We start from the raw sequence: 72,089 nt of genomic DNA, 5'->3' as shown, positions 1-72,089 counted from the left end.
GTAATAGGATCCCAAACAAACAAACGTATTACTTATTACTATATTTACTATACGTATTACGTATTACTCAATATCAACAGTAGTCTATATTTCCTAAGCCTAAAGCTCCCATGTTTTATTTATTTATAATTTTATTTATTTATTTATTTATTTGGTTTATCTTTTTACTTTGCAGTACACCATTTGGCGTTTGAATGGATTCTTTAAAAATACTTAATAGGTGCATTGTTGTCCCATGTCCTCTCTCCAAAACCAGGCCGCCGTCCCTCCCTCTGGCCCCGGGTCTGAGCAGGAGGATTCCGGGTAAAGCCCCAGCAGAGGCAGCGCTGTTTTCCCGCACCACGGTCTCTCTGCCTGCACGTTAAACCAGCACGATCGAAGCTGCAGTGAAAAAACAGGTTTAAATAGTAAAGTGTACATATGAGAACGTCAGGGCCTGATTACAAAGCCCTTTGCTTTAATTCGTACTTTTGTATCACTGCTGTTTTGTTATGGCTGCATGATCGTATGGATATAACAATGTTATGAGTCCATGACCTTTGCACTACTTTTTTTCTTCTATTCACTTCTGGGACTTTTAGGCATTTTGATTGATTGCAAGTCTCCACACACGTAAACAAGTATAGTCTGTAAATGGAGAAGTTTTTGGGGTGTTGAATAATTTTTTTATACAATTAGGATTATAAAATACAAATGTTGTCAGTCTCCATACATTAAATGATGGCCCCTCACGTGGGCTAATTCAAACTCCACTGAAGTTTATCTTCTCTGCAGCTTTACAAATGTGGAAAAGTGTGAAATGCTTGGAGCTCATAACACAGGTAGATAAAACAAATATTAAAGCAAAGAAAGAGAAAAGGTGCGAGTTTACTGTTCCTCTAATCCACTCTGTTTCTCATGTTGCTCGAATAAATACATGCACGTTTAAAAAGGGGAAAAGCACATGAGCCAGGCAGAGAAGTCAAACCCTGAGAGGATCCACAGAGACCGCAGCTTTCCTCGATGTTTCTTCTGCACCTTAAACCGTGGAGTCAGAAAGTGTTAGATAGTGAAGCTGTAATTTCCCCAACTTCCTATGAATCTGTTACATCACACTGGTATCTGACTGGATTATTATAAAAGTTACAGCCTCTGTAAGGTTTAAATGGTGCAGTTAAAACACACACGTGAGACTGAAGTATGCACAGAGTCAGGGTTTGTTGTATAAAGCTCGGCTATAAGCGTAAAGGCTGCGCCATTACGATTGCATGCAACCTGGATGTTGACGCTGCTTAGTTTGTAATGCAATGTACATTTAGAGTCTATGCAACTAAATGTGCATGAGCCTGAGTTTAATTTCAGGCTTCGGTTATTTTGATTAAAGAATACAATGCTAATTAGGGGCAATTATTGTGGGCATTATTTAAATTTTAGGTGAGCCATAAAATATATATTTTTTTATATTTGGTTTCGCAGTAGGTCCTGCTTTCCTCGTTCGGGCTGCACAAGTGTGTGTCTGCATGCAATGTGACAGTTTCTGCAGCAGAGCCGTTTTATCATGCAGAGACTTCTCAGGGACTCTTCTGCTCCATGAGACCTGCAGAACCACAGGTCACACATGTATTCACACACACACACACACACACACACACACACACACACACACACACACACACACACACACACACACACACACACACACACACACACACACACACACACACAGAGAGAGAGAGAGAGACAATGCACGACATACAAATGTTGGTGCATTAACAGCCACCATAACCTTTTTTCAAACTCTCCAAATGGCTCCATAATGCAAAGAGATTTTTTGTATATTAATGTATAACAACGTTATGAGCTGGCGGAGTGCGTGGCCTTGTGTGATGTGGCGAGTGCATGCAGGCGAATACTTTACAGCTGAGAGATTAGACATAAACACGGCTCCTGACAGCTTTTATCGGCCTCCGTGTATTTGATTGTCTCAAAGATCAATGCAAAGTGCTGACCCTGGCGCGCCATGCAAGTGTCAGCAATACCCACAACTTGGTTTTTCCAAAACATGCATGCAGAGACCAATTTATGCAATATAGACTGAGCTCTTTAGAATCTTTTTTTTAAATGAATTTACTAAATTGTGTGAGGGCGTGTTTGGTTCTCTTTCCCCTCACGTATTCTTTCCATTGTTATTCTATAGAAGTTACAGTCTACTGGTTCCCAATCCGCACTGGAATTTAACCCTGAAACGCCAGCAGCACTATAATGGCTAGTCCCTGCTTCCAGTATGGCCCCTTCAGGCTCCAGCTCCATGCAGCAGCAGCAGCGGCGGCAGCAGCAGCCGTCGAGCTGTGGCCAGACAGCCTGCAATGCAGCCCCGGCTCCCCTTATCATCCCCGGGGCTCGAGCCTACACCACGTAGACTATACACCGCAGTCTCATTAATCAGGGACACATCACGTCAAACGTGGCAGCATGAGCGAAGGGCAAGTCCAGTCAGAGCTTCTTTGGAGAAGTTCTAAAGGTTTTTGCGCTGCACACAATATCCTGATTTGTGGAATAGCCCGGGGCAGGTTGTGCACTCATACAACACGTGGCTTTGAGCTGTTATTTTATCTACTTGTATTTTACATTCTGGATTTAACTTTTTATTCCTCTTTTACAGTTGTTATTGTATCTCTTATTATAGCCTAGTTATAGAGGGGGGTTATAAAAGTTCGCCACCTCTTTACGCACAGCATTTCCTGCTTTTTTGCATTCAAGCTATAAAACTCTCTTTAGTGCAGCGCACTAGTGTTGTTTAGCTCCGGCTTATGGAAGGTGTTCCTCTCTGCTTGCATAAACCTTGAGTGCAGCTTCCATGCACGCACCACCTCATGCGCAGTGGTTTGGGAATGGCTGCATGCGTAAATGTCTGCGGTTAGCCTCTTGTTATTATTGCAGGCTCCGAAGGGCCACCACGTCTTCCGTCTTCTCTCTCTCTCTCTCTCTCTCTCTCTCTCTCTCTCTCTCTCTCTCTCTCTCTCTCTCTCTCTCTCTCACACACACATACACACACACACACACACACACCCACACACACACGGGAAGGGAATCCCTCTCTACGCTGTTGGAGTTAAACCATGAACATATTACATGTGCTCATCTTTTAACTAGGCCTATATTTAACACAATTGTTGGTTTAAACTTCCCACAGTGTAGATAAGCATGTGAGGTCCATTTCCTTTCAAATCAGAAACCTCAGAAAAACCCTTACTGTGTCCAATTGAATATATACGTCTGATTGTTCATTAATACCTTCATCATTTAATGTGGTGCAGAGGAGACGAAATTAAAAAGTGGGGGAGATTTTATGTCAAACTCTGTAGGACGTATCAACGATGAAAAGCAGATGTGTACCCAAAATAAAAGATTATTAAAAAAAAGAAGGAAAATATTTTATTTCTTTAATTTCATAAACCTCTCCTATGTAACGCAAAATTTAGGACAATTTCCCCATAATTAAACCTATTTATATCCCCATGCACACACGCACGCACGCACGCACACACACACACACACACACACACACACACACACACACACACACACACACACACACACACACACACACACACAGACAGACATAATTATAACAAATACCTATCCTCCTAAAAAAAGAAAGAGAAAGTAGTCATGACATTTACACTCAGTCGCTTTTAATGAATGCTTCATAATAAAAAAGAAAGGGAAAGTGCTTCAGAAATCCACCGTTCAAGTTTCCATTTCGAGTGCAGCTGTACTATATATATAGATATATATATTCACAACCCCCCAAAAAATTCAATATACAAGAAACCTCAGAAAACTTCACAAAAATAAATATTCAGTCTCATATAAACAACCAGTGACTTCAAATTCCATGTCAAAAAAGCTGACCTCAAGTATTGTATATAAAAAAGAAAAACAGGAAAAAGTGGATGAGTGAGAGAAGAGGAAGAGGAGGAGAAAGAGGGCGTGCAGCCTCTATCTGCAGCACGATGCAATTGTTTACATTGATAGCGTCACTGTCAGGGCGCTATTTGTCATAATGGTGGAAAAAAAAGGGGTCCTCCCAACAGGCCACTACCACCATCCCCGTCCGTCAGCCGTGCATTGTGAGCGCTGCGTGAGAATAGGCTGGTGCGTCATTGGGGTGGTGAGGGTGGAGTGTGTGTGTGTGTGTGTGTGTGTGTGTGTGTGTCAGAGAGAGAGAGAGGGGGGGAGGGAGGGGGTAACCCGCACAGCTTTACGCACGGCTATTCCTCTTCCTCCTATGCCGTGCAGCCTGTGCTTTTGACATGCGGATTAAAGGTTGAAAGCTTCGCTCTTGCAACACAGCGACCCCCTCCCCATCACCCCATACCACCACCGCCACCCTCCTCCTCCTCGACCCTGTGCAACCCCCTCCGTTTTACTGCTGTAGCCTGCACAAACACACACACACACACACACACACACACACACACTCACAGCTTGTGTCATATAGCTCCAGAAATATCCTCTTTACAGGCTGAGAATATCTTGAGTTCAAGTTTGAGTTGTTGGCCCCAGCCTCAAAGTAAAGGAAAAAATAAGGCCCACAGTGAGCTGGTGGCTTCATGACTGAACAAACATCTTGTGCCAACGCTGATTGAGTGAAACTTGCTATTTGGACATCTTTCCACCTTCCCCCCAAACTCTCTCTGACTCTCTCTCGCTGTCTTTTTTTTAAACTTTACAATCACCCTTTAAATAGTTCCTACAATCCTCTGAATGAATGTGCCCCCTTTTTCGCTGCATGTGCTTGTGAGGAGGCTGACATCATTCTCGGGGCTTTGGGTTTGTTGTGATCCGGCTCGCCATAAGCTGGGCCTCCTTTCCTTTTGTGGCTGACAGAAGCCTGCCAATTAAGCAGAGTCCGGCCATTAAAAGCATCCAGGCATGTAGGTATAGTCCATATACCTACATGTAGGTGCAGCTTGAGCCTTTAAAAAGTGTGTGCAACTAAAAATGTGGGGGCTACATGGGGTAGTACATTCACTGAGTCTACATTGATGTGGTAATTTGAGATTATGTGAGGAAAGCATATAGGCTCTTAAATTTAAAAAAAGCTAATTGTATTTTGGGTGTATCAGCCAATAATGGAGGAATAAATGGCGTCTTTATTCCTCAGATGGAGAGAATTGAATTCTACTAAAAACAGAATAATGAACAACACTGGAATCAGCATATAGGAAACCAAAAAACCTAAAGAATCCTCAAAAGCGCAGGGAATTGAATGCACCTTGTTGGTCTTTTTGTCTACATCCAACAGTCTTATCCTTTTTATTTCTTGTTTTTCTTTCTGTCAACATCCCCCCACCATAATGTCCCATGCTGTAGTCAGACACCACTAAAGCTAAATCAAGACCCCCCAATGGTAGCAAAGTGCAATCACTTGTGCTTTGTCGCATTGTTTCTGAGTAGCCAGTGTAGCTATAGAAGGTGTTTCACGCGTTTTTGGTGCTGGTTCATTTATTTTTCACCCCTGATTCACATCCCACATGGAAACCCTATCTTGGACATCGCCATTTGTGTGTGCACGTTATTTTTCCTGATTTATTTTCGTGCGCCTGAACGCGTGAAGAGACGCAAACCTATGGCACAGATATGACGCGCAGACGCCACCGGTGTCCAAGAGGATTTGACGGGGACACGAACCGAGTGTGTCGCGCTGTGAAGGTCTGAGCCTTATTCCTTCATGTGATTGTCTGAGTACATAAGGCCTGTGTGTTGTGTCTGGGCCCTGCGTCTGTGCGCCGTCACACACGTTAGGACAACCAGGAAATACTGCGCAGAAAAAAAATAAAAAAACAAGACTGAAAACCAGATCACAAGCACTCTGGAAAAAAAACCACAACCACCAGGAATAATTCCCTGTCGAATCTAATAAAGGCTTAACTGTGAGAAAGTATAGATTGACACTGATAAAACCCATTTTCATAAGAATCCTCTGAAGCTGAACACTTGGAAACCAGTGTGGCCAAGCTGGACAGCGTGACACTCATGAAAGAAAACACAGCTTTTAGTGGCACAGAATTGGAACCCTGACTTTTTCTTTCTTTGTTTCTTGATTTAAATCAAACTCAGCACCATCTTAAACTAAAATTAGCCTCATCCCAAAGAATGCTGGGATTTCCCCCCTCTTTTTTCAGACAAAGCACAAACCACTAAAACCCTGGCATCATACAATCCAACAAGTCGAAAGGCGAAGAAGAAACAGTCGAGTTTAGAGAATAATAATTATAATAAAAAATCAAGTAAACACAACAATGAGAACCTAACATATTGCTTAGGGTTGGTAGCTTATTAAGAAGAAAAAAAACACAACTTTTTTAAGCGTAAATCCACGAGCGGTGTCTCACAGTCCCGTGTGCGTGAGGCTCCGAGAGGGGGGCAGATCTTGTAGGTTTTCCTCCATCAAACTTCAAAACAAAGCAGGAATGTATATCCATTCACAGGAAGAAAAAAAAGAAGAAGGGATGAGGGGGAGGTGGAAAAAATACAGACCGACAAAAGTTTGGAGCAGTTCTGGTGCGCTCACGTTAAGACTCTGGCTACGATTGTGTTGGAGATGGACACCGTGGTGGGGGCTTTTGTTGTTTTGCTTGTTTTTTTTTTTAAACCCTCAGTATTTCCTCGTTCTCTGAGTGTGTGGGGGAGGGAGAATGTGGACGCCTGGCTGCCACCTCCACACGGGGTGGGACGGAGGGGGAGGCCCGGGGCCCCTCAGCGAGTTCAGGGAGTAAGCGGGGCACAAATCCCCGTCGTTGCCAACAACCAGCGACGGCGGGGAGGGGAAATTCGCCATCAGGCTGAAAGGCATTTTTGCGGCCGGTGCTGCGGTACTGGCGCTGCTGCTGCGTTTGCGTCTGCTCGGTAAATCCTCCGTGGACGCCTCCTGACGAGAAGAGGAAGAGGAGCATGAAGAAGAAGAAGAAGAGGAAGAAGAAGAAGAAGAAGAAGAAGAAGAGGAGGAGGAGGAGGAGGAGGAGGAAAAAGAAGAAGACAGGGCAGCCTTGTTGACCCTGGGCACGTTTTGTTTTGTTTGCAACCTGGAAACTCGGGCTTTCTTGTTCCCCAGCACCGCAGCCTTCCAGGTTTTGTGTCTGTGCCCCCCCTCCTCGGTGCACGATGGGTCCTGGGTGCTGCTGCATTCCTGAGGGCCACATGGGGACCTGGGGGCCACATCAGGGCTCTTATCTGTGGCTTTAATCCCGCTATTGAAAAAGTCCCCATGCTTGATGAGGGCACCGCTGATATGCAGGCCATAGCTGCTCTCCGCTTTATTGTCTCCTTTACATTTGACTACAGAGGCCTGGCTCTGGTATTCATATTCATCACAGCTTTCCTCCACTTTAACTTTCACATTGTGGAGGTTGAAGGGAGGTGTCCTGGCCGCCCTGCCGCTGTCCGAGTGGGGGGCGGCGGTCACAGGGGCCTCCTCCGTCTCGGTCTTTATTTTCCTCAGTGGGGTTGGCAGTTTTAAGGTGGTGACTTTCGCCTCCCTTTTATCGGCACATTTGGGAAACATGTCCTGGTCACACTGTGCGCTGAGTCCCGGGGGGCATTTGATGGGATACCCGGGTGTCCTGCGTGTGGGGTGAAAGGCCTTGCTCCGGGTGAGTCCCGGTGAATAGGAGGGCAGCTCCACATCAGGATCAGCATCACACGCCTTTTCCCTTTTGAAGCTCTCGCCCACAGCTGAGTTAAATTTTGGTGGCTGTATGGGTCCCAGGTCCTTTCTGGATTCACTGCAAATAAATTCACATTTTTGCCTTTTCTCCTGTCTGCTGTCTCCCGTGTGTGGGGGGGCAACATGACCCAGTGTCCTGTGCTGCTTCTCGTTGTTGTAGTGAAATGTGGGCTGCAGGACCAAAGGTGCTTTACTAGTGGTGACGCTTTTGGAGAGAGACCCGACCCGGGCGCGTCTGAACCGGATGCTCTGCACCGAGACCCGGCTCGAAACCGAGCTGGAGTCGGACTGAGAGGAGCTCTCCTCTTCTTCGGAGCTGACCTCTGAACTCTCCGACTGGGTGTCATCCTCATCCTCTTCCTCTTCCTCCTCGGAGCTCCCGGAGTTGCTGGTGGTGGAGAAGCCCGACCCAAAATCCGAGTCGGGGTACGCCCGGTCCGAGTAGGTGCTGGACTCGGTGTCGCTGCTGTAGCTCTCCGGGAAAGTCTGCTCCTGGTGCTGGTGCTGCTGCTGGTGGTGGTGATGGTGCTGGGGTCTGGGGTGGAGATAGAAATCCTGGCCGAGGTGGAAAGCACCGAAAGAGGTCCCGTGGCTGCCGGTTGGTTTGGGTTGCACGAGCAGCACCGGCGGTACGTGGTGGTGCGCGTGCCTGCTCCTGCTCCACGAGTGCCTCGCGCTGTCCTTGCCGCCGCCCCCCTCGCGCCTCCTCTTCCTCTTGTGAAGTAGGTCGCCGGCGGAGCGCGAGAGCCTGGACTGAGCAGCTATGGCGGACTGGAGCACCACGGGCTGCCGGCTCACCGCGCTCCGGTAAAACGAGTGCCTTTGGCTCAAAGTAACGCAGTTCCCTGTTATTTTAGATGTTTCATAGTTTTTAAAGTGTTTGTGACCGGATTTAGTCGCCGCACGGAAATCCCGTCCGTGGGTTTTGTGGTAAAATTGAGGTAGTTTGGAGTCGGTAAGGCAGGGAGCCAGCTCTCTCCGCCTGGCCGCCTTGCTGTGGAGCGCGAGAGTCTCCGGGACGCCGTGCAAACTGAACCAAACTTTCTCCCTCCACAGCTCGGCGGCGTCGGCGCTGAGCAGCCCCGGGGACGCGTCCACCTCCCCGGGGGGAAGCGGCGCTTTTGCTTTCCTTTTGTTGGACTTCAACACCCGCTCCGTCTTGCAGGAGAAGTACAGAGCCTCCACGTCCTCCCGCGATATCAGCGTGCACTTCGCGGCGTGGAAAGCTATTGAGTTTATTGCCTTGAGCTTGCGCAGCTCCTCCAGGTCGCAGTGGTGCTTCTTCACCTTCAGGTGGTCCATGCGCTTGTGCACCGTGGTCCGAGGGATGTTCTTCAGCAGGTCGGTGAAGACCTGGGACAAAGCAAACATTTGCTTGCCTTGGATGAGCAGGTATCCCAGTCTCACCCCTTGCATTTCCTCAAAACCACACTCCAGGTCTCCCATGTTTCATACAACAGCTCCAATGTATTTAATCCATGTACAGTCACTCTCAGTAATGCTGTGGATTTACGCGCAAATGGCATGGGGGTCGTGAGCTCAAGACATCCTGCTCATACCTTTAATCCACACTGCTGCTGCTGCTGCTGCGTCATGAAAATGTAAACTTTGACATGCGGAGTTAAAAGGAGCTGCCGGTGTCTCATAGGTCGAACGAGCCGACAGCATCCACTCGTCGCCTCTTGCCCCGCACCGGCATGGTGGAGGAATGCCGATCCACGGATGCGTCCACCAAGCCGGGGGGCTGCTCCTCTGCTACCTGCCTCTGCAGCCGGCTCCACTCCCCTCTGGTCGGCAGCAGGACGGAGGGGTAGGTGTACACCACTGCCTCAGCCAGAGGGATAAAATAGGGAGAGAGGAGAGTGAGAGAGAGAAGAGGGAGGGAGGGAGCTGTGAGGGTGGAGGGGAGGGAGAAAGAGAGAGAGAGACAGAGAGAGAGAGACAGAGAGAAAGGGAATAACAGCTAAAATGCAGCTGCTATTCTGGCTGCTGGTTGAGCCACAAATAAAATGACACAGAGGGGAGGTGCGCCAGTCTGGAGACACCTTCATCAATTAATGCCCCCGAAGTAGACGCCCATTGGACGATGCTGACAGGTGATGCAATAAAAATGGATACCCCCACCACCACCCCTACACACACACACACACACACACACTACTACAATAGTTCACAATTGTGCCCCCACTCTCCGCTGTTTAAGTAAATGATACAGTTATTGCAAGTTCATATATCAAAAGCTAAATAAAGACCTGATAATAAAATTGAATCCCCCCAGTTATTTGCGTGTAAAGTAAAGCCGAGCCTGCAAAGAGTCGTGATTATAGACCGGAGTGTGTTTTTGCTGTTATTCCCCTTTGGTCCACATCAACATGCATGCAGGTCGTGCATGGTCCTGTACGCAGTGGGGTTGCATGTGCTGGTGAAATGCACGCTCCACGTATTTCAGACGGTCCCGTGAGTGTGTGAGTGTGTGTGTGTGTGAGGGAAGTCAGCACCGTTTAAAACAAAGATATTTGCTTTTTTACACTCGGGGAGCTGCTGTTCCACGTCCACGCTGCTGTTGTTCCTCTGACCAAGACTCAACTCTTCTGCTTTAGTTTTCTCCATATGAATTCTTCCTCGTTGGTTGCCTATACACTGACCTACTTATACAGACTATGTAGGTCTATTTGTCTGGCTACACCATAATGAATTAATCGGCATTCGCAATTTTTTTTCTCCCCCACCTTTTCCCTTTACATAATTTATCTCGTGTGTGTGTGTAAAAATAATTTGAGACATGCTGTACAATTCAGGGTGTTGCCCTGCTAATATGTATTTACGCATACAATTGTTATAGTTGGAATTGTAAGTGTGTATAGAGCGAAATATATTAAGTTAATGTAAATTTAGTGGAGTCATTGTAAAGCGTTAAATCCCTGTTAACCCCCCCACCCTGGTAAAACCATGAGAACAGTGATTGGACCAAACTAAATGTGCAGAGTCAGGGTTGCTTTTCCCACATGATTTTCGAGACAATGTGAGCACACATCCAATCAACGAGTTGTCGCTTAAAAATACATTTATAACTCGAAATCTTGGAGCGATAATTAGAAAAGAAAACACACAGTATATTATATTAAATATGAAATTGATATCGTAATGATATTATGAATAGGGGTGTTGTTACTATCAACGTGTTGCAACATGGAGGAGCAGGAGCCTGCATTGGTTATTGTGGGATTACCGAACATGTCACTCTGCATGTGGGCGAATTTATTTCTAGAGATCTTTTTTGTGTGTGTATATGTGTTTGTCCTGTTCACGTGTACACATTTAAATGATGCGCAAGGTACGCACACAAACACACTCACACATACACGCATACGCACTCACACACACAAGCATGATTTCCAAGGAAAATGAAAGTATGAACATGCAAACACACATATACACAAAAAGACGCGCAATTAGAACGCATGGGCACATCTAATTGACACACGCAAACACACACACACTCACGCAAACACAAGCAAGATTTCCATGGAACATACACGTGCAAACACAAGCATGACACATAAGTACACAAAGAAAGACACGCGCAATCTGAACGCACGCGCACATCATATCGACACAAGCACGAACACACGAAAAATAATTTGAATTCACGCACACATTTTATTGGCACGCGCACGCACACACGACGAGAGTATTTGAAGGCACGCGCAAACCTTACTGATGCACGCACACGTCTAAATACATAATTGAATGCACACGCAAATCGTATGGAAATACGCATGCACACACGCACGTATAGGGGGAAACACGCGCAATTTGAACCCCCCCCCCCCACACACACACACACACATAGCATATTGACATACACGCACACACACGTGCACATAGGCTACACGGACACGCAGAGGAACCACAGGCTGAGAGCACCACCCACACTGCTGTCTAAATAATATGACTGTGTCCTATATAACATAGACTAATTGTTTGAATTAGCAGTAAGACTACGGAAGCCTGCTTTGACTGGTTATTGTGTTTCGCCCCTGAGCCACATTTTCCCAGCGTCATGTTCCGTCTTTATTCTCCATATAAAACCCGTGAATCCCCTGTGACCAGAGACTGGGCCGAGACAAAGACATGGACGTGCTCATCTCCACAAGACGATTTACTCATTTTATTTCTTATTTGTTTACCTCAGTGTTGACTAAATGTTGGCCAAGCGTTTACTACAGCTCCTCGCTGGAGAAATATCCTAAAAATACAAATCCCTAAAATGCTCCGATGAATGTGGACTAAACATTTGTTTTCCCCAGTTTTTTATGGTTAACACTTTTTTATGGTTAAGCTATTAAATTAGAGTGTATTGCCTCGTGGATGAAGTCATTGAGATATCTGAGGACTTACTTTGTATGAGCTTACTATATATTCGATAAGCCATGAAAGCCTGTTTTACACTGCGCAAGTTGCTTGAGGGCATTCAGAGTTACACTCAGTGTTTTGTGTGTGTAAATATCAGTGTATGCAAGTCTTATCCACTGTCCAATCACTTTATTTATCTCCAGTATACCTCTGTCATCTGTCCTCCTCCACCGTTTGGCATACAACCTGCTCGGTTTGCAGCAGAACTCGCCTCTCACGCACTGCTCCGTGCACCCACCAGCGCAGAACACGTGGGGATTCACGGCAGCTCACTGAAGGTCCACATCCCCCGGGGGAGTATAACTCCCGTACAGTCACCGTGCACTGCAGGAACCCACTCGATGCGCTGCTTCATCACCGGGTCCTGGCCACTGCACGTCTTACACCGCTTCATGAATCTGGGTTTACAATACGTAACCAAACTCATTGTTTTCTCTGACCACATCCAGTATGGCTGCATCCAAGGAAGTAAACATAAAGCAATCTAAACTTATTTTATCTCATTCTCTACTCTCTAAATTCTGCATTGATCCAAATTGAACAGTCATCTTATGCACTTCTTAAATTACGCAAAGTTGTGAAAATTGCACAGACATTGTGGACCAAGACGTACCGTCAGGCAACTGTCATTGAGATAGATTAAACTATAGCTTAATAATATTAATGAATTTTATAACTTTCTTAAGGGGTTTTGTCAAACATGTCTCTCAAATGTAGCCTGTTCTGATCTATCCGTTTTATTTTCTCCCACTCTGGTTCATACACTCAAATGCCCCACGCTGGCTCTGTTATCATTGTTTTTTAAATTCATGCTATCACCGCATCTCACGGTTTGAAACAATGACCAAATCATGTCATAATTTATGAATAAAAATAATCGTGTGTATTTACATATATTTGATTATTCCCAATTAAGATCGGGCCCTCTTTGTTATGCAGATTTGGGGATACGCCAGATGCCACAGGGCACTTATTCCCAATTCCCTCCTCCGGTCTCTCCCTCTCTGTCCTGCGCCTGGATGATGGCCGGATCCGGAGGGGAGGAGACGATGCAGAGCGGCCGAGAGAGAGAGCTCAAGCTCGGTGGAGGTTTCCTGCAACAGCCCGCTGAGTGCTGGTGATGCAGGTGAAAAAGCCTCGGACAAGCAGAGGTTGGATTTTGTGGTCTCATAGAAGTGGTGGATATTCCAGTCCGCTTGATTTGTTGCCTGACCGAAGTTACAATGCAAGGGTTGATATTCACTTTAATCTCAGGGATATGTTCATGGACACGAGTTAAGCCTGCGTCAGAGCCATTATAATTTAGGTTCAAGATAACAAGATAAGAAGTAATACAATAATCCCTAATGTAGCCCACATAGTATCAAAGCAGTAAAACAAATAGTACATTTAGTAAAAAGGACTCAATTGTGTATATATATATTACACACACACACTACTTAAAGTTATACTACAATAAAGTTATATTCATTAATTAAGATAGACAGGGGCTTGGAAGGGATGGAAGTCGGTTTACGGTAAGGAGAAGCACGCACGAGCACACACACGCACACACACACACACACAATCTGAATCTATTGATGGAGGAATGAATACAAACTTCAACTTATACCTATAATTATACGAAATCTGCATCTCCAGCACGTGCAAGCACGCACACACATACACACGCACACCACCAGTTTTTGTGCAGTGTAACCAACATTTTAACTGGAGTGAATTTATTAAAAATGTAAATAAAGTAAAATGAAGAGTAAATCAGACCATGTAGTCCTTAATTTCTTTATGAAATGTGGATCCAAATGGACAAAGTTAATTCCGATAAATCAAACCACACACACACTTTACGCAGTAGCAACGTCGAAACCAGTTTCTTTCAGGTTTATTTAACTTGTTCATCTGGTGAATTTCATACATTTTTATGAGCTCGCTGGCCGTAAAAGGAGAAAAAAAAAAAAATCTTTCGGTTCTCGCGACGAACTCTTCCAGTTCTCTAACACTCATCAAACCAAACGTGGTCCCTTTCTGCTCGTGCAGCCCCGCGGCTCGTTTGCGCAGTGAGTTTTATGGAGACACTTGGTCAAGGAGGCGCAGGCTCTCTCTTGTAAGAGCATTTAGACTTTTTATGACACAAACCCACTGGCCCATGCCAAAACAATGAATTCCTCTCTCTCTCTCCACCCCCCAGCAGCCCGGCAGAATGTGATTTTACATGCAATCCGAGCCTGAAGTGTGTGGACAGTGGGTGGGGGGAGGGGCTCTCTTCACCTTTCACCCCGCCGTGTTGGAACTGTTTGTATTTTTTTCCTTCTTCTTCTTCTTCTTGTTTTCCTGAATGTGGTTTAACTAAATGATCACGATGGCTTGGAAGCGTTGGGTTGTTCAGGTCATTTTCACTGAGTTCAGCTTTTCCACATTTCACACTTTTCCCACATCAGGAGTCTGTGATTCAAGATCTCATTACACTCAGGTACAATGGGATTGTAAGAGGCTTCTCTCTTACAATTTTCATCTTGATATAAGACACTTCACTCTAACAACATATTTCCTAACATATATAGAAACATAAGCATGAAAAAGCAACATAACATAACTAAATACAGATGATAGATTAAAGAAAATTAGCAAGATATAGAAGCAAGTATTTGACTGAATTAGAAACACCCTTAAACAAATAGAAGATTGCTGATCAATTATCCTCATCTTGGTCTGTGACAACATTCACAGTTCTTCAAAATACAGAATGTTAACTGTCTAAAACCCTGAGAAAGATGTGCAGAATATATAGAGATAAAATATATCATTTAATATATCTATAAAGCCTGGCATTGTAGCTATAGGGCAGGATGATATGGTCAAACATATTATCAAGATAAAAGTGTTCATATCAGATGATATCAATAATTATCACAATAAATGTCACAGTTCATATTTTTTGTGAAACACCTTGTAAAGTTTGTAATTCATATTTCTTTTAAGTTTAAAGGCTGGTTTTTGCTCCTGAGTGAAAGTTGTAGTTTAAAACTCATGAGCAGAAAATGAAACACACTTGATAAACAGCAAAACCTTTGATAAAACTGAGGTAGATAACTAATGTGTTTGCACAATGCATGAGAAATATATTATTATATATCAAACCTTTGTTATAGCTATTGATTGAAAATTATATTGCGATAGTTATTGATATTGTTTTATTGCTCAGTCATATACAGCCTATAAACTGCCAGAATAATTATCACTCATGTAAATGTAATGAAGCATTTAGGTTAGAGCAAGTGAATAATCTTAACCTTAAAACTTACTGTATTAGTTGTATTTGTGCAGCAGGGAGAAGATGTGACTCGTGATTACACACAACTGGCACAAAAATTCAGACGTTTGAATCCAATAGACATTTGAAAACAGGAAAAAAGTGTAGTTGTGAAACACTGTTGTCCTTGTTTCAATGGCAAATGAAAGCTTAAAGAAAAATAGTCTGAATATGGAATAGCCAGACTGTGTGAAAATTGATCGAGCACATCACATGACACATATTTTCCTGAACTTAACACATGTACATGCATACCATACATACAGTGGTAGACTGTTTATTTTATACATACAAGTAAAATATTCGGTACTAATTAATAAAGGGGAAAAAAGCATATGGCATCATTTGGAAAATGTATATAAAAAAAGGCTTCAAAATAAAACCCCTTTACTTACCTGTCAGCAGTTATTTGTTGAAGTGTAGTCTGTGAAAACAATCCTCTCAGACTGCTTTAGTTTTATGTTGAGTTCCCCATACAGGCACATGCACGCGCCCACACACACACACAAAAGTTTAAGGAGAAAATTTGGTGTTTGCTGTGCACATTCTTTATGCTGCAGCCTTTTTTCTTACAAATGTCATAAAAATTGGCTCATGTAGAGATGGAGTTTGTTAGACAATCTATAGAACAACACTTGATGCAGTTCTTTAACATAAGGTAAAGATCCATCTTGGATGTAAGACTGTGGGTCTGAGCGTTGTCTTTCCTCATCCTGCACAGAGACCACAAAACTGCCCCAGCCAATACAAACATGCCCAAGACTCAACTGAGAGGGTCCTCTGACCTTTTACATTAAAAGTGCTGTGAGGACAAATTTTTAACAATTAAATGAAAACCAAAGACACAAGCACAGAGGAGACCACTCCACGGAAAAGCAAATTAAACTCTTGTTTTCCAAGAGAAATAAACTCTTGGTAAATCAGTGAAATGAGAATGGCCACAATGAAATGTGTATTTCAAGGATGTTTTTTCAATATATTTGTTTATTTCTGCTGCCTAGCCCAAGTCAAAACATTCTATTGTACATCACTGAAGATGCTATCAGTCACTGAACCAGGCACGCTACTGTGTAGAACCCAGAGCCAACATTTAAAAAAAAAAACCCGCAGGCGCCTCTGTCATACACCCAGCCCTGCAGGTTATTTGCATGGTGCAAAAATAATGTGCATGTGTCCAGCAGGTATCAATACGGATCATTATGTGGCTGAGACAAGGCCGCTTATTTTTCCAAACAGATCCAGGCCAAAGGTAGAACCGCTGCTCCAGTGGATTTAAGAGAACCAAATCCAAGCACTACCAGATGGACATGTATGAACAACACAGCTCTGACAGGCAGAGAAGACTGTATGGCTATAACATACCTTGAATTATATAAAAGCTAAGAGTGCTGTATGTACTTTGAGGTCAGCACTAGCAATTGGGAGCAGACAGTGTCGCTGCAATTTTGCGTCTCAGAGAAAGCTCCTCTCCGACAACCTGAGGAACATTATACATGATTCGTGCAGACTTTGACTTAATCAAGTGCAAGTTGTGAAAATCATTTGCCATTTTCAGTGTTTCAGTAGCTATATGGGCCCCTCCACAACCGCTGCTCCCTCCTTCGCCTCCCTTTGTTCTCTCTAGCTCTAATAGGTTTTCCCCTGCCACACACAATTCACTTTTTTTTCCTCCCCAGCTCCCCTTCCCTACCCCCCCCACGCCCCCTTTTAGTGCAGTGCCCAGTGTCGACTGGAGCATTTGAGCAATTTGAAATTAAAGCAAACAATGGGCAGGCACTCCCAGGGACCTCTCGCTCACCATATTACACGGAGGACGCTCGTGTGCTCTTGCGCATTATTGGCAAGTCATTACGTTTCTCTGGAAACCAAGAGCGGGAGCTCGCTCAGAGGAATCGGTGATGCAAGCAGCAGCTGAGTGCTTGGAATTGTGTGTGTGTGTGTGTTCAGGAACATCCTTGGCAACAGCATGGGGATGCTGTCAAAACAAAACTGTATATTGACAGCTCTGATTAAGGCTCCTCAAGCCCAATTAAATATATATTTTTGAAAATAAATGTATTCATTGTACAATGCAAAGTTGTCTCAGTGGCTCCACACTCATTAGGCCTTTTACCTTTTATAATCTTATGCCATTTTTAATCATAATGAAATGCCCATGTTCCAGCCCAAGCTGTAAGCAAAGATTCAAGTTTATTTATCAGTACAAAAGCAAACACTAAATCTAACAAACAAATGATATAGCTGTCATTGACTTTAAAGCTGTAAAACTGTAAATAAAAAGAAGCTGCTTTTATATTTGTGTGCTTTAACACATCATTAATGTCATGTTTGTACCATCTTGTCATAGTCATGTTGTTGTTTTGAATGAGTTTGATGCATCAAAAGACCTACAACTGTGACTTCTAAAGATGCACGAGTCGATGTGCACAAACACGATGACATATGAAAAACATCCTGTGTTACAATAGAATAATATTAAGCCTGTGGCATTATTACGAATATACACAGTCTAGTGTGACATTGCAACAAAAGACCTTTTAAATGTAGGAAGATTTCATATAAAAAGGGGAACAAAAACCCAACTGTTCAGAAGTGATAAAAACAACTTATCTTATTGATTAGAAAGGCAAGCCTACAATGATATCTCCCAGGCCTCTGTGTCTTGTTCTTCCTTTACTTCAGGTTTTTATGCTGCAACACATGGTGCATTTTTAGTTTTTAACTTTGCTATGCATTAGCCACACTAATAAAAGCATGTTCATTTCTACAGCAAGAGTGGCTTGGTTTATTTTCTTTTATGTATGAAATTAATTTGGTTGTTTAGTCTATTTGAACCATATGAACCCCCCCCAAAAAATGTACTAAAACATATTTTATTCTCATGACTGATTCTTCTGCCATTTAGTTCCTTGATTAATGATTTACTTGTTAATCTGTGTAATCAGTCCAATGTCAAAAGACATGGTCAAATGCTGGTCAAAATTTAAAACATGACAAATTGACATATTCACATGTTATGTAATTCAATATTCAAATTAAAACAATATAAAGTGAAAAAAAAAAGATATTCATACTTGAGAAGTTATCTGTGCCAAAGCTTACGCTTACGCTGTATAAGTTTTGTTTACATTGTAAATATTTCAGTGTCTTACAGTTCCTTGTGTTTGTACTGTATTCTTTACTTTACTTTTAACAAGTGTGTATCACAATTCCCTCTTTGTTGGTGTAACACGGTTGATTACTGAATTTTCCAACTTCTCAATTTACTTTTTGTCGATTAATTAATGGATTATTATATAATGATTTCTGATTATCTAATTGTTTTGAATGACTTTATTTAGATGTAATAAAACATCAACACACCTGACTTGTAAGGCTCCTTGAGTGGATGTTTTTACAATTGTTTATATCATATATTAGTTTTTATTCCATTTATCTTGCATTCACATCTCCCACAAGTATTGCATGCTACTTATTATTACTTTATTACTCTATTTTTGACTGCCCTTGTGCAATGTTGCAATTTTCCCCACTGTGGGACATCTTAAACACGATGACATCTGGAGAACATCCTACACTAAATTTAGCTGGTAGGCCTTAATAAAACAATCACACAAGATGCACACTTAAATGAACGCAGCTAAGTGTATACATGTATTGACTAGACTCCACACAATAAGGATCCCTGCTGTAAACAAGTGTTAAACACAGTCTCTTATCATTTGCAGTAGAACTCCGTGTGCCTCTGTGTGCCTCTCAGTACCTCTGCCTCCTCAGCTCCATGTTATCAGAGTGAAGTGAAGTGAAATGAGCTCTCTCTCTCTCTCGCTCTCTTTCTGCAGCAAACTTTCAAACCACCTCCGCCATGTGAATCCAACACGGAAGCCCCAGCGAGCCAATCACGCCGCGGCTGTATTCCTGTCAGGGGGCACGCACGCTCCACGGGCCCTTGCGCGGCTACGCACTTCCGGTCCTCTCCGAGGTTCCCCCCTCTCTGCTCCTCACCGTCGCGCCGCGAACTGGATGTTTTGGTAAAAAAATACGGTGTCGAAAAGGGACGTGAACACGTTTTACACATGACGCCCGGAGCGAGCGGGGCCTAAAGCGGCGCGGCGGCGGGAAGAGGCGCGCGTGCGGCGACGGTTTCCGCTCAACTCGACATCTCGTATTCCTCCGCATGTCCGCTTTCTTCGTAGATGGTCTCCGGCGAGCGTGTGTCTGGCGGAGGACGACGAGTTCTCGACGAGTAACATGAAGGAGATGATTGGGGGTTGCTGCGTGTGCTCCGACGAGAGGGGCTGGGCGGAAAACCCGCTGGTGTACTGCGACGGACACGGCTGCAACGTAGCCGTGCACCAAGGTAAGCTGCGCTGCCGTTAGCTCCTGCCGCTAGCTGCTAGCCGTTAGCCCACGGGAGCAGTTGGCGTTGTCTCGTCGCAAGGTTATGGAAGTGATCCGTGTGTGGATCCTCCGCCTCCGCCAGGCTGGGGTCAGGGCTTCACTCAGGCGGCGAGGCTGTCCACTGATTCGGGCCGGAAGAGAATTCTCCACGGAAGACGTGGGCCAGCTGGTTCCTCAGCGTAAAGTCTGGCTACGAGTCCCAGTAATTGTGTTTTACTAGCAGAAGCTGTCATGTGTGATACAAGGAAGGAGAAATACTCCTGTCTGAAGGTGTAAACATTAGATTTTTGAATAAATAATCCCACATACAGACACAAGCACAAGCTCCAACCGAGGGAAACGTATTCAAACGTTGCTGTTCAGGTGGCAAGTCACATATTTGGAGCACGTCAGGCAGCAAAACATTGACTTCCAACGGCTGCACGTTAGCTTGTAGTGACTGTGAGCCAGCGCTTACCCAAGATGACTCGGGGTGATGACGTCCAATGTTTACAAATTTAACAGCTGGCCTTGTGACCGTTTGGCAAACACAGTAGGAGAATGGAAACTATTCGAAGTATCAGCAGCTCTGGAGCCACACACCAGCATGTCAGTGTGTTTGCTCTTGCAGCACGTTGTGTTTGTTAGTGTTTGGACTGCTAAAATAAGAGCATGTCTCTAAAAGCCTAATTGTTGCAAACATGGTTGCACTCAGATCTAATCACATCGTCTTTGCTGGTTTGAAAGTGGCTGAAGCGAACCCCAGGCGGTAATGTGAGCTGCTGTGTTATTATTAAGTACACAGTTGTGCCAAGTCGCATCATATTTATTTTTTAATGTTAAGGTTGCATCATATGGTCGAAGCCTTAGCTTGTCGAGCCTCATGATTTGTAAACACTGCCAGTTAGCTTATCATTTTGAGACTTGTGAATGAACTAGACGAGGAATTATTTTAGCGGAGCAAGCAATCTATGCCTCACCCTGCTCTCACAAGGACTGTCCACAATAGTAGTGGATTTGTATCTACTTCTTTCTTCTAAGGATTGAAAGCTACAGTAAGGTATTGGATGTCTTGGCTGCCAGACCACAGATACAATCTCACATCTGAACATTTACCCTCTGTTACACATCTAGTCACTGATCAAATGTGGTCTGGTTATATTTCTTTGGTTTAATATCCATGCAGTACATTCTATTATTAATTTCATGTGCAGTGCTTTGCAAAAACACCCAATGATGTAAGATCGGAAATATGTACGAGCCACTTCTTCCCCCATTAAATTATTGGTTGCAGACATGCTTCATTATATTAGTTGTAAAAAAGCAGGGATTCGATTCAGACAAGCAACAGCACTCTGTTATTGTGTTAACTTGTCCTGATCTGCCCCTCAACCACATATATGACATCATCTACTTGAATGAAACTAATTTGCCAGAAACAGTCGAGTAGCAACATCTGCATTTAATGAATCAGAAAACCTTCAGAGGATTTTTGAATTGAATAATTTCAATATCTGTAAGAACACTGACAGAGCTTGTTATTAATTTATATCTAAAGAAAGCATCAGATATTTTTAAACTTGTTGAGAATGCTGACAGGAGTGCTGCACTGAGAGTGGGAGAGTGTACAGATTTCAAACTAAAGAACTATATATATATATATATATATGCTGTATACTAATGTTGAGACAGCATTGGAATAGATAGGTTACCGTGCAAGGAGTTATAGTATTCACTTATGTCTGTTCAGTATCCTCAATTTCAATATACCACCATCATCATATTATATTTAGAAAGTAAATACTTTTTGAATTGTCTGGAGTGTCACTTTCCTTTCACATTGCACTGTGAGAGAAAAGTATCTACCAGCAACTCTGTAAAAGAGCTTTTATTGTACGTTGTAGTATTTAAAGTTTAGTATTTTCCCCACATGCACATGATTAAGCCTGGTTAGGATATATTTTATGTGACTGAGTTAAAGATTGGGTGTGTCGACATATACCCAGTGATTATGACTGTGTGCTACAAAGGTTGCAATACATTTACAGCTTTACAAGCATGACCTTTAGCACATCTTTACACTTTTTACGATAAATAATAGCATGTCTCCTGTCTGTGGCAGCCCTCCTCTGAATCTTAAAAGCTTCAAATATCTATATAGCGTTCACATACTCTACGTGCCTTAGCATGGCAATGAATAAAAATCACTTGTATTAAAGTCACTGGTTGAGCCAGCCATTATTTGTGAATCAGGTATGCAGCATGTGAAGAATATCCTTACTAATGCTTGATTGTTTTGTCTGCATGTCTGGTCACTAGTTTCTCCATTTGAACTCGGTAACCTTTGGGTATTTTCTCAAAAAACTGGATTATGTCTTTGTTTTTCATTGGATTATTAGCTCTGGTCGGAATAGAGATAATCTGAAAATGTGTAGAGGTAGGCTATTTAGAGTAGATGCAGCACAGGCAACTTCACCTTGAAGGCTGAGTCTCATAAGAGTCAACGGAAGCAGTTTATAACTTCAGGTGAAGACTATGTGTTTGAAATTCAGCTGTTTCTGCAGCCGACAACCTCTCCTTGACCTTTCTCATAGAAATATGTGGGGGAGGTCAAACAATTTACAATTTGTTTAACCAGTTTGTAGAGCATATGTTTATCATTGATGCCTCTATCTGTTGGTATTAACAATGCATTACCAGGTATTCTGCCATTGTCCCAGGGGCTTAAAATATTTCGTAGCACAGGCAAAGCATGTCAGCTGTCAGCAGAGAGATGTATACAAAACAACAGCAGTATTTTCAACAGTCTGTCACATCAAAGCTCTGCTCCAACCACAAATCTGCCTCATATCACATGTAAAAAAAATGATCTGTACAGATGTTATTCAGCTTTGGTTTGTAGCTGCATTTGTCAGCATGTGTTCATTATCACTGTGCAATGGCATTTTGTGGTACAGGGTGCAGTTTCTGTTGTGGTTGTGATTTCTCTCTGTAATGCTCGTCTTCGTCTCTCCTCAGCTTGCTATGGCATTGTACAGGTACCCACTGGTCCTTGGTTCTGTAGAAAGTGTGAATCTCAAGAGAGAGCTGCCCGTGTGGTGAGTCACAGTCTTTCTATCTATTCATCATTTATAAGTGAACTTGAATAACAGATCTCCATTAGGAAAAATAGTGGACCTCATGATCTTGAATGTTACAAATATTTATAAATACACCGTGAAAAAACTAAATTGTTGGGTCCTGTATGATCAGTGGGTCTCTTTAAAGAGCTTAAAACAAACAACATTACTGTTTTGCTTACTGGTTATAAGTTGTTCATCACTGTGACTGTTGATGTCTGGAACGCTGCCAGTTACAGGACACAAAACTACATTTTAAAAAAAGAAATCAGAGAGGGAATTGTATTGCACTACAATTACATCACTAAATAAATGTGATGGTCAGTTTGTGTGAAGAGTGACGAGAGAAGAACACACACACACAGTTCATGATCCGGTGTGTATATGTGGGGGCAAAAAATTATCGTTCATTAATCGTAATCGAGGAAAAAGTTTGAAGTAAATCAAGTATTCCAAAAGGGGACAATCCAGCAAAACATATAACAAGGGGTGTGATGGTTAAGTAATTTGTCAGTGTCATTGTTCATCACAAGGTTTTTTTCTGTTGACATCACCCAACCCTACAGTTTGATAAAAGCTGTAGTGTCAAAGGTGACTGGAGGAAAAACACTGGAGGTCTGTGCAGTTACCTGCTGCTGCCTCTCTTTGTAGTGCATCCTCCTGCACCCACAGGATCTTTGTGGTTTGTGCCATCTCCGTCGGTGTTTTGCCTCACGTGTGCCTGTTTGCTCACAGTCTGTATACTGTACCATTTACCATCACAATTCACCAAATGCGTTTTAATCTTTATTAAAAAGATCCCTTAAATATTATTATAAATGCTGTTTGATTGTATAGAGTTTACCCACTACCATTACACCAAGCACCATTTTATTTGTGCGGCATACTATGGTATGGTAACATTAAACTGTCTGCATCATAACACATCCGAAAACTATTATTGCAGTGGCTGGAATGCAACCTTGATATCTATAAGTGATATCAAAGAGTGTAATGAGTTGCAGCTTGATTGCATGTAAGGGGACTGTTGGGCCTTGTCGAAGGTATGCACTCTACTGACTTCCATTCTACTTTGATTAATTAATTAAATAAACAGCAGTAGTGTTTGATGTAACGTTGGGTTTTTCAAAACATGCCCTTTGCCCGGGGTTGCCTAAACCTCTGCATCCAACTGTATTTAACATTTTATATGGATACAAGGAATGATCTGCCTACACACTGTCGTAGAGCTTTATATGTGCACACAGGGCAAAGTTTAGCATTTTAACTAGGTTTCCCTTTGACCCCCTAACCCATTTACATGGTCTTACAGAATAAGTAATGGCAGAAATGTGCATGTACATGTGAAGGAATGTCCGAAGTGTAGAAAATCTCTACATGGAAGTGCCATGCTTTATTCTGCTTGAAGGATTGTGTGCACAGACTTGTTCGTCAAGCATTCCAGGCTGGTAATTACATTAGTGTATGTGTGTTCACAAAGAATCACATTATGGTCAAAGTTAGCTGGCAACTATAACCAGAGGTCGCATTCGACTTTCATTGTCCATCATTTTGATGGACAGGGTTGTAAAAATACCATCAGATCTATGGGTACCTGTCATATTAATTTGTATTTACATCTAATTATAATGAGACGTGGCCTATTTAATATCAATACATCTTCAAAAACAACTTGATTACGATACACTTTAATATACTGAACAAAATGAACAGATCAAGGAAAGATGATGAAAGACATCTCTTTTTCCCCCGCATTGATAGTGAAGGCACTAAAACACAGCTGCCAATGTGAATATACAAAGTTGCACGACACAATTTTACACAAGGACACGTAACATACGAACAAACAACTTACAACAAATGATCAAACCCTCCTTCTGGTCTGCATGGACTTAAACTGGGTCCTTGCTTGAGTATTTTTAAATGCATCAAGGGAGGTTGCTGCAGAACAATGGTCATTTTGAGATGGCTCGTTTTGAGTTTGTGCAGAAGGCCGCGTTAGTTAACATTACGGTAGGTCGCCCTCAGTGGTTGTCCTTGATATTTTGCTGTCTTTGTTAAGAAATATTAAGTCAGTTAGGAATATATTGTGTTTAAGTTACTCCCTCACTATAACTGGTAAAACTAGTGATGTTGATATTGATAAGCTTCCTTAATTTAAGTGAAATATGCATCTAATAAAGTGCTTCAGTGTTATTTTAATGAAAGATAAGATGAAATAATGACCAATGATCCTTAGTTTTAGATTTGCAATTTAGCAAATAAAGTATCCATTGCTTTGCCTGAATTCAATGGTGCAAACCAAATTACACTGTGGAGTACATAAAGATCATTGGTTCATTGGCCAAGGTTTTTTTTTTTTTCCACTTGAAGGGTTTTAACAGTTTTAAGAGTTAAAGACAAATGAAAATCCATGATCATTATAGCCCCAAAGTGCTGGAGCTGGGCACATTTTATTAAGAAAGGATTTACACAAATTCACAGTAAAGGAAGCAATTGTTGTAAAGAATCAACAAAATATATTTCAAACCATTTAGGTTTTATAGGTTATAGTAGAAGTTTGTGTGGTAAAATATTGGTTTGAGAAATGACACAAGGAACACGAAAGACTTTCTGTCTTAGAGAGCACACACCATCCATCCTCTCACTGAGGTGAGGAACCTCAATACGCAAACAAACATTCATGGCTATTTACTTGCCAACGCTCGGAATTTCAATGCGTGTGCCGGAAAAGGTGCAGCGTCAGCATCTACACTGCCACATAAATAATAATAAGAAATTAGTGCGTTCACCTGGGTGTCATGTTTCCATCACTGCTGATCAGAGCCGGTTTCCGATTAAAAAAAAAAAAAACGTGTCTACTGCAGAGTCAGTTGACCTGTGAGACAAAAGCCACATTAGTTGTTTTATTTGTTGACCTTTGGAAAAGGGTTTTCAGAATCAAACACTACTATTACTATGTACTTCAGAAGACTCAAGCCTGAGTATGTGTAGAGCCCTGATATATACACACACACTTGAAGAAAGAAACAGCCTTAGGTGGCAGATAGGGACAGTGTTTTCTGTTACAAGTTTTTTTTGCCTTTTGCAAAAGTCAAAGCGTCTCGTGCTTATCTCATATTTGTCATACTTCAGTATTTACCTCACCCTAAGTAGATATGGTTGACCTGTTGTTTCTAACCTGACGTTTCTTCTTTACCCGCAGAGATGTGAGCTGTGTCCCCACAAAGATGGAGCACTAAAGAGGACAGACAACGGAGGTAGAACCCCTCAAGCTGCGCACACACACACACAGGCACATCTGTGGTTCGCTTCTTGTGTATTTTGTCATCAATTGCGTGTCCCTGGCAAGTTTAAGGGGTGTGAGCGTGCTGGGAGAGTTATGTTGCTGTTTGTTGTGTGCGCTGCCTCTGTACCGTCCTTGCCAGTCCGTGTTTTATGAGAGTGTGTGAGTGTGTGTGTGTGTATGTTTATGAGGGGGCGGGCCAGGATGGGTATAGTGCATGGCCTGTGAGGAGTCTCCTCTCTGGGTTCATCGGGAGGTCAGCCTGGTGGAGACTGTAAATATTCTGTGTGTGTGTGTGTGTGTGTCGGTCAGAGAGAGAGGCACAGCTGTGGGATTGTGTCCAGGCCTGCAGGGAGGCATCAGGACAACACTAACACACACCGTTTTACTACTTTCTCTTTTATTTTACCCTTCCCATGACCCCTCTCTCCCTCTCTCTCTCTCTCCCTCCTTTTTTCCTCCCATCTTTCTCTCACCATCTTTTTCCCCTACCGTCCGTTTCTCCGCTCTTGTCAGTTCCTCGCCACTTGTTGATCTGTGTGCGAGTTGCTGTTATTTCAGGTGGGATAGTAATAAAGCGGAGCAGAGTCTGAAATGTTTTTTTCATCCAGTACCTTAACCGTAAGGGGCAGAGAGGGAAGAAAAGAGGAAGAAATTAAGATTACAGCTGCTCATGTTGATCTTTTACAGTCTCTATAATACACATTGGTGCTTTCCTTTATAGAAGGAGTTTAAACCTGATAACTTACAAAGTCAAATGTATGTTTATGTATTTGGCAGCAATATGTCAATTTAAAATTAGTATCTGATACTCTCTGGTTGAACTGTTAAAGTTTCCCTGGATATATGGTTCATTACCTGCAACATTAAAAAACCACAGTAACCCAAGTTATTCGGTGAGATGGTTTTAACATGGCTTACCAAAGAAGCTCATAAAACCATTATCAAGAGATAACATCTCATTGCCTTTTTTTTTTTTTTTTTTTTAAATCAATCATTTCAAATTAGCTATTGGCTGAATTCAAGCTCTACGACTCAACACATTTGGTTGGGATAACTTATTGGAGAGAAAGATGTTCGTAAAGGGAAGTTCTGCTGCATTTTCCGGGGGGAAAAGTGTGAATGCTCACTTTGAGGAGGAAGGCTGTGCCACTTTTATAGTCCTGTTTTATAGGCCTCTTCCAGATTCTTGGAGGGACTTCAAAACAACAACATGCCCCCCATTTCACACCCGTTCCCTCCCCCTCCGTCCCGCCCTCTGCCCTTCTCCCCCTGTCCTGCTCACCAGGTCAAAGGCAGGTCAGGGGTTCAACTGTAAGTTTAAGCCTGTTTTTGTTGCCGCTATGGGGGAAAAAACAGACACCTCCAGCATGGCGGGAGACTCCCACTTCCATTTGACCTCCCGTTCACCTCCTCCAGCTCCTCCTCAACCCGTCGTCAATTCTGCTTGCCACTCTGCAGTGCCCTGCTGTCATTCTCCCGCCCCCAGTTTGTCTTCGCTGACAGGCAGCTGTGCGTGTGTCAGGGCTCAATAAATGGCTACTTAGATAGATTAACTACCAATTTACAAATTAAGGCATTTGACGTTCAAAGTAGAATTCTATGAGTTACAGCTTTAAAGAATGTGCCGGAAAATGCTTTTTTTTTTTAACTTGCACGCATCTGATAAAATTCTGTAAGTGATGTATGGAGCAGTATTCTTCAGGTTATGTCCCTCGTATTTCCATCACCTAGTTTTACTGTATAGCTCACTGTTAAAACTTGCAACCTACAAATCAAATGTCACTTTTCGAGATGTATTCGGCACATGAGCGGATGCTTTATGAGTTCTTATATAAACTGTGACCTGTCTACACAAACATCGTTTGGCTGCTGTGATATATATGTTGGTTATAATTTGTTTGTGTATTTGCAAAGGCTGATGGTGGTTCTTGTCTTTGCAGGCTGGGCCCATGTAGTTTGTGCCCTTTACATACCTGAGGTTGAGTTTGCGAATGTGTCAACTATGGAGCCTATAGTTCTCCAGTCTGTGCCACATGAGCGCTACAACAAGGTAACATCTATATATGCTTTTTGACATGTCAGAAAAACATTTGTACAATGCAATTAAGAGGAAATAAGTCTGTCTTTGAAAGAAAGTATGCTCTCTAACTGCATGTGTTTGCTTGCATGTCTGTGCATAGACATGTTATATCTGCGAGGACCAGGGCAGAGAGAGTAAAGCAGCCACTGGAGCCTGTATGACCTGCAACAAACATGGCTGCAGACAGGCCTTCCATGTCACATGGTGAGACCTGTTCCAATTACATTAACCTCCCTAATAAAAAAAGGGGGGATTGTGTCTTCAATACTGACTTCAGATTCATGTAAAGACTTGTAGATTTGATTTGTTACCAGGTAATAAACCTATGAGATACCATCACATATAAAGTGTTCCAGGGGTTTATCTGCTGAAAAATTATACTTGCTACAGTGTTTGACATAAATGTCAAAAGTTTTTTTCTCTTTTCTATTTGTCATTCATCTACATCACTCTGCCACAGTGCCCAGTTTGCAGGGCTGTTATGTGAGGAACAAGGATCTGATGCAGACAATGTCAAGTACTGTGGATACTGCAAATACCACCACAGCAAATTGGTAAGTGTCTGAATTCTCTCCATATTGCATTTCATTTCAATAGTCTAAACTACCATTTCACAAATCTCCAGACAGTTTCATTCTTCTTAAATGGAAAATGTTTTTGTAGCCTTAACCTGTGTCTCCACATGTAAAAACAAATTAGATTTTCATTTGTAAATTGATTTGATTTAATTTTTAAAATGTTTAGAACGTGACTGTGATAGTTTTTTTTTTCTAAATATGATAGCTTAAACTTACTTAAGACATATGCATACCCTGAGTCTAACAATCATAAAGAGTATTGATCTCAGTTTTATGTAGTTTAAATTAAACCACTCAGACTGCTGAGCACTGAGGGCTTGCAGCAGCCTTGGTGATTGTATGCACATATGCTTGAGTTTCTTGAACGTTGCATATAAAGAATTATGTGTTTTTGTTACACTTACAAAAATATATAACACACACACACACACACACACACACACACACACACACACACACACACACACAAAATACTGTTCATCTTGTTTACAACTTGGATCTTCTCTGCTGCCACTGACAGACCCTGCCATCCTTACTTCTCATCTTTTTCCGATGTCTCTACATCCTTCAGTCGCTCTCATCCCTGTCCTCCTCATCACCGCTCTTCTCTTTCTTTCAGCCCTCTCAATCTTATTCTCAACCATTCTTTCCTTGTCATTTTCTCCTTCTTTCTTGGTTGTCTCCCTCCTTGAGCCATCTTTCAGTTTCTACAAAGCCCCAGTCCTTTCTTTTTTCCTCTATCCTCCTCTGCTTCCTCTCTCACTGGACCAGACCACCCCCCTGTGTTCTCTCCACCTGTCCTTGTCTTTTTGCTTAAATGAGGTTCATGGTTTGAACAAAAAGTTGTAGTATCAGTAAAGTGCTTTAAACAAGTTATTTTTACTCTTTTCTTGATGGTAAAGAAATACAAATTTTAACGAGTGTGAAGTTCAATGTAAAGTATTTTTTGTCTGTTCTGATGATATATTTTATATTTTTACCTGCACTTGTTACAGACTCTTAAATGATAGATTACTGGTTTATAGTCCACAGTCAGAGTCTGTTGACGTCTCTTTGCCTCATATGTATTCTGACGATGTAACCAACATACTTTATATCTAAAAAGTGTATATCCAGCTGTGGTCAAGCAGAATTCACTTAGATAAGACAAATGCAATGACTGCATATACAGAGGTTATGTATTTTCAATAGACACATTAGCTGAAGCGACTTCCTGTTGTTTCAGATTTTGTTCCAACTTTCCAATAGTTAACAATCTTTCTTAATGTACGTATACGTACACCGTCCATCAGTTAGGGGAGGGAAGCAAATATGAAAAACAAGAACTTGACTAAACTATTTGAATTCTGGATCATTGGTAGGATGGAAACAACAGGACATAATTTACAGTGTCAACACACACACATGCACACAAACAGAGAGATGACATTTTGCAATGTTAACACACAGATGGAAAGACTCATGCTGGTATATTGATCGTGTATGAATGGCTTTGGATGCTGGGGCATAATGTCATTAAGCTGGGATTGTATGGATGACAGGAATGTACGAGGGGGAATCGATGACGAAGAATGCAATGTTATTAGCAGAGTGGGTTTCATAAAATACCAATTGATGGATGTTTACGGCATGTTAGCAACATATGGTATTCGACTGGACTCAGTCAGTAGCCAAATCTAATTTCAAACTTAGATTATCCTTGTTCAGTGTTGTCTACAGTGTAATTTCCATTTGACTCAGATTCTCCAAGACTATGTAGAATATTTTCCCTATTTCTCAGCAGTGTAAACGCATCTATTGATGTATCGGCTGCACATTTCCAATCACATGGGCTGGGTGAGGTAGCTTCACAAACTTTGCTGGATAATGTTTTGTCAGTAGCTGTTCTTGTGAGGCAAGTTTTTAGGCTTGGCCTTTTAAGGTGGAATTATATTCTGTAATTTTACACAGATGTTTTCAATGTTATTTTGTAGCAATGGTAAACCACCATCTCTTTACTGTGTGTTTACTTAAAACAAAGGTTTATATTTAAAGAGGTTAAGAGATCATATGGTGGAATGAGGCTGTATCCTATGGTGCATGTGGTTGGGTTATGATGAGATGCTAAAGGAAACACAACTTCTGATGACAGATTTGTACTTTTGAATTGAGGCTGGTTAAACCCCAGCCCTGATCTCTTGCCCTGTCCACACGAATGCGGATATTTTGCAAAATGAACAATTTCCTCTGCGAATAGGCAGCTTACCTTGTGCATGCCCACTGTTGCTTTGTATATATCAACACTTTGGGCCGTGTATGGAGGGGAAAATATCAGTTCAAAAAATATCCGCACTACTGTAGACAAGGTTGAGGAAATATGGCTGTAATTTGGGTACGTAGTTTTTTTCATCACAATCTGATATTAAGTAGGAGCTAGCTGGCTTCTGTGGAGATCGATAGCCATGACCCCTCATGTCCCACAATGCCTGTTTAGATCTGAGTTTTTTCAAAGGACTGTTATGATTACTAGAATACACAAAGCATGAGTCCTGCAATGATGATGGTTGCAAAAGGAATGGCCTTTTCCGTATTGGAATTATGATGTATTTTTATTTAAACACTTACTGCCACTTTACTTTTTTAGTTACTCTGGAAGGACCAAAAAGCTTAATCATATAATCACCATTTTTGGAATCAATGCTCATGATAATGTTATTTGACTGTTTTTGAATTTTGAGTTTAAGTTCAGTCAGCCTTTTTCAGTTTAAGTTGAGTTTTTCTTATATATATATATATATTTTTTGGTCTAATTTTATCATCTTTTCTGTGGACCTTATCCAGTAACTTGGAGTTCCTCTTTACCTTCTAGCGAAGGAGCAGGGGCCGTGGTAGTATGTCTCAAAGCTTAAGTGACTCTTCCTCTCAGTGTATGGATAGACCCCCAGACACGGACAAGAAGGTAAGAGAGCCATCAGATTCTACCCTCTCTCTGACCCAAGATTGTGACTCCACCAGAAATAAACGCCTACACTGTTCCTTGCTCTCACTGTGGAGGGACAGACCAATACGCAGTAGCAGCATTGATCAATTATCATTCTCAGTGGATAGTGGTTGCACAATTAGCATTGAATATATGCACACAGCCTTATTTAAGGTCATTTGAGTCAACAAGACAAATGATAAATGATGTGTGTAACTTTTTACTATTTATGCTCACAACAAAATAGACTGGTATTTTTTTAGGGCTTTCTTTTAATTAATCTTATAATATTACCTGTTGACAATGAAACAAAATTTCAATCTTGGGCCTTGAACATCACTGATTTAATAAAAATACTTTTTAAATGGATGAATGGCATTGACAGGAAATGCATTCAATGTATCTTAATTCAATTTAAATAACCAGTGTTTTCCTGAGGTAACATCTTTGCCTCGGATGATCTTGATTGGAGCGCACAGTCTTGACAGATGGGAGTATAAAAAGTGACTGCTGAAATTGTATTTCATAAACCCGCCATCAGTTGCATTTATTCTTGTGTGACTGCAGCCACCAGCGATTGCAGCCCCTAATGAATGCTGCATCAGTGTGACTTAATCAGTCACGCGTGTTAGTAGAACATGTAATCACAGGCTGCGTAAAATCAGAATTTACAGGAGGTGTCATGTCATGTGTGTCACCTTTTGTTTTTGCCCACAGTTGAATTAAATTAAGCTGATATATAAAGATACCATTTATGGTATGATATGATGCTGGATGGTATCTTCTAGCATTCTATGTACTAGAATAAATTCTTCTGTCATTACCTTTCTCCAACAAACAGTACTTTTACATGCATGTAAATATTTCCACTGTTACTCAGAATATGACATGATTAATACGGGTCTTGCAAAGGCATATTCTTTTTAGATATCATAATTTAGCATTTTCCGATTAAGAAGTGATATGCAGATATTATTCAGAGCTTTCTTTAGACATATATACAGCGCTCTCAGAATGTGTCTCAATTGGGAATGTTATGGCAGTTTGTGACACACATCCTCTTACCTTTTTACAGTCTGGCCTTTGTATTGTATGTAGACAACTACATATAAGTTTGCAAGGCGGAGTATAGATTCATGTCCTAAAGGAAAGCCCAAATTTCTGGACGGAATGAAAAACACACCTTAATTAAACATAATTGTAAACTTTGATATCAACAGGATTGTGGAAATGGGTAAACATTTAAACTAAGTCTTGGTGGATGAAGGAATGACGTGATTCTATTTTAATACAAAGACGTGAAATTGAACAAGTGGCTCCATGCATGGCTGCATGTAAATGAGAATATATTAGTTGAATATTCAATTTCATTAGCCATGAAAGCAGTGTAGTAAGGGGTGTGTGTGTGTGTGTGTGTGTGTGTGTGTGTGTGTGTGTGTGTGTGTGTTGTGTGTTGTGTGTTGTGTGTGTGTGTGTGTGTGTTGTGTTGTATGTAATCCAGCTGCATTAACTGAGTGCTTAGGAAAAAAGAGTTCACAAATTGAATGCTTTAAATCTGCAGTGAATATTAGAAAAGGCTGCTACAAGTATATTGGCTGATTTGGGTAGTAGTCGAAGTTGCATTAAGAAATAATAAAATATATATGCTGTAGGTTTAGATTTTTGACTGAGCGATGAGTTATATGGAAGAAATAAATAAATGGATGCATTTTTGAGAGAGAGAGATGCTTTTGTCCATGTACTGTCAGTCCCACTGCCCTCCCTCTCTTTTGTTCATTCTGCCTGCCTCTCTCACTTACAGACACACACATGCACACTCTCTATCCACATTTCAAGATCACAGATCAGTTAGCTCAGATCTCTGTGTGCGTGTGTGCGCACACACACATGCATTTGTCTTGTGGTTTAGAGGCTCAGATGTATACCCACCTAATGTTAGACCCTGCAGTCAAACTACAGCAGGGGCTAAAAGATCCCCCACACTGGCCGCTTAGAAAAAGCCTGCAGGAAACACACACAAACACACACACAATAGCTGGTCAGAAATCCTGCAGGAAACTGCACTGGGGAATTCCTGCCAGGTCAGGGCGGATTATTTTCCCCCTTACTTCCTGTTCCTTCGTTTCTCTCCGTCTTCCCTCACCTTTCCTCATCCCCCAACCCTCCGGTGTCAGCACCCTCCCTCGTCTTCCTCCCGAGGCCATTGTATTGAAATGTGAAGCGTTTAAAACGCATTATATTTAGTTAAACAGCTATGCTGTGCCTCTACTTAATTGATATGAAGCACATTTAAATTCAATTAATTTAGCAATTATGCAACAGTTTTTCTTTATTTGGACTGTTTGATAGACAAAACAAGCAACTTCACATTCAAATATATCAAACTAAATAAACTGAATTTCAGCCTTAAAAGTATAATATATTTTAAATATTGTGTACCAGGTTGGTCGTAATCATACTAATGTTTATTTAATGCTACTTCCGTCACACTATAAAATTTGTTTTGGCAGCATGCATAGTTTGTAATGTCTCTCTATAATTTTTCAGAGTCAGAGCACGCTGACTAAAAAAACGACCTTTCTTTTCTTTTGGTCTTTTTTGTTTGCAGTCATTTATGGGCATTAGTTAATAATTTTGTTTAACAAGCAAAATTATCATGCAATAGTTTAGAAAAGTGGTTGATTAATTTATAAAGAAAATAACAGCTTCCTCCACGTTTTAGTACATCACGTATTTCAAGAGCTGTGGTTAGGCCAGAGAGAATAGCGTTTCTCTCCTGATGACTGAGTTCCCCAGTTCAGAGCCCCACGATAAGACATCGACAAAGACAGAGAGGATTTCAGCTCACATTGTTTGGGGGTTTGTTGATAAATAGACGAAGCCCTCAACCTCGGCTACCTCTCATATTTACCCCACACAGTCTCAAAGACCATTCATGACATGTCAAATGATCATGCTGCTAATGGTCAGTGACAGAGAAAAAGAGGGGAGAGGACACGCTGAAAGGCCCTGCGTCTCTGCCTGTATAATCAATTGACCTGATTGATAAGAGTGTGTCAGGGTTACATTGTGTGTGTGTTTTGTTTCCCACGCCCGTGTGTGTGTGTGTGTGTGTGTGTGTGTGTGTGTGTGTGTGTGTGTGTGTGTGTGTGTGTGTGTGTGTGTGTGTGTGTGTGTGTGTGTGTGTGTGTGTGTGTGTGTGTGTGCGTGCGCGTACACATGTGCGTGCGTGTGAGCTATCCAACCCTCTCAACCCCTCTCTCCATTAACACCTTCCTCTGGAATGTTAATGAAAAACAACAAGGGAATCCCAAAGAATTTACCTCTCTCTCTCTCTCTGTCTGTCTCTCTCTCTGTGTGTGTGTGTGTGTGTCCGTCCCTCTGGTATTACTTTTTATTGTTGCAGCAGATGCTGTTAAGGTGAATTTTCTCTCTTAGTACAATCACACCCTGTGTTTATCTGCTCTCTGTTGCCAGTTAGGAATGTAGTGGCTATTGTAACCAACCAACATAGAATTTAATATAACTTTGACCATTGCTTAACTAACATTAAAGATGTTTCAGTATCTTAAATTTATAGCGTTCTTAATCAATTATCTTTGGTTTGTCAACAATTGATCTGACATAACAAACATTTGTAAGCCACCCTTCTGGGCTTAGGAAAATTGTGATGGTTCCCCTCTTTAGACTAAACTATTAATTAATCAAAAGAAAAACAGAATGGCACTCAGTAGAGCACAACTCTCCCAAAGCAGAACAATCTTACACATGAATGTCTGGTTCTCTTATAGTTAAAATATAAAAGAAAAAGGAAGCAGACTCATAACATTTCTTTGTAATAAAAACATAGTTGTTTAAGAGAGGAAAATCAAGATCTGTGCATTATTCACTGAAATAGAAATGAAAATGTTGAAAAAGTCCCTATTTTGTAATGTTAAAGAATGTAAAAAAATCCTGGATCTCAATCCTTAATATGCACCAAAATTAAACTGCTTCTGCCTAGGACCCATCCCTCCATCAATTTTGGTGGAAATCGGTTATGTAGTTTTTGCGAACAAACACGACTGAAAACAACCAACTCGGTGAAGGTATTTAGTGATGGGGGTTAAAACCACTCAATATTTCAATCTTATGCTGTGCAGAAAAACGGGGAGTTTTCATATAGTGTATATAAAAGATATGTCAAGATTTATGGGGGTAAATTTGTCTAAAATTATGATCATTTTGAATATTTCCATTTGAGTGATTGCTAAGTAAAAAAGCGCCTGTGATACTGACAGTGTAGAATCAGAACATTTGAGAACTTTTAGAATAAACTTAAATAACTTTAAAATAAACAATATTTTAAGAAGTAATGAAAAGTATATTAACTACTTGCAGCCTGTTTCAGAGCCACAATCAAAGCCCTGCAAATTACACCTGTGAACTGAATTCTGCAACGTTTTCCTCGTAACCCCCCCCAGAGCGTTGGCATCAGCGGAAGCCGGCCACAAGAGAAGTTACAGCGAGGCTGCTATCTCCTGATTTGTCTGCTGATGTCTGTTAACTGCCACACATAGAGGAAGTCTCGCTAAACCGTCACCAGCCGCCACGCAATCATAGACCCTCAGGGGAGACAGAGTGGGGGGATGGGCACTGGTGTTTCAGACTTGTCACAACATTAAGCATCACAAGCGCGTTGAATCCCCTGTTGTCTCTCAGGATAGCTGCGTATTTCCAACGCTCATCTCCCCGAGTGTGTGTCTGTGTGTCTATGGATGTGCACCTGCATGCATGTAAGTGCCCGTGTACGAGTGTGTATGAGTGTATGTGCACCTGTGTTGCTTGTACGCACATACAGGGAGAGGTGTCAGGGTGCAAGGTGTTCATGTGAGGTGTAAATGCGCTGGCACCCAGTCGCCACCTCAGGGGTGCGGTGGATGGTGACACTTGTATGTGCGTGTGTGTCTGTGTGTTAGCGAGGTTGTAAATTGCACCGTGATGGTCCAAGAAAGAGGATATGATTGCATGAAACAATGAGACCTTGTGCGCTTCACCACGAGGCACTTAGCCACACTCCGCTTTAAACTGCAGCTGAATTCCTCCTGTCTCCCTTTTTTGTCTCTCCTCTATCACTCTCTTTGTGTTAGTGGATCTCCAAGCTTTCATCTCAGACCGAGCCTTTGAAATGCAATGCTCCCTCTTTCTCTTGACCAAAAACAAACAAACACACACTCACACACTACCTCTCTCCATTTTAAGTGCTTATATTCTCTGTAATCTTGCCAAAAACATTTGGAAATTTGGTCTTATTTGCCTCCATATTGAGTTTTTCCTAATGGTCCTAATATGGACATGGTTATATGTATTTTTCTCTGTCTTTATTTCTCTCCTGTATCATGTATTCAGCCGCGTCAGCCAACATTTTCTCCTATTTTTTCATATTCTCCACGTGCAGAAACACAAGGAGCGAGATAGGCACAAACCAAAACACAAGAAGGCCCCCATGGACATGTCTCCATCCCTCGTCCTTCCAAATATCATGGTCCCAGACAAGGTGAGCGCATTCTTCTACTCTTCAGTCCTTTTGCTTTGGTGATTTGTAGCTGGCCCAGTTAAATGTTACAGCAGGAGCGGCTGGTTGTCTTTTTTCTCCTTTACCTTGAATTACCTTTGTTGCTCTTCTTCTGTGTCCCTCACACATCCCATCCTCCCGCTGACCTTGCTCATATTTTTGGCCCCTCACTTTTTTCACATGGCATTGTTTTGATAATTTTCAATCCCTGTTTTTCTCATGGTACCTATCCTCCCTTTTCCTTTCAACCATTTGAACCATTTTTTTCTTCATCACTCAATCTATTCTCACCTTCCTCCTTCAGACCTTCAACAGCAGCAGCTCAGGGGTAGGCGTCCCCTCCCTGCCGTCATCCGCGCAGAAGCGGCTCGATGACGGCACTGCTCGTTTCACCAACGCCAACTTTCAGGAAGTGTCTGCCGTGCTCTCCAGCGGCGGCTCCAAAGATGGCCTGGCTGCAGACACTGGGAAAACGGCGGCTGAGGTGAAGAATAAGAAGAACAGCGGCGGGAGTCACACGGTGGGACAGAGGGGCGGCCGCAAGTCTCTCACCTCCTCAGGGAAACCCCTTCCCTCTGCCGTGGTCACCATGGCAACTTCCTCCACATCTGCCTCTGCCTCCACTGGGCCTTTCCACCAAGGTGAATTGATGGCGGCAAATGGTGTCGTATGTTAATTTTCCCACTACGGGGAATTAACCATGCAGTTAGAAAAATGGAAACACAATGACAAATCATCTGGTATTAACGCTCTGCTCACCCACTCAAAAACGCAACTGCAGCACAATTTAAATTACAGCGGTGTTATTTAAACCCAAACAAGAGTGTGATGCATGTGTTTTTGTGTGTGCGCACACACATCCTCTGTCATTGGCTGCTTTTTGGCCAGACACCAGACTTTCAAGTGTGTGGCCGTGATAACAGTGTTTCGTCTCAACTGGCCTCTGGCTCGTGTAATGTCTCTGTTCCCAGACAGGGCCCCAGCATCTCCACACACACAGACAGGCACACGCGCACACGTGCACACGTGCACACACGCACAAAGAACATGTGGGGAGGTCAGGGCCCGAAAGAAGTCATTGCTCACACCAAGCTTTTTTTCATTTTGTACTATCAGAACCTTGAAGCCCTTGTCAGGAGTTTGTGTGTCTGAGTATCCATCCATATGTCGGTTTTCAAGGCAGCTCTGCTTCATGGGAGGACTACATGTTGAGGGAGGTCTGACTGTAGAGCAGATACAGAACAGAGCGCAGATAAAATGCTGATTTGTTATGTTTATCTTGTCCCTGCTGCTCCCATGATGATGGAAAGGAGAGTAGTATGGAAACTTTCCCTGCTGTAATGACGGTTTCCTTTGTGTTGTTCTTCTCCTTCTTTAACTTTTGTTATCATGTTCATTCTTTTATCTTCACTTCTTTGTCTATGTCTGTCTCCTCTTCTCTCCGTCTGTCATTGTCTCCCATTTTCCACCTGTCTTCCTTCCTTCCTTCCTTCCTTCCAGGCCTCCTGTTGACCAGTGCCAGCAAGACCCCTTCTGCCCCTTCCTCCTCAGACTTCCTGAGTTTCTCTGACTCATCCTTGCGTTCCGGGGGTGGAACTACCTTCTCCTCGCCACCATCGTTCAGCAGCTGCCTTGTGAAGCCGAGCTCGGAAAGCGGAACTTCAGAGGGAACTACGACACTTTTTGGTTCTCTTGTGTCAGCTACTACAGCTTCTGCAGGTGACAGAGGTTTATCATTTATAGCTTTAGACTGATGTATTTTTTATACAGTAATCTTTGTTTTGGATCCATCATATTTATTCTAGTTTTATTTTTAATGACTGAATATAAATATTCGTGGTTGAAAACTGCAATTTATAGACAGTTTCCATTAAGAACTATGGGTGTGAAGTTTTAAAGTTGAATGTTTCTCCTGTAAGGGAGGGTTTACAGAAGTATGTCACTTTGCGATATAGTCAATGTAGGAGCCAAAGTTTTTTTCAGCTTTGACTTTAGTGGGGACCAGAAGAAGGATATCTCAGCCTGTATGTATTGTGTATTGCATTAAAAAAAATTTGAAGTATCACAACTTAATGGAAGTATACTAGTAAATCTTTGCAGAAGCAAGTAGCAGTTTTATATAGTGTTTTATTTAAAATATTCATCTACTTTTCAGATAGTGCAGAACTAAAACAATTAGTCCCTAACATGCAGGAAATTACAGTAGAAAAATACTGCAGACACTATGATTAACAATTCCGCTCTGCTTTCTTATCATTGCAGTGGGTGGGAAGCTGTATGAGAATTCCCACAGTCACACTGCAAGCGAGACGACAAGCCTCAGTGGGTCCACTGGATATAAACGACCCCAGCCCTCTGGTCCGGGGCCGGGCATCGGCGGAGCAGTGGCGGGAGGAGGGGAAGATGGGGTGAAGAAGAAAAAGAAGGGTAACTGGCGAAACAGATTTGGACCTTGCTTCACTACGGATGTGACGCCCTCAGAGCCAGCTCCCTCCCTGACTCTCCCTACCTCCTCCATAGCCAACACCTCCACCTCCTCCCCCTCGCCCTCTTCGTCCTCGACGCTCTCAGGCCGGCCGGGCTTAGTCTCCAGCAGTGGATTAGGAGTGGGAGTCGGAGGAGCAGGAGCAGGAGGAGGAGCAGGAGAGAGGGGGCTGGGGGTCATGGGTGTCAGTGGTGGGATTCAAAAGTCCCCGTCACTCCTCAGGAATGGGAGTCTGCAAAGCAGCAGCGGCTCCACAAGCACTGGGCCAGGTGAGGAAGATACATAAATGTACCACACACAAAACACAACAGTGTCTCACAAAGATGATCTGAGAGTTCAGGACTCATAGTTGTAACAAAGAGAAAAACTCTCAGATGCCCTCGTCTGTCAATGTCACTTTAATTTTTATTATCATCACAGTTTTATTGATGCAAAGCAAAAAGCCAGACATGAGGAAAAAGACAGGATTAATTTAAGATTCATCAGCCCATTTAGACCTGATAGACAAACAACGTGTGTCCTATTTTGCTCACCAAAGTGTCATCAGTGAGAGGCAAAGGAAAGTGGCTCATGAGTGGCATTGTTGTGGCAGTTTTTTTTCATCACATTCAGATCCTGACTTGTTTTAGATTTTTTTTTTGTGCCGTTTACTTGCAAATGCTGATGAATTAAACAAAGAGGTTTGTGGATCGCTCTGTGTATGGAAGCATGAGCATTACCAATCACAAAAGGCAAAGATTTGACACACCTTTGTAATTGGCTCCTTGTGTGCATGTGTCTGTATGTCAGAGTGCGGGCTATGTGTTATTTTCTCACACACGTGTAAGTGGTCTGTATGTGTATTTATTTTTTTTCCTCATCGTGTTCAGTTGCTTGGCAACTGTCTTTATGCTTTGGAGTTCCCCTCTGCTGATGGAAATGGCTCAGCACAGCCCACACATCCAGCAGCTCCCCTTTCTTCCAGAATTACCACGCTTTTGTTTCTTTCTCCTGCCTCTCGGCTCTTCTCTCTTACCTGCATTCTGCTCATTCCTCGAATTCTCACCTCACCTGTTGATGCTTCGTGTGTGTGTGTGTGTGTGTGTGTGTGTGTGTGTGTGTGTGTGTGTGTGTGTGTGTGTGTGTGTGTGTGTGTGTGTGTGTGTGTGTGTGTGTGTGTGTGTGTGTGTGTGTGTGTGTGTGTGTGTGTGTGTGTGCATAGAGACAAGAGCATGTATGTACAATATTTGTAAAGTGGGATTCACATTTCTTGTTTTTCACACATTTTTTCTCTCACACTGATAAACAACACTCTTTAATGACCATTAACTGTCAACAATAAAATGTAAATAATAATAAAAATAGAATACTAATTCAACAAATGTTTTTTACACATTTTTATCTATGTAGCAGAATAAAATAGCAGAGAATCTGAGGATTCACACATCATCAGTACAACAGACCAACAGGCTGACACAGTGTTTCCCATTTGTCCCCCCACTGTTTCATCAAATTACATTACATATCGTTGACGCTTTTATCCAAAGCGACTTCCAAAAACTATGAGGGGCAATTCGGGGTTCTTGCCCAAGGACACTTCGGCATTCAGATGGGAAATCTTTTGTGCCACTGCTCATTGCAGAGCTGTGTGCGGTGCTCTTTGCCCTGCTGGTCTTGCACTCTCAAAACACATTGACCTACCTGTCACATTCTGACTGGCCATCTGCAACAGTGGGAGAAATCCTGCCGCTTCAGTGGCCCAGTGGACCCTCGAAACGTTCATAAAGTTTTTACCATCCTTGACAGGCAGGTATTGTGCTCTAGCTGTACACGTTCCCAAAACAGGCCTGCAGTCACTCTCACAGTGCGCATGAGAGCAAACCATGCGTATGTTCAAAGGATCACAAGACTTTCTGGACAAACCATAGCTACTTTCTATAGACGGGACTCACCAGTGCTGCCCCGAGAGCGAGAGCCACACATCTCTCCCTGCGACTTCTGTTCAGTGAGCGGCAGAGGAGAAGCAGCAGTTTGTGACACAGGCAGAGGCAGTGCACTCTGTGACAGACAAAAGCGTCTTTCAGACACAAACTGCAGCCCTGAATTTTTCTATACATTACTCAGTGGAGCAATGCAAATGTCTGAATCAGTTTCACCAGAAATTAAACAGACTGCCAGCTCTCAAGTCCAAAGTCTGTGCAATGTCTGATTGAGCTCATTTGAAACCAGCTGACACTAAACATAATGCAAATATAATGTAATGATGTCAGAAATATTGTTAATTAGCGTATTGCAGTACAGTTTCCAACGTCATCCTCAATTTCATACATTTACCACAGGCCTTCCATTTACTAAGTTTCCACCTGTTTTTGTTGGAATAACATTCTTGCTCACCTTTGTGTCTCTTACTGTTACTCAGCCTGTCTTCGATTTTGGATTAATCCAAGTTCCAAAGATTAATGTATTTTTCATTAGTGCTATTTACAAACCAACAAATTATTAACTTATTATGTTCCATTTGTCTTTGACCTTCAAAATCTAAATATTGGACAAAACCTCTCAGCACCACATTGATTGAATTAGAGCATCCACAGGATACAATGAATCTATAGTCAGTATGTTGTTTTCCCTCAGTAATTTAGTTCTGAAAGTCAGAAAAATGATGCGGTTGCTAAGTAACAATACACTGACTCTGATCAAAACATTTACTGTTTGCTATGGTATGGATGTCTCAGTCGAGGATGCATATTTTTAGATATACATAGGCATAAATTTAACAAACTTAAACCAGAATAAAATTGTTCTTGCATGTGTATTCAAGTGCATATATTTTATTTTGTCCTGAGATTAAATCTTATTCATTTATCAATACCCACAGTTTAAAATAGCATAATTGTGTATCAAAAGAAATGTGCTTTTACAAATGTATATTTATCTTAACGGCTACGAGCTACTGATGGAATTATACATGGTAATATAACAATATGAAAATCATTTGGATGCCTTACAATTTAAAAGGATTGTACTATTGTAAAATCTTTCATTTATTTCCATTTTCCAACCACGAATATTAGATATTCAGTGTTGGAATGTGTGTTAGGTGGATAGTTTATATTATAGTAGTTGCAAGCATGAGTATGTGAGTCAGACCTGTGGGCAGCTGCTGTTTCCTTTCTGAATATAATTTTTTTTTTTTACCGCAGTGGTTGTTTTTTTTTCATAGTAATTTCACCACCGTTTTTGGTGCTGGTGCTTTTCCCTACAGCAGTGGCGGCATTTTCTGACCACAGCTGCTGAAAGAAGATAGGGAAGACGTGTGTGTGTGTGTGTGTGAGAGTAAGAGAGTAAGAGAGTGAGAGAGAGAGAGAGAGAGAGAGAGAGAGAGAGAGAGAGAGAGAGAGAGAGAGAGAGAGAGAGAGAGAGAGAGAGAGAGAGAGAGAGAGGGAATCGTGTGTTCTCCTTCCTACTGTAAATATTTAGCTGAGGGTTAATGCAGGGCAGTAATGGGGAGGATCTTGCCCCCCCACCATCCTGTCTGCTGACTCCAGCGTGCTGATGGATAGAGAGTTAACATGATAGATATGTGTTGGGTGGGTGGTGAGGCAGGGGGTTAGATTTTGGCTAGGTTAATGTTTGACTGCACGGGGGTCACTGATGGGACGGACAAGCTGCCAGAGCGTAGTGTGTGTGGGGGAGGAAAGATGTTCGATGGACATCAATTTATTCGTGTGTGTGTGTGTGTGTGTGTGTGTGTGTGTGTGTGTGTGTGTGTGTGTGTGTGTGTGTGTGTGTGTGTGTGTGTGTGTGTGTGTGTGTGTGTGTGTGTGTAAGGAGAGGAAAAGAGGGTATGAAAGAAAGGAATATATCAAGATGTATACTTTGGTTAAATATTTCTTTGCTTTTAGTTTTAAAATCTTTTTTGAGGTATAGTTTCTTCTTTTCCTGATGAAATTATAATGATCAGCAGTTAGTTCCGTAGTGTGAGGGAAAGTTGTGAAAACCAGGGAAATAATCAGTGATCAGGATTTTATTTTAAAAGCATTTAAAACTTGATTGCTAAGATATGAAACCTGCATTTGGAACCTTCCCCTCATCTTCTAAATTGTTGAGTTTATAGATTAAACACATTTGTATTGTCCTAAAAAAGATATAAAAGATTATATAAAAGATAGATTTTTTGTTAAAAATATTTTTTATTTTTTTAGGAGAATTCCTGAAAACAAATATTTTTGAAAATGTATTCTACAACCTTTCAAGATTAAATAATGAATTAAGATTTTGCAACTCAATTTCAGTATAAAAAGGGTAAGCACTGTGCTTAAAAAAATTTTTACAGGGAAGAAAAAACACTGAATGCAACAGTAAGATTATTAAGAGATTGAAGCTCTGAGATCACACACACACACACACACACACACACACACACACACATACATTATGCACCTACAACAAGCAACAGACAATTTAAAAGTGACAGTTCTTTCATGTACCTTTCAGAATATGTCTTCTCTCCACTTAATACACAAAGCTGTGGTGATAAAAGCAATATTTTCAATTGAATTTACAGATGTTTAGATGCCTCTCAATGTTTTCAGTTCTACCTCCTCATTATTGCTGAGATTCAAACCTGCTTTGTCAGTGTATTGCAAACCCATGTACGTTTTGGGACACACACACACACTAGATTCACTGCCTTCACTGTAGCGCTGCTCCTTCCACACTTCGCGTGATTTTTAAATACATTTCTGTTTATCTTTGGTGCTAAAAAAAATTCTAAGAATAACCAAAGTCTTTCTGCAGCCACGATGGTCAGTGTTTTCATCCACATTCCATTTTATAACCACGATTGCATGAATGTCCACAAAAAAGTTATAGGACCCTTGAAAAAAGAAGAATGTACCAAGTTTATAGTCAAAACACAGATTGAGCTGTTAACATAGTGTGATGGCGTCCACTTGGTTTTTTATAGTATTTAACTTTCCCGAATTAGACAGCGCAGATTTCCTATTGAGATAATAGCAGCTTGAACTAATCAAGGTGGATATTTTTTAAGCTTACACTCGTACTGAGCAGGAAGGGAAAAGGAACGGGGAGGTGGGGCGATGCAGGCAGTTGTGCTACGGGGGCTTCACGTTATTGATCACACAGGCAGGTTGCAAGTTTCTGCGTGTGTGTGTGTGTTTGTGTTTGTATTCGTTCTTTGTCTTTTGTGATCCTAGAGGAAGTTTTAATTCCCTTTTCGTGATTAAATAATAACCAGATTATCTAAATAACAATCATTAGAAGCAGCCTTATTGTTAGCATGACTGTTTGTGTTTTACTTTATTTCTGAAAATGTCTTTTGAAAAAAAAATCCGTCCTCTCACTTCAAACCCGATTCGGAGCTCAAGATTTTCACTCAGAAGTGAAAATATTTCAAGTAAATTAGTGATAAAAGTATAATACATATGTTTGGATATTTTAGGCGGGAAGCCTTTATTTTTATATAACAGCATTAAGCCTGAAAGTAGGAGAGAGAGCACGGAAGCCGTACAGAAAAGGGTTTGCTCCAACTTTTAATGTGCATGTGTAAATAAAAACATTCATATTTACTTAGGTTTTTCATTTGATATTTAAAATTCAAACTCTCCTACTAAAACATTAAAATACTGCTTTTTGGGATATTTGATTTGACTTTTGAATTAGTTTATCATAATGTGAATGTAAAGTAAAATTAACCAGTTATTTAATCTTGTTTTTACCACTGTTTTTGCACTGTCATGTCATCAGTGGCATGGGCTGATAAACTGTTGGTTTGGCCTCTAATCCAGCTGCTAAAAATCTCGCAGGAACACATGCCCTCTGAGCCTCGGCAGCGCTGCTTTGGGTATCAATTTTTCTGGTGCATATTACAAATCGTTATAAATAGTATGTCGGTCCATGCAGTGTTCATCTCTCTCTCCCTCTCTCTCTCCCTCTCTCTCTCCCTCTCTCTCTCTGTGTTGCTCTCCCTCTCTCTCCCTCCACCCCTCCCCTCCTGGCACAAAGATCTCTTGTTCCCCCAGTGAATGTGCGCTGCCCTGAGCCATTCAGGCTTTTGTGGGGCTGAGGGGCCCGTTCTCTCTCCCCCCCCCGGCCTCCTCCTCTGCTGGGGTCAAAGGGGGGCAGGGGCAGGGCTTATCCCTGGTTAGTGGGCGAGCACAGGGGTGTGTGAGGGGAGGGAGGGTGAGACGGAGAGAGAGACAGTGTGTCAGACAGAGCACAGAGATAAGAGCCGGGAGCGTGTGTGTGGAAATAGAGCAGCATGTTTGCATAGGTGGTTTGAAACTATCTTGTACTGCATAACATTATATTCATAATTTTTAACCTGCTGGATAAAATTACGTGAATTGTCTGTATTTGTTCAAAGAGCACAAATAATTGTAACGGAGGGAGAGAATGTGCAGATTGATTCTCCTCCTCTTTTCTTTCCCAGTTTGTAAAAAGCTTTATATGAATGAAGTGTGACTGCAGATGTTTTCACTTTGAGTCAGTGGCTCAGTGTGTATGAGTCTCTGTACATTTAAGCTTTACAATAATTGATGAGATTATAACCAGGATTTTATGAATTCGTAATTTAATCATGACATGTGTATATGTATTGTGTTTGTTTATATTTCAAATTGTTTAAAATCTCTAACTTTACTGTCAAAAATGTTTCTATTACTGGGGTTATGCAAATTGTTAAAAGACAGGTTTTTATTATCCAAGTAAAATGTGTTGAGCTTAGATTATATGAGGAATTAATTTGATAGAAATCAGTAACAAATGTTGTCCTGTATTTTACAAACATGACATGTACTCAATATCAAAGAACCCATGGTTTCGTAATGATAGCATTTTTAGACCAACCAATAGATGACTCAAATTTTTTTTTCACTTGTCATAGTAAGAAAAGCACAGGAGATATTAATAATATTATCAATGAATCACTTCTTTTGGAAAGTCCTCGGAAGCTGTGATTATTGTATATATACATATATTTACACATGTGCTTTTCATTCTGTAATAATTAACCTATAAAACTAACGTATTTGAATGTCTGGTATCTCTGATTTGTGTGCAGGTGTTTTCTCTGGTGCTGATGGTTCAACGACGGGGACAGGGGCGGTCACCGTGGGCGTGTCCAGCTCAGAGTTGTCCCAGCAACAGCAGCCCACGCCCTCTCTTCCCCCTCCCTCTCCATTCACTGCCACCGCTCCGCTAACCAGCACAGCCTCCCCACACGTGAGTTCAAACACAACCTGAGCTAAAAACTGTCAAAAACCTCCTCATGCTCATTAAACACACACTACCTCCACTTACCTCTACGTTTCTCACATACACACACTCCCTTCACTCAGCACCCACTACGTCCACCAGCTCTCGCATCTTTGCGCTGAAGTGTGGGAACAGAAATAAACCAAAGTACACTAATTAAAAGGCTTTCACAGCGTATCTCAGTGCTTTTACTAATCCATTCCATATTAATTATGTGTGAAATGTGTGTGTCCTGATCTTGTGTAGATTGTTTTTCCCCGAGCTATTCTATTGCTGATTGTTGGGTCTAAGTAGTTGTTTTTTTTACAAAGATATATCAATTTATTATATACGTTTCATTGAAACGTGTGAGACTCCAACTTAATTCAATAACTGCTGTACCTTAGTGAGCTGGGTCGGTATTATACAGGTAAATTAGGCATTTTTATTGCTAGAAATTTACTACAATGCAGAGAGATATAATCAGAACCAAAACACATATTTACCTTCTTTTTTTTTTGTAACAGCATAACCCCCGGGTTATAGAATGCTGTAAGACACACTCACTATCATGATTTCCATCAGTACTATTTATGTGGAGAAAAGTGAAATAAACCACTCATGAGCGTCACATCTAAGGAAAATCCCATTTAGCTCAGATTTATTTGAAATGATTGAGTTTGTTTCATAGATTAAATTTAACCATATGTTCTAACCACTTCAGACATATTTAAAAGTCAGATGGTGAAGCCAAAGTTCTGTAGGTTTATCCACATCCAAATTAATTATGGTGAATTTTGGACCAAAGACTGGAATTTTTTATGCACTTCTTCAAAGTGGAGTGTTCCACTGGTTTGAAAATGCTTGCATTCAAAAGTGAGGACGTTAACTGTAACTTGATCAGTCACCCTCCCTCCCTCCCTCCCTCCCCTCCTATAATCACTGTCTCTTAAAAAGAACAAAAAAAAAAATCTCCTCTTGAATCACTGACCCCAATGTCTGTCCTTTCAAAACCTCCCCAAAGACCACGCAATGTCCACCGAACTCCCATTTTTCTTCCGTGTCCACTTACCACCCCTCTTTCTTTCTCTCGCACACACTTTTTCTCACCCTCGACCTTCCTCCTCTCTGTCCCCGTCCATTTCTCCTTTTTTTCCTCTCCCTCCGTTGTCCTGTGAAGTAATGACATCTGACAAGCACCACAGTAGGGATGGAGGGATAGATGCAGGGTAGGAGGGGTTGGGGGCTAGTGTGTGTGTGTGTGTGTGTGGGGGGGGGGGGCTTGCACTCATGCCTTGAATTCACTGGCCTGGCCTTCATCTTCCCTGTTCCTCTGTATTCAGCCTGTATTATAGAAGACAGGAGGCCCAGGATATCACGCCTGTTTGTAGCATGTATAGAGGAGCTTGTGCTGTAGATGTAGAGATAGAGGGAGGGAGAAAGAGAGAGAAAGAGAAAGAGAGAGAGAGAGTAAAAGACGGAAAATAAACAGCAGAGAGCACGAGTGAAAGCTACTCAAGAAGCCAAAGGTTTTTTTTTCTCCATTTTGTCGCACCAGATTGTAAAAAAAAAAAAAGAAGTGGGAAAAAAAAGTGTGTTAGTTTGTACAGTGTGATTCACGCCTCTCAGCATCTGGGACGCACACACTCTGGATAAAGTCTGCAGAAATTATGCAACAATACAGGGATGCCAACAACAAGCTTCCCTCAGTGTGTGTGTGTGTGTGTGTGTGTGTGTGTGTGTGTGCGCGAGTGTGTGTGCGAGTGAGTGACGGAGACCATTTGCTATTTACAGTCCACTAGCAGACTACTGTTGTTGGCTATCAGCCCAGGACAGAGAAAGGGAGTCCGAGAGAGACTTTGAATGAAAAATGAATGTAAATGAAAAATGAATGTTGATGGGAAAGGGGGCTGGATTATGGCACCGATGGGAGGAGGAGGAAGGAGGAGGGGTGTCTAAAGAGAAATCTGAAATAATTTCAGTGGGAACAAGGGAACAGGTTCCCTCTCTGAATTTAACATTTAACGGAGACGAGGATATCCAGGTTGTTTTACAGATTTTATGATTTTAGATGTTGTTTGTAATAGACGCTTTTGAGGTCCCCCCCACACACACTCACAGTGTAGGAACCAGAATATTTAAGCTCTAAAATGTTTCATTAAAAAAGTAAACACCAAGTTATCCATTTTTGTTCTTTATCTTAAAAAAATATATAAATCTCTGTGTGTATTTCAGCTTGAGTAAAAATAAAAGATATTATGGAAGAGCAAAGTCAAGTGACTCAAATCAGTTTTCTGTCCTATCAACATGCTTTGCTTCTAGTTTTACTCTGCAGCTACCAAAACAGTCGGCCATTTTGTTCACCTGCTTCCTCTGTTGACGCTCCGCCCTTGCTCTCCTCCCTCGCACCCCACCCTTCCTTCGCTCCACAGCCCTTATGTGGGAAATGCCTTAATTGGATTAAACTATATGCATCAGAAACACTTTGTCAGCGTGTCAGCATACTGTCAGGGTGCCGAGGTGCACTGAGCCTCTGTGTGTGTGTGTGTGCGTGTGTGTAAAAGAATCATGAACTTCTGAACCATAATTTACAATGATTTTTTGGAGGGGACTTTAATTTTTTGCACATGTTTGTTTTTACATAAAATGTATTTTCCTTGATCAAATAAGATTCACTGTCATGAAGTAATTTTTAGATGCTCTGTGACAAAGCGTAATCAAAGACCAGAGAATTTAAATATTTTCAAACCAAATAGATCCGATTAAATCTCAGATTTGGATTCAGGCTCAATAAATGTTTAATAACATGAGTCAGACTTCTTAAATAACAATACAATTAATATGAACTCTTGCCACCTGCTTGTTTATTACCAAGCAAAGAAACACCAGAGATTCTGCAGCGTGATTTTAAAGATCAGGTTAACGTTGAATGCCGTTCAATAGTTACATTGACTAAATGTCAATATATATTTCTTAAGCAATTGACATAACATAAAAACTAAAATATTTTGATAATCAATAAATCATTCAGAGAAAAAATTACTCTTCTGGTGTCAACCATTCAAGTTTGAGAATGAGCCTTTTTTTGCTGTTTGTATAATTTAATTTAATTTATTTGTTTATTTGACAGGGACAATGCTCTTTAATCAGCAAAATGACTTAAGTTTATATAGTATGTGTGTTGCAAAGTTAGGCTCCGGATGGTTGTGGTTTCATGTTATATTTTATACCCCAACTACTATTTAAACATCCAGAAAGTAGTTGTCTGATGAATCCATGATGAAAATGAATCATTATAATCATAAATAATGAAAATAGTCATGAGTCTTAGTCCTTAAGATTCTATCCAAATCAGTGATTTTGTATTCAATCATTTTATTGAAGCAGTTTGTCACTCGAGGTGTTGATTGAAATTGATTTCATAAAATTAAAAACTCCCCATTGGTAGAATAATGATAACAACCTTATGAAAAACTCCCCGTTAAGTGAATATAATAATGATTCGAATCACAGTGAAACATAATTTCTTCCTCATGGCTCATACGTTTGTGCATCTGTCCTCAGGTGAGCGGTATGCCGGGGTCCGTCTTCAACCTCGCTCCCTCCCACATGTTTGGCAACAGGCTGAACCCCAATTCGGCCATGGCAGCGCTCATCGCCCAGTCCGAGGCCTCACCAGCAGGTATGCAAACCTATTTGTGTGTGTACGTGCTTGTCACTAAACTATGCATGTGTGTCAGAGAGAAGGAGAGGGAGATAATGGATAGGTCACGCCCCTTGGTCCCTAGGAGAGGTCAAGGGTCAGCACTCGTGATATTTTCTAGCTCCACCCGCTCGGATCCGGTTACACACCTCGATCGTTCCACTCTGTCTCACCCTTACTCTCTGTCACACGTACAAAAGCAAATACAGTACACAGGGTCATTAATGTGTAATTTACATGTAAAACAACTTTTCCTCCAAGTTGTGAGAGAAAGAGGAGGATTTGTTCAAATGGTTGTGAGAGCGAGGATCACAGGAGGTCGGGGTCATGCATCAGGGAACTCCTGCTGTAGGAAAGAGGGGGGGTGTTGTCTGTCCGGTGCAGGAGCTGATGAGGGAGTAAGAGGTGGCCTGAGTAATCAGAGTAGCCACTTCCTGATACCAGACATCTGGATGAACAGAGGAGCGCACAAGAGCAAAGAAGAGAGAGTAAAGAGGAGGAGGAGGAAGGTGGGTTAGTTCCTGCTGCCGGTCAGCCGTCATCAGAGCCAGATCCATTCTGACCTGCAGGTCAACTCACTAATCAGGCTGAATGACGAGGCTTTGTGTTCGTGTGTGTGTGTTACAAGGCAAAGTTAGTTTGTGTATTTCATGGAAGAAAAAATCATTGAAATTGTCACAACATAAAATCAACTTTTACCACTTTTCAATTCAAAAATAATAATTAGCTTTTAATATGAGATGTATTTTATTAAATAGAATGTTTAATGTTTGAGTAATTAGTGTACTAACATTTTATTTGAAAGTAGATTTTAAATTTTAAATTACCAACCTCAAAATTATTGAGGATTGTCTGCTTTATTCTATTTTATATATTTGTATGTTGAATGTCTTCAATATGAAAATCATTATTTGTTAATTTTTTTCATTTGTTGTCACTTGATAAATAATTTAATGATTCTTTGTTATGCAATATAACTGAAGATGGTGCCCAAGACAATTAAAATTAAAGTAAAAAAAAAACAAATCTTGATTTTACAGATATATTAGACAGAAAAAAACAGCAGTCTTTACATTAAAGAATTTAAACCAAAGAATAAATGGCTTTTTGCTGTAAAAATGACAAAAATTCTTAATAGATTAATTGATTTACTATATATATGCTGTGTGTATATATATATATATATAATTTATTTATAAATAATGAATCTCCATGCAACCCTTGTGAACGTCCTTGTTTCCTTGCAGTAAAGTTGTACACTATTCACACAGTCGCGTGTGCAGCCTCACAAGCGTGAAGTTGTTTGTGAACCAGTAAAGGGTCATGTGAGCACAAACATGCAAGGTGTGCGCGTGTTTGTATGCATGTCCCCTGTTTACTTTGGCAGTCCTTTCTCTTTGCTTTTGAGTGTCTGGAGGGAGGCGCCGGGACGGAAAAGGGCCGCAAGAGAAAAAGGGAGTTTGAAAAAGAAGGCGAGCGAGCGTAGTTGTGACCTGTTGAGGGTAAAAGCTGGGATTGACTGTCTTAAGTAGAGGGGAGTTGGTCGGAGTTGTGTAAATGCAAAAGTGTGCATTTGAGTGTGCGTGCATGTGTGATTCATTACTCCCGCCGAGGAAAATGAAAAGAAGCGTCTGGCCACGGGCCCAGAGGGAGGAGATAGAGAAGGTAGAGAGAGAGAGAGAAAGAGAGAGATTCACTCACATGCAGTTTGAATGAAGGCTCGTCTGTGAAAGACATACAAAGGAAGGAAAAAGAGACTTTTGTAGGTTGACATGTTGCAGTGCATCTACACCACACAGACTTATTTTGAAAATGCTACTTTTTCTCATATTTACTCTCTGTTCACACTCAGCTGACAGTTTGCATGCACAGTGGATAAAAGTGGAAACAGCCCCAGTGTGTTTTAGAGGAGAATAAATAATAACTTTACAGACACACACACTCCTGTTGGAGTGTGTGTGTCTGTAAAGTTAAACCTTGCTGAAAAATAATACCAATAATTGTAAAATCTATTTTTTATTCTGGTCATTGTGAGACATGTTGCCCTAACTATAATAAAATTGAGTGTACTGTAGGTGATCACAGAGGTGTGTGTGTGTGTGTGTGTGTGTGTGTGTGTGTGTGTGTGTGTGTGTGTGTGTGTGTGTGTGTGTGTGTGTGTGTGTGTGTGTGTGTGTGTGTGTGTGTGTGTGTGTGTGTGTGTGTGGATCAGTTTTTGTTTCGTTGGTGTTTCATTGTTATTTTCATAAACTTCTTCCAGTTTATTGTGGACATGTTCTTGGATACACAGTTGATTTTTTTTGTGTGTGTGCAGATCAGGAGGTTGGAGACAGCAGCAGCGTCGGAGCTCAGGGCTTCTCCATAAGAGCTTCTCCCAAGACCACCCCGCGGTGAGTACATGCTCTCTATCACACACACAGATCCCCCACCACCCAAATCCCACCCCGTTTTTACATTCCTCTCTGGCCCCCCTCCGTCACCCATCCCCCTCTCTGCGTTTCCCTTCGCCGGCCCGCCGTCTCCCCTCTCTTCCTCTCACTCTTCACACACACCCACCCACACACACACACACACACGCACACTCTGCCTTTCGCTCTTACCCCTACAGGCAATCCTCGCTCTCTTACAGCCAACGATAACGTGTGTTTTTGAAGGTGGTAACCATCCTTCAACTCCACTTAGATCTTTTTTTTCTCGATGTAATCACACATGGAAGGACAGTCCAGTGATTTTCTGCTTCTTCTCCATCTGGGAATATTTGCATGGAGCCCTCAGAATGGGAATATTGATGAGACAGATCCATTTATGTTTGTTTCTTCTACTTTGTGGGATGGATAATTTCCCTTGATGAGGTTGGTGACATTTATATCATGAACACTGCATCTGTGTCATTTTATGTTTTGAATTTTGGACAACATATTCCTGTAGGAATGGTTGTCTTTAAATTTGAAAAGAGAATAGTGTAATATGTTGCTTTTTCTTTAATTTGCTTTTATCTACATAGTTTGACAACTTGATGATTTTCTTACTCAAAACACTTGAATTTAAAAGTTAATAAATCTGAATTTTTGCATTAAGTGTGACACCTTTTTTAATATTGCTATGATATTGACACTTAAAAGCAGTTTTTTTATGTTGTGTATATTGAAAAATTCAAGGAAATGTCATCACTGCCACTGCTGTTTTTTGATTTTCCTCCACATTGTGAACCCTTCACTCTGTTCTTTCTTCCCTCTCCTGCTGTCCCTCATTTCTCCTCTTTCACACTCAACAGATTGACTCAATACACACAAACACACACCAAGATTTATCGCACCCAGACAGTCCACTTCCCTTTTTCTGTCTCTCGCCCTCTTGCATGTCCTCTTTCTCTCTCTCCCTCCACGTCTTTCTCACTCGCTTGCTCGCACACACACACACAGAGGGAAAGCCTGGCCCCTTTTCATTAAGGACCACTGTAACAACAAATTGATGTAGTTTTATAGCCAGCAGTGTCTATGTTTGTCTGACGTTTATGTTGGGTCGTTAATCTCCCTATTGACCTCTCTATCTCTCCTTTTCTATCCATGCTCTCTCTCTCTCTTCCTCCATTCAGCTCTCCCATTGGTGGCCTGCAGATCCGCTATGACTCCTCGGGGTCGTTGCCGGGGCCGGGTCTGGGGTTGCTAGGGGCGGGGGGAGGCGGTGGGGAGACGCCGCTCCCAGTGGCCACCAGCATAGAGCAGCTCCTGGAGCGGCAGTGGAACGAAGGGCAGAGCTTCCTGCTGCAGCAGGGAGGGCAAGGAGATGGTGAGCGGACACAACCCACATACACACAAAATATACACAACAATGCATTCACACACACACACACACACACACACACAGGACTGGGTATCTTGTGTTGGGGCTCTGATCCAAAAACAGTATTTTGTGACCTTACTCAGAGAAATAAAACAATATTAAAAAAATCTCTAGAATGGCCCTCAGTAGAGTGCTGACCTCCATCAAGGACCAACAGTTCCCTTAAAATCTGCATCATTTGTATATATCTCCAAAACTATTGTAGATGCATATAAACTGTTGATCCGGTGTTGAATCTGCGTTGTTGTTAATAAATCAAACCAAAAATACAAATGGTAAATTTTTTTCAAAATGTAGGCAGCTTCCCTAAAACTTAAAACTATAAGTTTTCTGGAAGCTAACTATAAAATGTCAAAAATAAGTCAAATTAAGAAGAATTTTGACTTAATTTCTTTATCTAAATGAGGCACTATGTGATGAAAGAGTAAGATGTCAGGATAACTATTCAATGGCATCTTTACATTTTTGACACACTTTTCTCTGTCATACCAAATTGTACAGAGGTTTGATACCTTGCCCACACACACAGGGTGCGCCTTCCCAATCCCCTGTTGCCTCTCTGATTCTCAGTCCTTTCTCTTACTGTCTCCATGTTATCTGTTAGTGTCTGTTGATCTCCGTCAGTTATCTTCCCATCTGAACATCCCTTGAGGGATCAGTAGTTGCAGCCTAGTTGTTTGAAAGGTCTTCCTTCAATCTGGACTATTCAGGTTGAAGTTCCTGTGTCTGCACATCCTCCTCCTGACTGGAGTTGTCCTTGAGCACTGCGCTGAGTCTGTACAGGCACCAGGGTCACTGCTCTGTAGCTGATGTTCACCTCTGACCCCCCTTGTAGAGTATATCTGTCTATTCAGTCACTGGGTCTGTGAGCAGAGCTGTGTGGAGGCTGAGCAGAGTTGCCCAGTTTCACTGGGGGCCTTTTTTAGAAAGTCTGGTGTTCTTCTTGCTTGTGAAAAGATCACTCCAATACTTACTGCTCCATCCCAGAAGTACAACACATTATATTCATAATGTAGGTAACAGTTTGAAAAGCTGTTAAACTGAAGACAGTGATGGGGTTGATTTCTCATTTTCAATGGTGTAAATTTCAGGGCTTTTTCTCTCACACAGGAACGTTGACATTTCATAGCAGGAAGAATACATTGCTGCTGCCACTACACAACAGTGAAGAGTCAGTTTTCTTATTCACATCTTTATCCTCTTTCTCTCTTTCAGTGGTGGGGATGTTGAAGTCGCTCCACCAGCTTCAGGAGGAGAACCGGAGGTTGGAGGAGCAGATCAAAACTCTGACTATGAAGAAAGAGAGACTGCAGCTTCTCAGCGCTCAGCTATCAGTGCCTTTCACTCCCACCACAGCCTGCTCTGGTACGTGCACACGCACATTCACGACTCAAGCAACCCTTTGTAGTGAAATAAATACGGCTGGTAAAATAATCCGCAGACTTACTGCCTTGTTTGTTTGAGAACTGCACAAATATGTAGTTGAAATAAGATGGCGCTAGGGAAAAAAGCATCATGATAATGAACACGTGGATACTTGATCATACCTTACTGCAAACCTTGGGTATTAACCTTGGTATTGACAGGATCTGCGCTGAAACAAAAATGCACACAGATGCACACAGATGTACACAATATGCGTTTAATGTTATTTTTAAAGTCTTGTAGAAAGGGGCCAGACCTCCTTGGTGAAATTACAAAGACAAAAGAATCTAAATCTGTGTTGATTTGTGCTGCAGATGTGAAAGGAGCCCAGCTTGGAGGCACCGACTCATCATTACCTGTTGCAGCTCAGGTAAAGACCAACAAGAGACAGAACACTAACAAATAAACATGTATGAGTCAGTCAGAGAAGCACCAGGTCGTAAAGTCAGTTAGTTCAATTAGCAGCTAATGTCTTAATGTTGATGATAAACATAGTGCATCATCATTAATGTGATAAAACCATGATGAGTGGAGGATTTGTCATTAAAGCCATTGACGTCTCTGTCTTCTCTCAGGACAGCACGTCTTGTGGTGGCCACAGCAGTAGTGGCTCCACCTCCTCCCTCTCCACGCCTCCCTCCGTCTCCCAGAGCCCGCCCCAGCCCCAGCTCAATGGAGTCGCCGCTGTGGGGGCAAACCCGGCCGGGCTGGGCGGGGTAGCGGGGCTGATGGGTGCACTTGGCCCAGGCAGCGCTCTGGGCATTGGGGGAATCGTTGGGGCGCTGAACGGGGTCATTCAGACACCGGCGTGCACCGGCAGCCCTCACCAGCACACAAGTGGAGCATCTACCGGCGTCACGTTGCCGGTCAATAACAGGTACGTGTGAGAACAGGTGTATGGTGTCAGATCAGATAAAATGAAGCTAGAACAGACTGGACCACTTAATCAAAAGTCATAACATGACATGCAAAAAATTGCACTTTTGTCTGGATGTACTTAAACGATGTGGCATCGGATCAGTACATAGATTTGCGTACTCGCCGATTTCCCACCTTTCTGCAGTTTCTGAGGCATTCCCGATGTCTGTATCAGAACATGTCTAGTAACATGGCTTGTCCTCACAAATCAGTTTATAGTCCATGGATTGGAGCTCTACAAACATGCTCCTGCTGTAGGTTTACATCTGAGCTGTCAGGCTCTGTCGCATCTCATCACATCCACACCAAAAAAACGAAAACACCAGAATCATTTCATCAGCTGGCAGCTTCATCTCTCTATTCTTTTTAAAGATGTTTGTATGTGAACTTTATTGGCTCCTCTCTCTTCCTCTGTGTTTCCTTTTGCTTGCGTGTTGGATTCTAGCAGCTCAACAACTAGTAAGAACAGGTGAGACAAAAGTCAGATCAGGTCTTTACGTCGGACAGAGACATGTTGGAAAAGCCTTGTTTTTCTTGAAATGGAATCGACTTCGAAGTGGAATTAATAATAGTGCAATAGCAGTGTATAATTTTTTAATAGGTATTTGATTGTTAGAATGCAGTAGTGTGTATACAGTGAGTTTATTGTTTGTCGTCTGACTGAGTTGTGTTTTGTGTCAGTGCTGCACAGCTCGGTCTGTTGTCGGAGCATCACAGACTCCTCCTCCAGCAGCATCATCTCCAGCAGCTGCTGTCCTCGCAGCCTTCAGCGGTAAGGCGCACACACACACACACACACACACACACACACACACACACACACACACACACACACACACACACACACACACACACACACACACACACTCTGAGCTACACTGAGGGTTTTTTTTGGGACAATGACCTAAATCGCCAAGCTTAGTAATTCTTCTTTTTTCTCCTCCTCCTCTTCACCCCACCTGTCTCCTCTCCTTCTCTTCTCAATCTCTCATTGCTGTCCTCCTTCACACTTTTCCCTTGACCTCATCCCATCTCTACCACTCCATCTCTTCTCTCCTGTCCTTCTTTTTCTTTCGCCTCCTGCATCTCTCTTTGCCCCCCAGGAGCAGCAGCAGGTGCTGCTCTACCAACTGATGCAGCAGCAGCAGGACCTCCAGCAGCTGCAGACCCTCTCCTCCTCGACGCAGATTCCCTCCATCCCGCTCTCCTCCGCTCAGCTTCCCATCAACAACCTGCTGCCCGGCGCCCAGAACCAGAGCCAAGGCACCATCACGGCCAACCCCTTCCTGGCGCTGCAGCACGCACACACTGACACGCACGCTTCAGGGGTGCAGAAGCCGCGGCTCGCTGAAAAGGCCGTGGGCATTGCAGGGCAGGAAAAGACATGACGGCAGATGTTCTGTCGTTTTTTTCCTTTTTAATAAATATGCAGAGTTTTGGGGAGATCGGCCTGTTGGTCAACTTTGTTGTTCGGTGACGAGGACACTGGCAGAAAATTCTGCGTCTGGGTAGATAATTCTTTAGAACGGTCTGTGCTAACACGTTAACACACACTGTGGTGATTGATAACAGAAGACAAAAGTAAGAATTGCATTTTTTTTTGTCTTTTTCCTTCACCAACTCATTCTTTTTGCAACTTTTGTCAGGTTTTTACACATAAATTTTGTGTAATTTTGTTTTATTTATTTCCATCCAGTCTTAGATTTCTTAGTTTGTAGCTGTAGCGCTGCTTCAGGTTCTTATTTTCACTGCTGAGATGATGATTTTCATTTGATATCACTGATAGTTAGTTTGTGTTGTGTCACCGGAGCACAGGGTGATTTGTGTTCTCTCCTCAACAGGTGAGGTGTCAGATGTGCTTCCACGGAACATTTCCTTGAATTATTTCTCTTAACATTTTCTTCACTTTTCGTTTTTTCTTTCTCTCGTGTCTCCCGTGCGGTGTCACTACTATTTCACTCTCAGGGGCCTCAGCTAACCAGAGTCGTGCACTCAGCACACAAGCTTGCACACACAGAACTACAAATATACAAAAAGAAAGATAGCAGAAATACATTAATATTTAAAACAAAAAAAACTACAAGTCCCTACTACAAAGACTTAACAGTAGCAGATGCATGTTTGACATCTGTCTCACAGCAAGTCCCTCGGGGAATATTTGGTGAAAGGCTCCTGGGGGAAAAAAGAAAAGAAATCCGACATGTTCTTGCCACTGCCTCTCTCTCCCCGTGTGTTTCCCTCCGTTTGTGTAGATCCATTAATGTCAGTGAGCCAAGTCTCGTACGGTCACCACAGAAGCCTTGCTTTACACTGTCTCCTCTCTGGGCCAGAAACAGGGGGCTCACTCAGGGAAATGAAATGGAAGAAAAGAGAAATATAGCAAGTTGAATGTTCAAGAGGGACGCATCAATCCACACAGCACACGCTTGCAAAGAAACGATCGAGTTGGTTGTCAGCACATGGAAAGTCGTCACATTTCATCCCCCTGATTGAGCCCCCTGCTGCACCTACCTCTCAAGCAGGACCAGCCTATCAGGACCTAAAATATGAGGCCGACGTCAGCGGCCGCCTCACGACCCCTCAGCAGTCAGGACTGGCCAATCAGGGTCAAAGCCCAAGTGCCTGAGGCCAAGGCGGGATTTATTTCCCCCCTTTTTTTCTTTTTTACCTGTGTCCCTGTCACTCAGCCCAAATCTTCAAAAACCTTTCTACCAATTAAGCTGCGTTGCTACGCAACAGATGACAGAAACACTCAGTGGCGTCTTTTTAATGAAACCAGGAACGATGATGATTCTGCTGCATTCTCTTCTATCAAAGCCAACTTGTATTGTGCTTTTTATTTATTTGGAGTTTGTTTGTGTAATGGGCGTAAGATGAAATATTTTAAAAGCCCGCTGGTGTTGCAATTTAACATCATTTTGTACTACTGTGTAAAGTTTTTGTCTTCTGTTTGTTATTTTCTTCGTACAGTCAGATGTTGCTGTAAACCCTTTTTGATGACTTTTCTGTGTCATGTGTTTGAAAGCTAGAAGTTACTTGATAGCTGGCTGATAGGGACGAGGGGGTGTGCTTGTACATAGCGGTTTGTTTGGGTGGGATCGGGTGGGTGGAAACGTGTCAGGGGACAGTGGCACAGTTTTTACCTCGTTAAGTGTAAATAGAACCTTTCTCATTGGCCGTTGATGTGTACATATGTGATTGTGATTGGCCGCGCTGGTGTGAAGGAAAGCCAATGAAGCCTCAGTTTGTGTGTGTAGATCTTTAGGACCAGACAAAAAAAAAAATAAGGTTGACAGTGACTGGACACACAAAGTATTAATTTATTTTTATATGTGCAGGGACATTGTGTTATTATTTTTTTTTTTTGCACCATTTTATTGATGATAAATTCATTTTATACGCTGGGCACCGTGTTTTCATCTGTGCACACATTTGTTTTGATCAGTTTTGTACAAATGGAAGATAAAAAAGAAAAATCGGGGGGGTGGGGGGGTGACATTGTATTTCCAAATACCAAAATAAACTCTCTGGATAAAGTAACAAACGCTCGAATTTATTCTTCTGCCGTTTGAGGGAATTTATTTGCAAAATAATGAGATACAAATACTTAACAACCCAAAACACATTAAGACATAATTAAGTTTCCCAATGTTTTAATTTGATGTAAGAAATCAAAATGGTATATTTTGAAAAATAGCACTAAATGGAAGCACATGTAAACAAGCGGTTACATTTTTAGGTGACTGCTGATTGGTTCCATTTGAAGAAACATTGAGTTGTTTTGTTTGAATAAACAGGAAAATGTATTTACGATTAGATATAAATATAATGAAAGAATATATGAGAGGTTTTGCAGTTTCCAGTTATAAAGTTTGCATTACGTATGATATGAAATGGGTTTGTTGATATGATTAACCTGGTTTGTATAATGTGGTGTTAATTACAGTGGAAAGGTGTGAGGAGACGACGGCAGCAGGACGAGATTTATTCACTAACAATGAGGAGGAACATGAATAATCATCAGGAGAAGAAGAAACTGAACATCTTCAAATTTAAACAATGTGCTTCAAGGCTGCTGTCCTGAGACTGAGACACACACACACACACACACACACACACACACACACACACACACACACACACACACACACACTGGTTCTACACGGCAGCTGGAAGTCATCAGCTTTGTGTGTGTGTGTGTGTGTGTGTTTAGAGGTGGGGGCATGATTTCTGCTACATCTGCTTCTGCCCTGGTAATTAAAAGCTCACTTTCCTCCTCCTCCCCCCCAGAACTACACCCACCTCACCCCCTTCAGGAGTTTTCAGTTCCTCACACACACACACACATGCTCTAACCTGCATTCTAACAACAACACAACCCCCCTGTTCTCTTTACCCAGACACTTGCCCCCCCCCCTCCCACCTCCACCCACTATCAGCCCTGTCAATCAAAAGCCAGGCTGTTTAAACACCATCCACCACCACCACCCAGGACCCTCTCCCCTCTTTTATAAGCCTCCACCATCACAGCTACACATAATAGCAGCACTAGACACACACACACACACATAGATATAGGGCAGAGCTGCTGTGTCCATCATCGATCACACTCCCCCCTAGAAACCCTCCCTGGGGGTGGGAGGGGGGGGCTTACCAGCTGATGGAGGACCCCTGTGTGCTGCCCGACCAGGTGCCCGATCACAAATTCAAAACACTACTAAGCCCTGGTGTTAGGAGACAGATCTCCCTCTCTCTCTCACACACACACACACGCGCACACGGAGAGGGAGCAGATAGTGGGCCAGCAGGAGGGTTAAGCCCTGGATGATTAGACAAATGTAGGGCAGATATCTGTGGCTTCAGAGGCGAGCTGAGCTGCTGTCACTGAGGAATGCTGTGCAGCTGCATGGATACCTGCCCCTGACTGCATGGCAACTTTCAGTCTCTGCTTTCTAGTAGTTTTTCCTTTCGGGCTTCAGAATGAGCCGGAGAGGCAGGAGAGCAGAACTCACTGCAACCGAGAAACATGGAAGGGGAAGATGAGCTTGATTCGATTCTGGATTTTTTTGTTTGTTTTGTCCTGATTGCAGCTGGAAAAAAACGTTCCCATCTTGAAATCATTTGAGTTGAGGAATTTAACATTTCCACTACAGACATCGTTACGTGTTTAGTTCACCACAAATTAAGATGTTTAAATCGACTGATGAAAAGGCAGAATTTGAGTTGTAATAATGTGACTTTTTACATGGATCTAAAAGTCCACTTAAATGAACCCTATTGCCTTGAGAATCTTTATTTGTACGTACATTAATCTGAAAAATTAAAAGCTAAAGGATTTTATATTGTTTTTGTATTGTGAAGGCTCCTGAGCCAGAAGACATTTTGTCTCATTTACTGAAGCTTATTATTCTAGCGCAGCAACTTAAAATGCACAATCATAAAAGAATTTCAAACAGACGCTGGTTTCATATTGAAACATTCTTTAAAAATCAATTATCTCTGGATGAATTAAAAAAATATTTTATTGACTTTTACTCAAAGTTTATTTTTAAAAATTTCATTTTTTGTTTTATCTTGTGAAGAACTGACTAAGCTTATTATTACTAGTAGTATTATAACATACTCAAAATTAGGTATTTTGACAGTACGGTTGATTTGAACTGCACTTAACTTTCTTTGTCAGTTTCGTGATAATGGTTTTAGTCGTTTAAGGCGTTTCCTTTTCATGAAATTAATTCCAGTTTAATTGAGTCACCATGTTGCTTGGCTCATCAGGAAACTGAGACCCATCTGCATCAGACCTGCTTAAATACGGTTTGCTAATTGGACCGTACCATGCTCCTCTGCATCATGGGGGAGGTGAGATATTTATAATTAGCTATTTTTGTTTAGTAGTTTCTTTCACACAATGGGAATTAATTTATATAATTTTAAGTCATTGTTTACCCCTTGTCTTTCTGAATGACCTCATCAGCCCCTTTGTCTGAATGGGTCAGGTCAGTTAGTGCGACTCAGTCCTGTTATGTTTACCTCTTTTCTGGGCACAGAATTATTGTTTTGAGTATTTTTTTTTTCTGTGTCTCTTTGCTCAGTCCCTGACAGGAATACATGGTTGTTCACAGGACATTCAATTTCAGTTATTTATTCCTGCAATCATTTTCTGCTGAGCAGAAATGAAAACAAAACCATAAAACAACTAGACCAAGTGCCACGAGTTAATCCCTACACAGGTTTTGGCATATGTTTGGTAATTCAGTGAAATTATTTAGTCCTCTGCCTCAAACAGCGAGACAGAGAGAGGGCAAAGAGCAATAAAGCTGAAAAAGGCTCTGGTGTAATAAACCATTAGCAGGAGGAGAAGGAGGCAGCCGCTGGTGTGTACAGTAATGCAGTGTAAATCATCACAGAGTGGCTGCTATTAGGAGGCTTAAGCCTGGCCAGGAACCTGCAGTCAGCTGCCAGGGGCCCTGATCCGGTGCCGAGCGGAACCAGAGCTGGCAAACGGAGGTGTTTAGAGCTGGTGCAGGAGGAAGAGGAGGAGGAGGAAGGTTAGGAGTAGAGTGTAGGAGGGGGGGGGGGGACAGCTGAGGAGATTCCCAGGGTACGTGTGTGTGCGTGCCCCCCACAGGTCTCTCCCCTGTTGGATAATGGTGGCGAGGAGAAGCAGCAGGATTCAGCCTCATCCCTCTTCATTCTAAGACAGCTCGTATTCTTCTGCTAAGTGACTCTCAGTGTCGCACACACACACACACACACACACACACACACACACACACAACCAGGATCCTCTCTTTTTCTGCCTCCCAGCTGAATGACACCTAGCAGAGTTACAAAGCACAAATACAAAACTGGACAAATTGCAATAAATGCAATTGAAATAAATTATTTTAATTTGAAAGTCAAGTCAAATTTATCTATAGCTCAAAAGTAAAAAAAAAAAAGAAAAGTGGACTTAACAATATATGGAAACCACAAAAGTACTTCATAGGAAAAAACATTAAAACCAAAAATCCATCTATCTATTTGTCTATCTGTCTATCTATCTATCTATATATCTATCTATAACCTACAAATTTACAAACTATCTAACCCTATCAATAAACAATACATAAATTACATAATATATCATACATATAATACATAAAATAATACGTTAACCTACGCTAATAAATAAATTGACTGAAAATGAAAAAGTAGTGTAAATCTGCTGTTCCTGTATTTCTTTCATTATATTAATATATTATCTTACTTTGAAAGACACAACAACCGGTCAAATTATGAAATAAAACAAAATATAAAAATCTAGTAATGTGGTCTATTGCCTCCTGGGATAATATGAAATAATTATTTAGTATATGTAGTTTGTGTAGATGTGTGTAAACACGTGGACAAAGACAGTTGTGGTTCCTCCATCGCCTCCTCGTGTTGCTGGGTCTTCCGGGTCTTCCGGGTCTTCAGCGGCGCCTGGTTCGCTCCTCCTGCCGCGGGGAGCGACGCGCTGCTCGGTCAGCGAGCTGTGTCCGTCCCGCTGATGCCGGCGAGAGGCAAGCAGCTCCGAAAACCAAGCGAGGGTTGAATATAATTCCAGTGAGCACCACAGGGTGTGTAGCGAAGTCTCGTTTGAACCAGCGGTTTTTCTGCTTGCCTGCTTTTCCCCTCTGGAGGGGAAATGCAGCTCAGCGAGCGGCGGAGTCTCCAGCAGCAGCCGCCGATCACACTCTCCTCCCCGGCCAGGCTGCTGGAGGATGCCCGTCATGTAACAGCACATTTAAAGAAAATCCACAAACAGCCAAATTTCACAGAATAACCCGGAGAAAGAATAATTTTCACATACTTTTCTAAATTATAATAAATATGTACAATGTTCTCTTGAATAATTAACTTTTAACATGTTTTATTTTATAAACATGGTTTTCTTTTTTATCTATATTGTATATAAAGCACTTTGAGCTGCATGTCTTGTATGAAAGGTGCTATACAAATAAAGTTTATTATTATTATCATTTATAATAATAATAATACTATGGATAATAAGTTAATTTACTGAAATAAGCAGCGTTTAGACTCCGCTGTTTGTGGTGTTTTCCTGTATAATAGCAAATCTAAAGATTATAAATGTATTTTTTAATTCATTACATGGTATGGGTCCAGTGGTGTTAAAATAGCATAAGTGTTACAAAACAAATTTAGGATTTTGTTTCTGTCACCTTTATAATTCCATATATTTTCATTAGTTTTTTTGTGAAGTTGTGTTGCTGTAATTAATTAGCCAAATACTTATTATCCTACTTATTACATTACTGTAAAACTCCAGTAGGATCAAAGTCCACTCTGCTGTGATGTTTGCCTCTCAGTGAAACGTATGGCCTCCTGTCTGTGCTGACGACCTCCAGTCTGTTGTTTTTGAAGGGCATCGACCGAAGCAGCCAACTGCAGGGAAGCCACATGACCCCAGCAGAAATGTAGGCTACTAAATAATGTATAAATTCAATTAAACTCATTGCGAACACACCCATTTATTTCCCATGCAATTGGTTGTTCCCCCCCTCATAGCTTCCATTGCTTTTAAAAGTACTGGTTTGTTTATGTTGCCACAAGAAACCACAAGGTAAATTAATGGATGTTTTTAGGAACCGTAGTCGGCTGTTGGGCTTATAAGTTGTAAAATTTATAAAGGACACACACTGCACTCAAGTTTAGCTAAAACTCACACACACTCACACACACACACACACACACACATAGGGCAACATTATGCATTTTCCCTCAACATCCTCACATACATTGTGTTTCCTATATTTACCATGACAATGAGGGGGCTCTGTCTGTGGGTGAAGAATGGAGGAGCAGCGCGTGGTGGACAGGTGGTGCTGGCAGAGATGAATGTAATCTTGTGGGGTCATAATGAATGTGACAGGATATAGATCTGAGATGAGATCGGGTTTGATCATCAGGTAAAAATAGATCAGTCACCGGCAGATCATTACCGATAATTACTTTCAAATGGTCGGCCCTGGGAGGGGTCCATATTATTAAATAATTCCAGCCTTGGTTGGCGATGGCAGGTTGAAGGAATTTTGTGTGTGTGTGTGTGTGTGTGTGTGTTGTAATTGCATTAAAAATGATAGAGTAAAGAAGAGCACTATTCATTATTCCTTCTTTTGTCCTTGTTGTCAATGAGGAATTTTCAGTATTCGTCAGGCATTTTTGGTTTTCGTGCACAAACAAACGATCGACCTCGACAAACCAAATCCTGTGATGTTTCTCCCCCTGCCCCTGCATGTGTGTGTTTTCATGATTAGCTGATAAACAGCAGGGGGTCGAGGCTGCAGAAAGATCGGATGGTTTCACACTTGTGCAAACTGCCCAGAGCGGCTGAGGGATAAGTGCCTTGCTCAAGGACATTGCAGTGCATTGAAGGGAGTGTGTCCCTGTGGAGACTTGAAGCTAATTTCTGGTGTTGAAATGTGGGAGAGGAGTCGAAGCTCGGCTGCTGCTGCTGCAATCACAATAAATGAGCCAACAACAAGCATGTAAAGAGAGAGAGATGGGATTTCTCCAATGGCAACAGCTGTTAAATGGTATAAACCCATGGCTGCATAATGGTACAGGCTGGTGTGTGTGCGTGTGTGAGAGAGAGAGAGAGCCCTCCCCTGTTCCTCCACCTATCAGCAAACCTCATTTATTATGCAGACTGGAGACCTCTGGGCTGGAGAGGAAGGCTAGTGTGTGTGTGTTGGGGGGGCACAAGAGCAGGCATGCATACAGAAACACACACACACACACACACACACACAGCTGATTCAGTTTCTTTGCTCACAAATACTTGCTGTAGGAATGAGCGGCTGAGGTATGAGACTGGAGAGAGAGAGAGAGAGAGAGAGAGAGAGAGAGAGAGAGAGAGAGAGAGAGAGAGAGATGTGTGTGTGCTGGACTTGTTGCATCAATGCTCATGACTTAAAATATTAGTCGGAGGCTGTGAACTTTTTAAGGATTCATAATGTGTGTGTGTATTGTTTGAGCATGTATTGTGTGTGTGTGGTCTCACAGACCTTGAAAAACACACACAAAAGAGGTGGAGTGTGTCTCTGTTGTTTCCCTGTGAAAAGAGAACAAGATTAAAAAAAACAAAAACTTTTTATTTAATTTAGTTGAATTATTTCACAGAATTGACACAGTGAAGAAGAGTTGTCTGTCTCCTCCCACAGAATAATGTGAAAAGCAGAGGATTGTGAGATGTGAGGTTCATTTAAGCAGAAAAAAAAAACATTTTCAAGATTCATTGATTGACAAAACAAAAAAGAGGATTTGTATGAAGGGGGGGGGGGGGGTTTCAGACTTTAACACAATCAGAAGATAAACCTAAATGTGTCTGTGTCGGCTGCCATGATTCTCCTATAAGGTAAAGAAGCTTCTGTAGGGAAAGTCCAATTTAATTTCCATTACTTGAGTGTTAAGAATTTTATTCCACTTTATACTTAAATTTCTGAGAAATATTGTACTTTTTTACCTCACAACTAATACAAATAAAAATGTCAATGTATAAAATATTATAATATATGTTGGTTGAAACAGTTAGATCCAACTAGAATGACACTCAGCAGAGCACATTCCTTTGCCAAGGCCCAATAGTTCCCTTCAACATAATCGAGCTGCACCAAATTTCACACACTCATAGCTATTAGTTCCCTAAATGTGCCAGATTTTTTCAAAATTGAGAAATTTGTGAAAATAAAAAAAAACTTTCTCCCCCAAAATGTTGAAATAAAAAAGTTTAGTTTCATTTAAATGTACATGTTTGAAATTATCCAAAAATTCACAGAAACGAAAACAATACGAGAATAGAGGGAGATGAGTTAAAGTGTGAGGACAGATACGTCGCAGAAGTTAGTTTTTCTTCTTTTCCAACTTCATGAATAATCTCATGACCCTCAGATTTATCTGGTGAACCATGAGGCTCAACGTTCACATGAGGAAACATTGAAATCAACGACCTAACCTTTATTGTAGTAGTTTAAATTACTAAGTAAACTGCTATTTATATATTGTTGCATTTGCATTTGTAGTTTTACTTTCGGTAGTTTGAGTACAAATCGTCCATACTTTTACTCAAGTTGGATTTTGAATGCAGCACCTTTACTTGTAATGGAGTATTTGTGAATACTGAAGTGTAGGTGGGGTGAACCATGGAGCTAATCCTAAACCCTACTTAAGTAAAGGATCTAAATACTTCGTCCACCCCCACACACACGCAAACAACTAGTCAACTGAGTTTACTGCCGCACAAACTCTAATATGTGTCATATATTATTCAGATTCAGGGTCATGTTTACAAGAGACTTCACTCCCTCACATTCAGATCTGAGTTACATAGGAGCAAAGCTCAATAATCTACCACCACACACTATAGGCTACATAATTAAATAAAGGTAGAGTGTGTATTCCCATAACTGTGAGGTATATTTAGATATTAAAAAGTACTATTCTCCATTAGTCTCCTTCATTGCGAGCTGTTGACATGCATTAGTGGCACAATTATAAAAGCAGTGGTCTAATCTTTTAAAAGTCCCAGGGTAATGTTGGAAATGGCCGAAGAAGAAGGGGAGAGGGGGATGGAAGAGGGATAAAGGGAGGAGAGAAACTCAATCTAAAGCACCAGGTGCACCTTTTGTCGACATAATCTCCCAACCCTTGAGACCGCGCACACACTGGCCAACATATACAGCCTTTCATAAGTACACACACTGCTGTTTCGACCGGGGGATTTGGACCCTGCTCTGGCTCTGCTCATATGTAAAAAGGACAGTCAGGTCAGTGCGCTGCAGCAGACCGGGGGGGTTTGGTCCATTGTGATTTAACCACACTCCTGTAAAAAGCAGGAGGACAAACCCTTTCACTTTGCATCGCAGTGATGACGTGCATCTTCACCACACATTGACGTTCTGTACAAAATATGTCAGTTAAAAGGACGCCGCTGCAGAGAAAATGCTGTCAAGTGCAACAAATCACATGTGAATATAAAGCACATGTGTTTTCAAGTGTTTTCATGTGTGAACCAGTTTTTACATTGTTTTCTGACACCAAATATTTCTGCCCGAGATAAAAGAAAAACGTGTCTTCGACGTTATAGTGGTGCTCATGCTAACTTTAATTTGAAACACTTTATTTTAAGCCATATATCATATTATGAACTGATAATAAATGGTTTGTAGCACCGTGTAACACTGTACAGATAAAATATATAGATATAAATATTTTAAAAATATATATGTTGAAGCCCATGAGTCACTGTGACCTTTTATTACCTATTAAACAGTTAATAAATGCAGTATATTCATGTGTGTTATTATACATATATATCATTATATAGGTTCACAGCTATGTTGTCTACCATGATCTTACTTTTCCCACACGTTTTGCTTCATAGTAACACAGCATCACATATATAATTAATTATTGTTATTATAAATAGGCCAAATAATTTAAAAGAAGAAATTATGCTATTCATTCATTCATCAATTGTCTGGTATGTAGCTTATGGTTGCTAATGCTAGCTCACATTCAGATACATTTTGCTGCATAACTCCTCTACTGTTAAACACGTTTTCACTATAAGTTTACTTTACTTTAAAATGTCCTTATATTTGCTTGCAACTACATAAAGTTAAATATTGTGTCTTTCAGACTAGAGGACTTGACCACTGTTATATTAAAGAACTACGTTAAACTCTGCTTAACAGGTGGATTAAATTCTCAAAAGAAAGTAAACATGTCTTTGTGTTTACATGCACTCAAATGTACCTGTGACTATTTTTCTAATTCTGAGGCAAAATCAAAGGACAAAAAAAACAGTTGCTGTTGTTGAGCATCCTTGAAATAGTTGAAAATCTCGAATTGTGCAAAAACACTATTCATTGAATAACGTTGCGGGCCATGCTAATCAATGCTCCTTAGCACAGTGGATTTAAGCAGACTGGGCGCCCCTTGTCCACAATCCCTCACCCGTCATCCTTTAAGCTCGACCCCTAAACTCATGTAATGCCTCAAGTGGGGACAAACCCAAGGACGGAGTGGGCTCCTCATTGTGATTTAATCTCGCTCTGCCTCTCTCTCAACTGCCAGAGCAAACATCAAATATGGCCTCCTTATCAGGCCCGGCCCCTGCTCTATCTATCTATCGCCAATCAATACCTCCTGTTCTGTGTGAGCATGGCTTGTATGTACGTGTATGTATGTGTGTTTGTGTGAAACTGGTCTCAAGGGCTGCGCTAACTAAGGTCAAAGATCAGGTATAACCCTGCAGCGTGGAATGACAGATGTGGCCTGAGGAAAACAAAGATAAAAGAAGGAAAGAGAGGGGGAAAAAGAAAGAATGAAGGGGTTCCCAGTCTGTCCGACACAACAGATCACAAACAACTTGAACTGTTGTTGTTATTGCTTCTGTTATTTCTGCTTGCAGGTAGAAGTTTGCCTCGGGCGGCAGGCAGACACTGGATCAGCTTACCCGAGTGAGCGTCAGCCTCAAACAATGGACTCCAGGCTTTGCCAGTGTCCGAGTATACCTCCACGGAAACACCAGCAGCTTAATGAGCAACTGTATCGTCACACATGTGGTCAGTGAAATGCCTCCTTCAGGCACAAGGAATAGGAATTATTATGAAAAGGCGATGACTCCGTGTGCTTCCTGTTTGCGGCGAGAGGGAGATCCCAATGTTACGCTACAGTCTACATCCATATACGACCTTTTCTTTTGAAATCGTGTTTTCAAACTAATCCCTGTACATGCTAACACGCCTTCAAAGGCATATAATGTGACCACTCACGCACACTTGGCATGCGTGTGCCGTTGTACACAGGAAGCATTTAGTTGTTAGTTGCAGAATTGTCACAGATCGCTTGATTAACAGCTCGACTCCTACACGTGTGAGCAGTTACATGTTTGTAAAATGCAGAATTTAACTGCACAACAGCTGTTATCAAAGACAACGGGGTCAGCAATGCTTGTAATTGATTATCTATATCTGCTTTCAGACATGCACTGAAACGCAAATGTCCGAGTGGGAGCCTCCGGATTATCTGCGGACTTCCTAGGCCTGGCCCCCCCGAGTAGAATGTCCGTAGAAAGTCGGTTGTGACCAGAAACAGTGTCTTCGTCATTGTTTTCAAACTTCTCTGTTTTAGCAGCTCTGAAACTCTGGAGCAATGTGGACGCCATGGGCGTATCCATCGCAGTTTAAAACGAAAATGTAGCCTCGACCACCAGCTTCAATGTGGAGTAAATGGCATGGACCTGAATTAACATAGCAAAAAAGTAAGTAAGTGTATGCATATGCATGGAGGGGGGGGCTCCTGAGGTGATGTGACGCTGTCTGTGCTTCTATTCACCATGAAACAGCTTTATACAGCTGCAAAAATGTTGCAAGGCTGAACCACGCTGCAACGGCTGTTAGAGATAGATAGATGGAGAAAAAGAGGAAGAGAGAGAGAGAGAGAGCGAGAGAGAGAGAGAGAGAGGAGGGGGGGCCATCCTTTGTTCTGTCAAGGACTTAACACAATCAGAGTGTACAGTGTGTCAGGAGCGCACAGGCATATATCAACTTCAATCTCTTTTTAATGAAAAATCCTGCCCTCTCTAATATGTGCAAATTAACCTCTTCTCCTCCCTCCCTCCCTCCCTCCCTCCCTCCCTCGATCGAGATCCCTCCTCCCCTCCTGAAACCTCCCCTCCTCTCTTGCTCTCCCTTCACGGAGGCCCCTCAGCTCTCTGTCTCCCCTCCTGCGCTTTCCTCTCCACCCTCCTTTCTGTCCCCCTGTCCTCCACCTTCTCGGCCACCTCCTCTACAGGCTTCACTTTTGCCAATTTTTTCCGTCTCATTCAGAGGTGGTGGTATGGTGGTGGTGGGAGGGGGCAAGAAAAAGGGGGAAGTATTGATAGAGACAGAGGCTCCTGCTTCCTATTAGCTTGTTGCTTTAGCCACCCAACCCCCCACAGCAATTATCTACATCAGTTGTAAAAAAAAAAGAGGAAAAAAAGGATTAAAAACTGAAAAAAACATCCTGGAGTCGGTGTCCAGCAGCAGCAG

General features: G+C 41.8%; 2 protein-coding genes across 2 annotated transcripts; one reads left to right on the top strand and one right to left on the bottom strand.

The window, feature by feature from the left end:
• Positions 1–3,657: 3,657 nt before the first annotated feature.
• On the bottom strand, positions 3,658–10,393 carry skida1 (SKI/DACH domain containing 1). Its single transcript, XM_034572660.1, has one exon. It carries the CDS (start codon positions 9,155–9,157, stop codon positions 6,644–6,646), a length of 2,514 nt encoding a protein of 837 aa, XP_034428551.1. The 5' UTR covers positions 9,158–10,393; the 3' UTR covers positions 3,658–6,643.
• An 8,854-nt stretch (positions 10,394–19,247) lies between these two features.
• Positions 19,248–60,546, top strand: mllt10 (MLLT10 histone lysine methyltransferase DOT1L cofactor). Its single transcript, XM_034572330.1, is given in 22 exon segments — positions 19,248–19,651; positions 19,653–19,797; positions 22,836–22,915; positions 26,142–26,196; positions 28,166–28,275; positions 28,406–28,509; positions 28,766–28,859; positions 31,732–31,821; positions 37,280–37,378; positions 37,701–38,037; positions 38,897–39,115; positions 39,659–40,150; positions 46,945–47,105; positions 50,682–50,799; positions 53,135–53,210; positions 54,416–54,609; positions 55,879–56,028; positions 56,403–56,458; positions 56,664–56,965; positions 57,452–57,475; positions 57,688–57,778; positions 58,110–60,546. Coding segments are annotated over 22 exon segments (3,300 nt in total). The 5' UTR covers positions 19,248–19,633; the 3' UTR covers positions 58,395–60,546.
• The last annotated feature ends 11,543 nt before the right edge of the window (positions 60,547–72,089 follow it).

Source organism: Hippoglossus hippoglossus, chromosome 20 (assembly GCF_009819705.1).
Source record: "Hippoglossus hippoglossus isolate fHipHip1 chromosome 20, fHipHip1.pri, whole genome shotgun sequence".
NCBI lineage: Eukaryota > Metazoa > Chordata > Actinopteri > Pleuronectiformes > Pleuronectidae > Hippoglossus > Hippoglossus hippoglossus.
Note: the sequence above shows the minus strand (reverse complement) of the source record. Positions and strands in the feature narration are given on the sequence as shown.

Bases quoted from the DNA above. Each gene is read 5' to 3' on its own strand.
- skida1 (XM_034572660.1), bottom strand. From the start codon at position 9,157: ATGGGAGACCTGGAGTGTGGTTTTGAGGAAATGCAAGGGGTGAGACTG.